General features: G+C 40.5%; 2 protein-coding genes across 3 annotated transcripts; one reads left to right on the plus strand and one right to left on the minus strand.

The window, feature by feature from the left end:
• The first annotated feature begins 19,567 nt into the window (after positions 1-19,567).
• Positions 19,568-34,252, plus strand: LOC137262100 (gustatory receptor 5a for trehalose-like). The gene is made up of 4 exons (XM_067799876.1): positions 19,568-20,683; positions 26,964-27,029; positions 27,686-27,775; positions 34,127-34,252. Exons 1-4 carry the CDS (start codon positions 19,568-19,570, stop codon positions 34,250-34,252), a joined length of 1,398 nt encoding a protein of 465 aa, XP_067655977.1.
• Positions 34,253-44,982: 10,730 nt separating this feature from the next.
• On the minus strand, positions 44,983-68,083 carry LOC137262054 (PDZ and LIM domain protein 4-like). Of its 2 annotated transcripts, none has more exons than XM_067799843.1 (3): positions 67,864-68,083; positions 47,632-47,780; positions 44,983-46,717 (listed from the first exon to the last, which is right to left on the minus strand). In XM_067799843.1, exons 1-3 carry the CDS (start codon positions 67,966-67,968, stop codon positions 46,639-46,641), a joined length of 333 nt encoding a protein of 110 aa, XP_067655944.1. In that variant the 5' UTR covers positions 67,969-68,083; the 3' UTR covers positions 44,983-46,638. The 2 variants fall into 2 exon arrangements, with proteins under 2 accessions (XP_067655944.1, XP_067655945.1); XM_067799844.1 differs by lacking the exon at positions 67,864-68,083 and adding an exon at positions 51,674-51,873.
• Between the last annotated feature and the right edge of the window lie 4,006 nt (positions 68,084-72,089).

Here is a 72,089-nt window from a genome sequence, read left to right on the forward strand (position 1 = left end):
CACTCTTATTTTTTCGAGGGTAAGTCGTGTCTAACCAATTCATTAATATTATATTTGTCATATCAACGCTGTGTCAACAGAGATCGGGAAATCGATCATTGATTATCGTGGAAGATCCGTCATACATATTCTCGTCAAACATTCTGTCGAGATGCTTGAAAAATAATGACGATGCAGTTTTCTTATGACATTGCACCAATGTTTACAATCATCTTTGGTAGATTTATACTTAATTGGAAAGGTGGAACGTATGTTTCATGTCTGTTGTTTGTTCTGTCAGGAAAAAGTTAAGTTAGCTGCATCAAAATAATTCATCGTCAAACATCAATTAAGGAAGGATTCGCTGTGTGGCGGATCGGTGATGCTTGTTCAGAAGAACGGGTTACCTTGTCACCATGACAACACGACATGGTACTGTAACCATGGTGACGACTGTTGTCAATAGAACAATTCACAAAAAATGCAGCATTAAGAGTAAACCAACGCAATCATTAAAACACAGTTTACGGTAAAGATTTGTAACTATTAGCTACACGTTGTTTTCGCGGTGTGAGTGAGTTGGTGTGCGAAGTGAGTGAGTGAGTTAAGGTTTATCGTCACATCGGCAATATTCCAGCTATATCTTGACGAGTGCGATTAGTTACAAATCTACATATACTCATAGAAACAAATAAGGGAACACACGAAAGTACATGTGTTCCTTTATTCGTTTCCAGGTTTCTCTACCAGGTATGTATTGCAGTGTCAGTGAAATTCTGGAAATATATAAAGGAACACTTGTACTTTCATATGTTCCCTTATTCGTTTCCATCAGTATATTATTAATCAATGGCACGTTATAAAAATCTGTCAACGAAGGACAGTAAAACCAACTACAGTATCACAGAGAATGTAAAACTGGTAATTAGAAGTAAACCAGTAAACTATAGAGGACAATACAATATACAAATGGGCTATAGATTGCCACAAACTGAAGGTAGATCACCACACTAGTGCGAAGCGAGAGTGAATAAGTGAGTGAATGATGGATGATGGATTTTGTGTAAATATGGCACCAAAGTGTATTGGCGGTATTCACAGACAACAGTTAAATTCGGTGACCGTGAGATAATGTGCTAGGTTACAACGAAAATTAGAGGGTTTTTGCCAATATGAAGAGGATATTCTTACCTGAATGACGCAAAATGTTATTCGTCCTGAAATACCATAGATATAAACTCTCCACCAGTCCTCTGTATCATGTTTCTCTCTCTCAGATGTCTGTTTGAGAATACATCTAGTGGACCTGATGGCATTAACATAAGAATGTTGAAACGAGAGTGTACATCTATAGCTGAACATCTTTGTTTGTTGTATAATATATCACTGAGTGACTAATTCCTGCAATGTGTTAACCAGGTAATGTTACTCACACACTAAAAGGAGATGCATCAGTCTCAACTAATGACCTAATAGTTTATTATCTATCCTGGGGAAAACTCTTGAAAGAATACTCGGGTAGCATGTACACAACCAGTTCAATGAACATAACATTTAAAATAAATTCAGTCAGGTTTTGCTGCTAGTCATTCTACTACATCTCAACTCATAGACATTTATCGTAACATATATTCAGTCCTAGATAATCGCCGCCTTTACTGTGTGTTCTTTTGGTCTATGTGGTAGACGACAGTGTGTCACTGGTAATGGAACATTAACAAAAGAACTAGGGGTTCCTCGAAGATCTTCCCATGGCCAATATGTGTGCAGTGTATTTTATCAATGATTTACCTGGACATGTACAAAATATCACTATATTCTTTTTCCAATGACACATTAATCGGCGTTGAGGGAAAAGATGCAAACTTCATAGAAGCCACGGTCAGCTATGATATAGGCCAATGGATACATAGGCAGAAACGTGGCTAGTTAAGTTAATCCTAGTAAGACTACATTTATGATTTTCAACCATGGGAACAAGTTCCAGACTTCAGTAATGAACATTTGGGGTGTGTACATTAACAGAAACATCCTTGTGCTATCGTATCGGACAATACAAAATGGCCTCATCATGTAACTACATGCTGTACTAGAAAATACTTTTGAAACAGTTTCCTCCTTATCGGCGTTGAAGTACGTCCTACCTATAAACATTCAAGCATGTCTAAAATGTACGCTAGATCTATCTTAGAATAATAATTAAAATTATTATTCCTCAGATATTTGTGATAAAATTTAAATGGTTCAGTTTGAAGCAGTAAGATTTGCAACCAGTCAAAGGCTACTTTGTACAATAAAACTCTCTGCTGAATCTATTTCTCAACACAATTTGCGCAACAAGTCTAATTTGGCTATCATCCAAAAGTTTCGAACCACACTTCTTCTATATATCACTGCACTTTATTTTTGAATAGTTTTGCCCCCACAGTCAAATGTAATAATTCACAAAATTCATAAAGATTTCCTATTTGGTGAAAGGAAGGTGAATATTTTACACACTAAGTTAAGTTTCTTAAATGTTTTCGTGTCAGTTCATGTGAAAGTAAAGCTTGCCATTGTGGTGCTCTTGTGGAAGATACAAGTAAACATTTGTTTCTAAAATGTCCAAAGTATGTCAGCTGCCAGTTTGGTCTGATACAGGTCTTTGAAATCCTTAAAGTTGGTTTAGATATAAACACTATTCTGCACAGCAGCCTCAGTCTGCCACAAACTATAAATGAACATAGTTTAGTCGTGTCCATAAATTCATTGTAAGCGCTTCAATTAATGTGTAATTTACATTGCCCTTGTTCATTGTCCATCACATTGGATATTGTCCAACTTGAGTCCAATCCCTTTCAATACTGAATAAAATACATGTGTGTTCAAATAAACAATACAACATAAATACAGGTAGAGAGGAGGTGTGTTGTTATGGCCATTGGGGTGTTGTGCTCTAACGGTTGTATCTATCATACTTATATAGAGAGAGAGGGGGTGGGGTGAGGGTGTTGTGTTCTAACGGTACGGAGGTCAGGCACGGCAGCCATCTTGTTTTGACAATGGAACTAATCAGAATTCATCACATTTCAGCTTCATACACAGAAATAAAGATAATTTATATGCTTGTGAAGAATGTCGTAATAAAACATTTTGTCTATTGTTGTTTTGTTTTCCTTGTCGTTACATTATGAATTGAATGCTTCCTCACACATGCAACTTCTTAAGTTTACACGGGCATGCTCCCATTTGCCAAAATGGCACCGTCAAATATACATACCCTCGGGGTTTACGGTAAAAATAGGTGTGCCTGGATTCACATGACTACAATATGTACATCACATGACAGATAGAAGACTCTGTTTCAGAATTCTGACATTGTTCTGAAGCTGGAGGCCGGAATTTTGAAGTACAAAATTATTCAAAGGTACGTTTACCAAAATGTTCTGTGAAAATTTTCAAATGGCGGGGAAAAGAATCGCCAACATATATTTCCAGCCTATGTAGTTTTTAAAATCCATGATGAAGAAATGAAAAATGCTAGGTACACAAACTAATTTGCAAACAAAGTTTCATCCCAGACATGAGAGCCGACTCGCAAACAGGCGAGTTCATTATGGAAGGGGTGAGCGCCAAAGATGAAAGTGTCCCCCGAACAGTGTGACTGGTAAACATCCACATAACTACAGAAGACTTACATCACTATAATGTACGTTATTTCTTTGATGTGAAATTAAATGTTGAAGTGTAGAATTATTTTTTAGAAGAAAGGTAAATCACGTGAGAAAAATGCATATTTTATAATTACAACCTCTCCCCTTGTATACATACAAGTGTACTCTTCCATTTATTACCGCTGTCACTGACAATGAAATCTATCAAACATCAAAACATTCAAGACTTCGTATGTTCAGTCTTAATCCTGAAAATTCTCTAAATACTTAATTAACCCCAGTTTCCAACACAGCAGTGCAGACATGTAAGTCGCTCAACGAAAGGGCTTGGTCCGTTGTGGGGGGTGACTGAGGAGAGAGTGGAGCACTTGCTGACGCGCCCTGACTGGACAGGTAAGGGCTCATGTACATACATATGGAACAAGGGAGCATTTTATCTGTGTCAAAACACAATTTAAAACTATTTTATGCGTTCTGATGTTTTCATGACGGTAAATGTCCTCATATCACTATGGACGAATCCATGATTTTATTCGCTACTCGGTACACCTCGTCACAACTTATTCGTAACATTTTGAGGTCGGCAATTTGTGTGCTTTAATTGTATGCTCGCATTTAACACATCCACCATGAAATGAGATCATGTAAACAAGATACAGGTAACTTCTATGAAATTGCCGGATGAAATTCTATCATACACACATGAAAACTACCGAAAAAGTATTCTCAGTTTCACTTCCGGTTCGTTTCGTTAACCATGGTACAGCGGTGTGCCATATATTTAGGAACAAACATGGCTGACGTCACTGGCGAAACACACAGTAGCGTCAAATTTAAACTCGCATAAAAAATAAATTACTGAAGTACTGACCTCAATATTTAGTGATGTATCCCATCGCAGCAATTATTTTCCTAAGACGCCGTGGAATAGACCAATATAGGTTTCTGATATAGTTCACAGATATATTTTCCCCGCACATGTCGGTTTTCTTGCTCCAAGTCCTCATGGATAATTGATGTAAACAATATGTTGTCGCAATCGATTTTTCAGTAGTAGCCAAAACGTTTCTATGATATTGGCATCTGGAGATTGTGCTGGCCACAACATGCCATTGATGTCATGTCTTTGTTTATATTTTGCAACGATACGGGCTCTGTGCACAAACAGCATTGTCATCTTGAAATATGTAATTTTCATTGTGGAAATGGCGGATAATAACTTGCCATATCTGTGAGTCAAACATATCAATGTATTTCTGAGCATTTATGTCACCTTCCACAGCAGTCAGTGTCCCAAGTAACACAGGCCCAGACCATCAAAGATAGATGTGCACGACGCCCATGGCTCAAACACTGAGGGGTGTACTCGTCTCCTGGTCTTCTCCAAACATACACACGGTTATTTTCTCCAATAACTAGTTTACATTCATCACTGAACATGACACGACTCCACTCTTCATTAACTCGCCTTCTGGTCCAAGCGAGACGTTTTTTTCACATTCACTTCTCTAATCCGGATGTTCTTTCAACGACACGTCTGTGGTAATTATTTTCGAATAATTTCCTTGGAATCTCAATTCCTTTGAGACAGTTCTGGTCCTATTCTGGTTAAATGCTGAAGTAACTTCTGATAATGGAGAAATCTGCCTGCTTTTCACTAAAAGTTGGCAAGTATCTCGTTCAGTCAGCCATGTCCATTTCTAGGCCGATTTTCTGTGCTTCCACGTTCCCGAGATCGTTTTATAACACTGTATTCCTGTTTTTTTGTGCTGTTGGAACTTCGCTACGATTAAATCTTTGACGAACTGTGACAATTCACTGTTCCTCCCAATGCTACCGGAAATCGTCAGTGTAAACGAGCAGACGACAGAATACGTCACCTGACTGTCACGTGCTGAAAGAGAAGATTTTTAGTTTAGCGTCAGGTTAAATTTCACGACTGTACGTTACCTTTGACTTACAGAATCTGGATTTCAAATGAATACTAAATTTTTCAGATTGTCACTATTGGGGATTTGTTCCTAAATGCATGGCACACCGCTGTATACTGTCACAATAATACAATTATTGGTGAAATGTGTTAGCTTTGACTTGACATGAGCATAATAATATGGTGATATATTTCACTGTACATATTAAGTAACAGTAACGAAATTTTATGAACAACAGACTGGAACCTTCCTACATTTTATATTCCTAGACCAATGAAAAAAATGAGTGTCTTCGCATGCATTTATTTATCTATTTTTAAAAACAAAAAGTTACATGGATTGGTGTACTGTGACAACCTTAAACCTTGAGCAGTCCTTAGAACTACCCAACCAGCTGTAACCACGGATAAATTGACATAAACGAGCTGTCCCCTTACAATACAAAACAAAAATATTTACCAAATATTGTTCAGCTCTTAGGGGAGTTTATAGCCATGTATTTTCTACCAAGTTATCATATATGTGTAGATTATGAACATTGCACGTTTAAACTATGGATTCAAAGTTGAATGGTCCACTCAAGATAATGTGAAGATTCTAAAAAACATGTTTAGGTCAAGCCAAGATACTTTCCCAGAATATAAATCTTTGTCTCTATAAATGTTTGAATATATTCTTTTATTCAACTTGAAGATTAAATATATGAAGATAAAATGATTCCAAGTATATGTTTCAGATGACTGGTCACAAGATGACATCAGGCAATCAGTCTTTCACTCTATATGATTCTGGATGCTGGCGCTACGTGAATGAAGGCAGCGAGCACTTCAGTTTTAGTATAAATTTGAAATGTGCATTTGGACATCTCTTGCAGCAAAGCAAGTGTGTTAGGAGTTTCCTCAGGAATGTTGTTATTTCTCTTAACATGAATGGAACATAGATTCTTGGATTTTTCCAATTATTTATGTACCTGTTGATGAATTTCATCAAATTTTGAGAGAATTTGGTATATCTGAACAATAGCTTGAAAACCTTATGCCATCAGAGGTTGTTAAAACCTCCATCAGCAAAGCTGTTGTTTGTGCTCTTTGCACGTACAAAATTTGCAAAAATACTTGTTACCATAAGTGTTCATTGTGGATTGACAATATAATCTACAGACTAGACAGAAAAGCTAATCCTCACACACTAAGATCTCAGTGGGATTCTATTCACAGAAAGAAACAAAAATGAAGTTGTCAGAGAGAGCATCTTGAAACGTTTCTGAAGTCTGAATATATTCTGGATGCAACTCTTTGTCATCTGTCTACATCCACGATTTGTTGTAAAACAAATTCTAATGCACAGAAGTCGGAGTCGGCGAGAGTTACAAATGAGAAGCTTTTAGCTGAAAATGAAAATGTAGAGCATCTCTCACCTACAGTAAGAAGAGTACGTTTATAAGTCTATGAGTGTAGAAAGAACATAAAATCTCTTGAATTCACAAAACGATTGAGAAAAACAAATCATTTTCAGTGACAATTTGTGAATAAAAGCATAAAGAGGAAACGAGAGAAATGAATGAGACTATTAACTGTAAAAACAAATCAAAAGCTGAAGGTAGCAGCTATGATGGGCAAATGATAAAAAACAACCCAGAAACGTTATGAAAGACTTTGTACACCAAAGAATCACTACCAAAACAAATATACAGCTCAGAAGTCTCAGCCTGACAATTGACACCATAAAAGAAAGTGAGGTAGAGGAATTACAGTTACAAAATGCTGAATTAAAATTGATTGTTGATCTACAGTCAGAAAATAGAACAGAAAAACAAGGAACTGATTCAAATTAATGATTTTTGTGGTGGATTTCATTTCATATTGGGTCTACAGGACAACTTTGAGACAAACGTGGAAAAATGGGAACAGGCAGAATGCAATGGAAATAAAATTGGGAGAGGAAAATCATGAAACTGGCATAGAAAAGGTATTGCTACTCTTGAATTTATAAGATCTTGATGTTCAGCAATTGGCAAAGATGCATGTGAAAAAAGTGGGAAACTGAAAGAATTCTCTGAATTTATTGAAAAGTCAGTTTTATTAGACTCAATCAGACACAAATAGATTTAATGTACTATTTTCTAATGCTTCATATCCATAGTACCACTTACAAGATATGCTTAATTTCATTCGCTCCTTAGGTCCTGACAAAAGCAAACTAATGAAAGCAACTGAAGTAGATGGTGAAGATAAATTAATCAGTGCAGCTGTCCATGCTATGGGAATTCTAGAAAGACACATAAGTGAACTACTACTTCTAACTTTTGTTAGACGGAAGTGCAGACCTATCATCATGCGAAAATACAAATGTATTCAAGTTAGTGCAATCATTCAATAGTGAGACAAAGCGGTTTGTATAGCATTTCTGTGTTATTCTGTATAGCTCTATCTCTTTTTCACTTCCACTACCTACTTGCCCACATCTGTCATCTCTAGTTGCAGGAATCTATACTATCTATGTACATACCAAGGAGAGGGTATTCTAAGTTGGAGAACTTGTTCCTAATCCTTTTCTCTGTGAATAAAATATGTTTAAACCAAACCAACTACATGCTAAAGTTGAAGCACTTGTACATTTTCCAGTGCAAAGACAAATTTTGTGCTGATGGACTTTCCAGGCTTTAAATGTATTATAACTTCATGATGCTGCATTGCAATTCTCTTAGCTATTTCTCATGTTATTCATATCATTACGTCATGTTCTTATGTTTAGGTCACAAAGTTTAAAGTTTTGAGTGATAATTAGTATGGGTCACATTTCGTATCACAAATGTTCAGTGCTTTTGGTACTTTGGCAGCAGGCTTTAAGGTAGCGCTTTTAGAGTTACCTCCCTTTGAATATGTGTTTTGATTTGTTGTGTGTACTTCCGGGAGACGAGAAAAGTCTATGTAACTGGCGATGGTGGCACATGTGCTCGAATATTCAAGAATCGGGGACTGTGTATATAAAGGCTGGTTATTGTGTTGACGACACCGAACATACGCGGATTAACTGGAGTACATCACTCGTCTAACATCAACCTGCCTGCCTCTCCGTCAACACTTGACCTACATAACCGCTGCGTGACAGCTGGACGTGTTGCATTCAGTATTACTGTTTCTCACTCTCAAACCAAGACTTTGGTGAGTAACAGTCAGGGTTAGAACTAAACATAAATTGGCCACTAGCCCTCCGGGCTAGTAACCTTCAACTATCACTGACCCAGACACAAAACAAGTAGTCCAAATTTAGTAGAATGAAATTTAATCACTGAACCCCATAGAGTACATGTTATCTTTGATATTGTGGCACTGTCTACAATTCATCTGACACAGAAGACTGTTTCACAAGTGAAAGGTCTGCTGAAAGAAGGCCATGGGCTCTTGCTTCAATCATTCTGATTTCATCAACATCAGGAGCGCCTGAACGTGAAGCTGTGCTTGTGATGTTTTCCATGGTGTTTGGTCGTCTCTGTCTGCCAGATCCTGAGAGCCAGAAACTTACAGCTGGGACAGGGTCATAATCGTCAGTATCAGCTGATTCAAGCTGAACTGTAGTCAGATCTGATAGGTGTCGATCCCCAAGCCTGCTCCTCCAATCACTCTTTACTTGCTTCGGTATGCTGAATCCCCGTTCTGCATCAACAGAAGAAGCAGGAATTGATAGGACGAGGTCTATAAGTGCTAGGACATTCTTGCATGAACCACTGAAAGCTTAGCTGACCTGGCACCAGGAGGCCTCTTGCACCTTGTCACCAAACCTGAAAATACATTTAAAGATAAAAACCATTTGTCAAATTAACATTAGTAGTACTTAATGACTTGGAAAAAACACAAAACTGTAAACAAGTATGAATTACCTGATATAAACGGCTTCTCTGAGTTTGACCTACTCATTTCCAATCACCCATGTGTCCACTCCACTTGACGATAAGATGACCTTGAACAGCTGCACAAGGTTTCCAATTTCCCTCTGAAGGTCTGTGAACAGATCATTAAAATGAAATGTCAAATTTTACTTCATGAAATGTTTTCTTTGTAGCAGTGTACTGTTGCGACTCTTTGAAGCCTACCATTTCACATTACAGTCAAACTTGAAAGGTATATACATTTGATAACAGTACAGTGAATTATGAATTGTATCTGTGAAAGTTTGTGCAAATCTAAAACCTTCAGAAAGCGCTGCAGGCCACATGGATAGGTTGGTTATGCAGGAGGAGGAGGTCAGAGCACAGTCTATTTCAAATCAATCTTGGAGACTTTGTGTGAGACTCTCAAGCAATTTCTTCCTGGCAGAGTTGAAGACAACAAGATCCCCCTTCAACTGGTGTCCTTCATAGACATCTTTGCCCATTTTCTGCAGTTTGAGACCATCACTGTGGAAATTTATTAGTACATGCAGTTAAGGAAGAAAACCACCACCAAAGCAAGAAAGCAACAGAAAAGTTGGTTAATTTGAGGGAAAACTGGGAGTTACTAGAGTATAAAATCGAGACTATTTGCGTAAGTGATATTACAATATAATTTACCTGCGTTGATACCGGGCAAGGGTCCTCCTTGTAACTGCTACTTCTGTAAAGACATCCGCCATGGTAGCCTCCTGACGCTGAAAGGAAGCAGAAACTTCAGCAAGACAGGTTGTGACATCCCAAAGTAGGAAAAGAAACGTCAACACAGACTTGTCCAGCAGACTGCTTAAGGAGTTCTTTGCTGTAATTGCTGAATCTTTGCTTGAGGCAGCATCATCAGGATTCTGCATCTGGAAATCATGTGCAAGTTATAAATATTAGTGTGAGTAAATAATGAGCTAAATTCATGAAATATGATTCAATCCCAAAATTAAATATGTTGATTCTTAATTGCAAACAGTACCTGCTTCGTGTGCTCAACAGTTGATGCAAAGCTCTGCAGAAGGTTCCTGAGTGCCCTGGCGGTGTGACCAACAAAATTTGACATGTGGTTGCTATGAGCACAGCTGTGTCAAAAAACAAATGTAGGAACAATAAACATTGGATCTACATGCCATCTAGATTTCTTAAGTAAGTTTCATGTATTAAACTTTGATAAGGACCTCAACAATATGACCCTATCATTCATTCATTGTTAACAAATTACAAATGTCAGAAATCTGCTACAATTGCAAATCATCAATATTCATTAAATTTAGGATGAAACTTATTTTTTACTGTGAAACATACAAAGAGCCTTTCAAGCAGCTCCTATTGAGGGGGCCGTTCCTGAAGAACAGGTAAACCTTCACATTTCCTTAAAACGGAAACAGTTTTCAGTGCATCTCTATAAGCCAGTTCCAACCTATGGGCCGAACAGTGGACACTTTGAATGCAATCACGAGATGGCATCCCCTTAATCTTCTAACAACTCCCCCCTTTCTTCCTAGCGTCATAGAAGCACCATCAGTTGCCATTCCTGTAAAATAGTTTGAATACAGTAAAATGGAAATTGTTACTGAATTCCACTTAAATAAAGTGATATGTTTGTAAGCCAATATCATTTTGTTCATAAACATTACATGATTTATCATTTTCTGTGACAATAAAATAGAAAATTCTATGAGAAATGTTTTGACAGGCAAAATCCGGAACACCCATGGGTATTTCTCTATGTGGAAATTAGGATTATCCATGAATATTTACAAAACAAATACCATTCTTACCTACTATCTTGTTTTTCCAACTGTCACCAAAGTTGTCAGTGAGACGCGCAGCGGCATTGACCTTCCCAACATTCCATAAGCCTGCAAAATATGTGTTCAACATCCCTTTGTGACATGTGCGAACAAAAACAATCTCTGCTTCCATGTGTGCTGAATCAATCAAAGCACCATTTCTGATTTGTTGTTTCGTATCATGAGAGATAAAGCCTTAATACCAACAGTAAATATTAAGTTGCAATAACTCCAAATGTAACTTGTGGAAAGATCTGCTTGCCCTTCAAATTTCATCAGGATATCTTTATTATTAGACATTTATGTTATTTTTTTTGTGCGTGTCATTGGAGGAAATCCGATAATGACATGACATTGTTATGAGATGAAACATAATCAAATAGCAATCTTTTGATGATCATTTCAGGTAGATAATGAAGGATATAACTGCTTTTAATTTGATTTATTGGGATAAAATAGTTGTTTTGAATCACGTCAGCAATCTTGAACTGCTTGTCAGTTGCACTTGTATAGGACAATTCAAAGTGGGGCAATTTTGTCTATTCTTGGCCATACAAATTGTTGTTTTTCCATGTTCAGACAGTGTAAAATTATGAGTTTTAATACAAACTGGGAGTTGATAATGAATGGTTTGTTTGAAAACATTTTTGTTTCAGGTGAACAATACGGTTAAATAGAAAAACACGCATTCACTTTTGATGCATTTGTCGCTGTTGGCTATTGAGTATACTTGATGTAATGCATAGGTGTCTCAATACCCGCCTTGTCCAAAAGTGACTTTGTAAACACTATCTAATATGGCGGAAAGCGCACTTTGGCGTTTGTGTAAGTGTATTTTCGAAAATATCCCAACCAATTCTGGGTTCATCGGCGACGTTTCAGAATTATCATGACTGGTTACAACTTCATATCAGTGATAATTGATATGCTATTTTTGAAATTAAATACCCATTTATCCATTTTTCACGTTTCAAAACATACAGCAAATAACGCTTTGAATCGCGATTTTGTATATTGTGGGGGCATGGTGGGCGAGCTGGCTAAGGCGCCAGGCTAGTGATCCAGCGAGGTTGAGGTTTCGGGATCGAGCCCACCTGTGACCGGGTGTAAAAACCTTGGAGTCAACTTTGTGTGCAGACTCTTTCAGTGTTGTCACAACCCCTAGTGTACAGTACACAACCCTGTGCACTTAAAAGAACCTACGAATCCGTTGGTATATGACCAGATGGTGGCCACATGAACACGTGCATACACCTAGTTGCAGGTACAGCAACGTGCAGTAAACTTGGACAAAGTGCTGTGACTATGTGTCCCAGTCCACCCAGCTGTCAATTGGGTACCTCGTTAGGATGAGAGAGCCACAATAAACTCGGTGCGCCTAGTGGCAGCAAGAGTTGTATACTCCCCAGGGAGTTGAGATTGAAATATGATTTACTGTTGAGATTGACATCCGGTGATCGAGGGAAAAATACCAGCGCCTTGAGCATTCACTAGTGCGAGGATATGTGCGTTATACATTTCCAATCTATCTATATTGTGAAAAATGGCGACATGTACGATGAAGCCTATTTTCAAAGGTAGTTTTAAGCACTTTTGCTTTGTCTGGGTAAGAACGGATGGTATCAAGAAACAGAAAATCTTCCACAGAATTCAAAGTGAATTCATATGTGAAATATACGAGGGTTGGCTGAAAAGTTCTAAGCCTCACTGTAAAAAAAAAAGTTACAAAGTCCACGTTTGTAATTTATTTTTCTACATAGTCCCCTTCCAAGTTCACACACTTTTGCCAGCGATGCTGCAAGACCCGAATCCCGGTTAGGAAGAAATCTTCTTCAGCTACCCTAAAAAAATCAATCACAGCGGAAATGACGTCATCATTACTTGCAAAATGGCGACCGGCGAGTTCCTTTTTCATTTTGGGGAACAGGTGGAAGTCAGAAGGAGCCAAATCAGGTGAATAAGGAGGATGGTCAATGAGTTCAAAGCCACAATCGCGGATTGTTGACATGGCCACCACCGATTTGTGAACAGGCGCATTGTCTTGGTGGAAGAAGACACCTTTAGCGATCATCCCTCGTCGTTTGGCTTTGATTGCTTCTTGCAACTGGTTCAGTAGATCAGCATAGTATCTGGAATCCCAAAAGACTGATGCCATCACCTTTCCAGCTGAAGGAACAGACTTGGCTTTCTTCGGAGCTTGTGAATCAGGATGCTTCCACTGTTTTGACTGTAGTTTTGTTTCTGGTTGAAAGTGATGTATCCAGATCTCATCCATGGTTACAAATAGTGCCACAAAATCATCGGGATCTGCTTCAAAACGACGCAAGTTGTCAAGGGACGTCTGGAACCTGACACGTTTCTGTTCTGCTGTCAAGAGCTTTGCCACCCATCTTGCAGAAACTTTAGTCATTCCTAATTCGTTGGTGATAATATGCTCAACCCTCTCATGAGAGATGCCCACTACACTAGCAATATGTCGAGTAGTCAATCGTCGATCATCCATCAACATATCGAGCACTCGCGTGATGTTTTCTGGAGTGGTTGCTGTTGATGGCCTTCCTGAGCGTGGGTCATCATCAAGGCTTTGTCTGCCACGCTTAAATTCTGCAGCCCACTTCTTTACTGTGGAAAATGAAGGAGCATCATCCCCTAGAGTGGAGACCATGTCAGCATGTATCTGTGTTGGGGACATCCCTTTCTTTTGCAAGTACTTGATGACTGCCCTGTATTCAGTTTTGTCCATTTCTGATGATTTCAGAGGGTAGGTTTACCAAAAGAGCTGTAGTTGAGATAAAACTATTAGTACGTTTGTAGTTCTTGTGTCTATGATTCACTAAATGATTGTCCTCATTGGTGGCAAACACCTGTCTCTACCTGGTGGGGAAAAACCACTCAGACTGAGAACTTTTCAGCCAACCCTCGTATATATGTGCGTGGTATATTTCGAATTTTATTGGACTTCAAAGTGAGGGGTGGCGAGAAAGGACATATATGTCACTGTGGAATCCAGGGGTTTATACTCAGTGTGCGCGTCTACCGGTTGCTGAACCATAATGTCCTCTGGCGAGCTTTGTGTGCCGATCCCGCTGCTGTCCCGTGCTGTTCTTGGTCTCTTTCCAGCTGCAAGTTGAGGGACTAACCTGTGCTGCAATGCCTCTCTTCCCATTTCGGTTTGGTGGTGGTGACGGTGTTCAGCAATGACGTTAAAAGCTGTGCGCGACAGGCGAGGTCGGTGGTGACGAGGGAAGTGAAGTTACTCGCCCTTATTTGTCGCGTAGTGTGATGACGTAATAATTGATGACGTCATTTGTTGACGTAATGTTTGCAGCTGCGCGTGCCAGGGTCATGTTTATAAACAAAGGCACGTGGTATTGCGACGTCAAGAATAACACGATTTAGCGGTTAATGCTAAATGCGATTATCTTGTCTACAGGTTTGTCTAAACGTGCAATCGTGACAATCGTTTTGAAAAATGAAAGCTCTGTGTTTTCACAATCTACTGCCATTTAATCTTGTCACCTGATCAGCTTATTTTCTGAGATACAACGTATTTTTATGCTCGAATCTGTCAAAATCGCAAAATGGTTATAAATCGTTCTTGTAGTTCTGTTACAAATGGTGTTATGCTATATCTTTTTGGTCGTGATTATAAAACATATCTAACTACGATTAGAAGTTTTGATCTTTGAACTTGACGAAAACAAACCATAATCTAATTGATTCTCAAACTGACTATAGACAGTGACGCCTCGATTTAAAAAAAATCATCGATGCACATCCGCCTGTCTGAGACCAAATGCTATTAGGATTGTCTTCACCGAGTTACAAAACCTAAACTAGTTGCGAATTTCTACTGGTAGTAAAATATGTATTTGATTGACGAACAACAGGATTTTGAATGACAACAACCTCGGTTCCGATGTTATAAGGGTGTCATAGAAAAAAAACCCAATACTTTTGGTCAGCAATAATTTAATACATAATAATAAGTAGGTTTGATTTTATTTTTTAACTCGATGAAAACAAATCTAAGTAGCAGCTTCAGTCTTGGAAGCGAGGTAGGTGTAGAAACCCTCGATTTTATAATACACAAAGGCTGGAACAACGCTCGCTTCGCACTAACAAGCAACATATTTAGCACGAACTGAGGGGTCCGGTGGAAATCTGGTCATGGTGACACCATCACCCGCCTTTGGTATAAATTCATTCAGGGTAATATCGATGGGAAATATTTCTGTATCATAAAGAATATGAATGAACGTATAAAATGTAGAGATACCCTCCAGAGTGTCGTTAGACCATACCAATCTCACTTTAATAGTTTACGGCAAAGGGCTTTGTCTGTGTACTGTTGTAGTCAGCATCAGGCTACTTCATGATGTAAACACATTTACACAACAAAACCCCAGTATACGAAAATACCTCGGATTAATTACTCCAAATATTACAAAAACATATCAATACAGCACCCATCCCCTCTCTCAGTCATCCAGTATTTGCCATAAATGATAAACTTGCAGTTCCTTGATGATATTGAAAGAGTATCGAAGTGTATTGATGTTCAACGGCTATCACGGTGTTTAGAAAGGAGAATGAATCAACACGGGAGTGATCAATAACAACTGTGAAAATCACATCGCGCCCCCTACGATCTGTGAAGCGGAGACAGCCATCTGTGTCTGAACATAACGCCGGGAGAAGAGAGTGGAGACGTTATGGCGGAAAATATTGTTTTAACTATATCAAGGTAAGCCATTTAGAACGGTGGAAAAACAAACCTATCAGTTATATATGTACTGGTAAAATGTTTGATAAATTAATTATAATGGTTTAGCTTTTCGCTTAAAGAGTTTGAGGGTTTCAAGGCACACATTTGCTTGTTTAATTGTTGTTGCCAGAGGCAATACTCCAGGTATACATGACGACTGCTAGTAAATAACCATGCCTTGGCCATAGAGTGACCAATCCGGTGATTTATAGCGCGAGCAACGATGAAGGAGTTAAGAGTAAGGAAAAATGTTACACCTTGAATCTTGAATCCTTTATCCACCCTTCACTCACTAGGTGAAAACGCAGAGAAGGGCAATATGACAACGTCAAATGCGATGAGTGACGCTGAAATTAGACGAGACTGTTTCGATAGGGATATTTTTAACTATAAATTTAAATTTCCAATTATCACTGACTGACTCATTTACATACTTTCATACTTGCCGTTTGTGCTTTAATTCTTTGTATTAGTTATAAATATGGTTCTGTTATAGATTACTAAAAGACAAATAGTATGGATGACAACTTCTTGTTTATTGTTTGTCACAACGTTTCTGGGCTATTCCTTGCTTCCTTCGTCAGGTGAACTGATACAGACAAGATACATCAATGAGTGTATATACTAAACTGTACACGACGCCATGTATGTACAATGAATTGAATAAGAAACGTGATGAAAGGGCGAGATGTACAGACAGTTGTTTACGCATGGGAAGAGTTTACATAAAGGAAGACTTTGTACTAGTGATTAGCAGACGTGGGTAGACCAGTGATACCAACTTGTGAGTGTCTCTCAAGGATCTCGGTTATATAATAATTGCCCTGTGATGTGTGATGTCATTTTCCTCCAGCTTTTAAATCTAAACTGAGTGAGGTGACCTTCAGCGACACGACAATGACATTTAGATTTTAGGGTACATTTTTATTACATTAATATAGGCTAGAGTGCAGTTTACCGGGCGCGCTACCTGGGGACCTGTTCATTTCAGAGACTAGTTGGTCTTAGAATGAGTCAGTGGGTGAAAGAAATGATGAAAGAAATGTTTCAGGTATCCTAGTAAGTGAAGGTGAACCGAATATTTAAGGAAAGCGGCTATTCGTATTTTTTGTTTTGTTCTAGCTGAAAGTCTCACTCAACAATATTGCACCTTTGAGACGGCGCTTCGTAATTAATGCATTTGTACCACACAAACAGGTGGTTGATACCGTGTACAACGATCCCCGTCCCTTAGGACATGATAAAACCCCGGCACCGAAGCACGATCCCCGTCTGGTAGGGTACGATAAAACCAAAGCACCGAACAACGATCACCGTCTGTTAGGGTACGATAAAACCCCAGCACCGAACTTGACAATACGATAACTAGCATTTTGTTTTTTTTCCCTTTTTATCCGAACTGGGATATCTTTGTCCGAAGTTGACGCCCAATACAGACGCAGGAACTAAAGTAGCATAACGCTATAAACTCCAAAGAAAAGCTCTTGAAATGAATCTGATGTAACATATTCACATATTAATTCCGCTTTGTATGCTAGTGATACACTTATATAAGTCAAGCGTTTTCTGAAAAGTTAAATGCACTAGAATGCGACGCGAAGTTAACGAAAGTAAGCATGCTGGTAAGTTTTGAACCCCTCCCTCCATCCATTGTGCCCCCTGTTAACTGGTTCCCGGACAACTCCCTCTGGCTATCTGACCCCCCCCCCCCCCCCCCCCCCCCCGTCCACTGTGCCCTATGTTAGTTGGACCCTGAACAACTGCCCCATCAATACCTCTAAAGCTAACTTTTCCTTACCTCTATGACTTGGAATCTACTAAATGACCGTGAAATGACTTACCGGACAGAAATGAATGTAATAACACTGGAACCCTTTTAACAGAAAGATTTTTTTGTACATAGAAAGCTTTCTTACAGAGTGAATGTATTCGCATTGGAACAATTTTTACGGAATGATTTTATCGGAATATAAACGCATTTGTTACAGAATGATTGTAGTGGCGTTTGGAACGCTATCACATAGTGATTTTATCGGAATACTGAAAGCTTTGTCACAGAATGATTGTATTGGCATTTGAACCTTTACACAGACTATTTTTATCGCATTATGGAAAGTTTTGTTACAGCATGATTGTTTTGGCGTTGGAACCTTGCACGAACATAAGGGTAATCATCAACACCCCATTCAATATAATGCTTGGATTAACATTAAAGCCAATCAGTGGAATGAGTGTGCTGGTATTAAAGCAGTCAGTAAACGCAACACCAGTGCAGGAAAGCAACACAAAGTGAGGGACTGAAACAAACTAGCAGAATACCTGTAGTGTGTATGGTGCGTGCGTGTATTTTTTTGTTTTTTTCCTTGTTTTTTTGTGTGTGTGCGTGCGTGCGCGTGTGTGTCCCCACTCATGTGTATGCGTGTGTGAGTGAATGTGTGAGCATTGAGGTCTGGGACCTAGCATTTCTTTAGCATTCAAAATGTGTCTGGGGACATGATGAAGCTTGTGGCCACCAGCAGAAGCAACTCATGCAGCTTTTTCCTTCTCCCTTTCTAGAAGTATGTGCAGCAGCAAATCGTATTCACCAAAGCGTTACCTATATGTTCCCAGGTACGAGTCCATGATTCCAGTCATAGTATCGGGATTGGTCGTTGAAGGACATCAGAGATGACTGCAAACACGCACGGATATCAGAGCTTTAACTGGACCTGTACCGGGAATGAACTGGCCCATGTTATTGGTGGTTTAATAACCATATTGATCTCCATCAGCGAGGTACAGAAGCTGAAGACTTGTTGAAGTCCCATATGTAGACAGTGTGTTGTAGGGGTGGCTGGATTATTATCGACGGGACGTTGGAAAATCATTTGCGTGATTATCATCCTGGGAACGCTAGAAAACCATATGTGTGATTACCATACCGAGGTTAAATTATTAGAAAATCATATGTGTGATTACCATCCCGAGGACATTGGAAAGTCATATGTGTGATTACCATCCCGAAGACGTTGGAAAGTCATATGTGTGATTGTCATCTCGTGGATGTTGGAAAGTCATATGTGTGATTACCATCCCGAAGACGTTGGAAAGTCATATGTGTGATTACCATCCCGTGGATGTTGGAAAGTCATCCGTGTGATTACCATCCCGTGGACGTTTGAAAGTCATATGTGTGATTACCATCCCGAAGACGTTGGAGAAGCATTTGCGATCCTCTACTGCATGGTAACAGTGGTTATGAAAACCAAACTCCAAAAATCTGACGCAGTTGTCTGAAGTTTCTAAAGAATGGCAACGATGGGCGACGTATTGCTATAATGAATGACAAAACCGAAATGGACGTGCATATGTAATTCAAAGAACGAGATAGAAAACATTCGCCTTGATACTGTAACACTGTGGACGCTCCTCCAGCCTGAAAACCAAAACAGCAATCTTTTCATTTCCACGAGGCTCAGTTACAATAACAGGCTTTTAGCTTTTAGTTTAAATGATTGTTAATAGAAACAAACGAAAACGGAATTCGCTTCATGGCTAGAGTCACGCCTAAAAAACGCGAGAGGATCGTGATAGTACGAGAGAGAGAGGTGGTCGGTATAGAGAGGGATAGAACACTGCAAGCATGGACTACAGGTAGTGATGTTAACAGCACCGTGCAACAAGAGGGGTTTCATTCCTTACCTAATAAACCCACTAACGACGACAAAACGTTCATTGACTGCTATGATGGTTGCTCTTTCTTCGAAGACCTTCGACCTCTATTCTGGAGTCTTAAACTAACAGGCCTGTTCTTCCACAGACGTGAGACCAGTGCAGGGAAGTTCATTGTGAGCAAATGGGTTGTTCTGTGTGCAGCTGTGTGCGCAGTCACGCTAGGAAACAGCCTTAGATCACTGTTCGTGTTCAAGAGAGGAGAACCTTTCGATGAAGTCTTGTTCTTTAAGGTGCAGCTGTGCATTTGGTCCGTGGAAGGGTTCGCCAAAACGACGGTCATGTTTGTAGCATCTTATAAGAAGGAGTTACTTCCCTTGTTCTTTAAGCTGTGGCGGGAAATTTGTAAAGATAAAAAACCTGATAAATTTCTCAAATTTGTCATGAGGAATGCAATAATGATAAGTTGGAACTTTTCCATTGTAAACACCATCGGTGTGGCGGTGACATTTTTCTTTGTACCGGATCTTGAGGATCTTTTTCTCAATGCTACTCTTCCGGGAGCAGCACATGCAGACGTGAAATTGCCTTACAAAATTATGATGATTGTTTTGGTGTATTTCGCCTCCTCTGTGGCAGTGTCGTCAGTCACTCTGCTAGTTGTTCTGTCCGTGGCTGTTACACGGGAGTTCTTTGTTGTAAACAAGGACCTCTCGTCTCAGATCTCGTCTGACGGGAAGTTCACAGCAGGCCTGGAGGATTATCGTCTGCGCCATCAAGGTTTGTGTCGTGTGGTGGATGTCCTGGACGACATTTTCATGATCATGATCGCCTTCATCCTCATCTCCAACATTCCGTTGTGTTGCGTCATCCTCTACAACCTCATTTACACCAGCAGACACTTTTCCATCCTTCTGCTCAACTTATTTTGGCTTTTCTTCCTCACATTCCACATGACTGTAGTTGCCGTCATCTGCGCCTATATCAACATGGGGGTGAGTATGATATAGCTCTAGCCCTCCTCCCCACACCCCTTCCCCACTGCCATCAGTTGGGTGAGAGCGGATTTAATGTAACGCCACATTGCAATAACCCATTTGTACAATGTCGACCTGTAAACCAGATTAACTAATGGCTTAAATCATGTGGTTTTTATCATTAAGTAATATACCAGCAGGATATAGTCGAAGTCGAGAACAAACATGCCGAGGGCTCTATCGCTGATTATTCTTAGTGAACGGTTGAAAAACAGGTTTGATCATATTTGATTTCGATTATTGTGAGGACAAATACTATACCTCGCGGGTTAGGTGGTAAAAAATGACCGATCTTGCGAGATAACACTCTTTTGGACAGGTATCTGGTTAGGGCCTGTCATATTTTTCATATACTATTAACCCAAAGAAAAGAAACGCATAGACCATTTGTATTTCATAAATCTGTTAATTACCTATTGTGTTCAAACAATTGTCAAAATATAACAGAAGTGTTGAAAACATGATTTTACTCAGTTCCACAAGTAAAACATAGATTTTACCTGAAAATGTTGATTTTGGTGAGATTTTTACAAGGGTTAAAAAGGCATCACAACAAATCAACAGAAATCATTTTCCAGTTGAAATTGTGCAACAAAGAGCGTTCACAGTCTGGCAATTAATTTCCAGATTACTTTCAGAAACTGGCTTCCGTTTTGAAAGAGTTTCAAGGTCAAATCACTACGTCACGTCTTGACATTGTGACTTGTAACATAGTCATTGAAAGAATGCATGCTGGAGACTACCAATCTTCTGTTGCCAGGTGTCTGAATGTTAATTTGAGCAAGATATCATGACTTCCAGCTCGTTGCAACCAAACAGATGTAACAAATGACCGTCCCCGTACAGACAGACCTCGAGTTGCCATCTTGGCGCACAAGATCAGTACCCCCGGGCACTACAGTTGCACTACAGTACTGCCACGGATGAGAGAACAACAGCCAGTGTGCCTTTACTTCATAGGATATCCTTTCAAACTGTGCGAAACTGGTTGAAACAATATGGTCTCAAAGCCAGGAAACCCGACGTAGGGGTCGTGCTACGTCGTCACCATCACGCTCAGCGTCTCCGTTATCTTAAAGTATCAACTTGGTTGTACAGACATTACTTTCTTCTAACCTGGAGTAAAATGTGTGGACGAGTGGACTAAAGTCTATTTGTGGACGAGTTATACATGATTAAAAGTACAACATTTTCGCAACAGATATCTCGGCTATGCATTTCGTTTTTGGATAGTAGATATTTAACAAAGGTATCATAACTAGAATTGTCGAATACATATGCGGAAAACGTGGTCTTGTTCATGAATATGACAGATCATGTTGCTTAACTGCCTGGTGGGAAGTTTGATTGGGGCTGTGTATCTTTAAGGCAACAGTTGTATTTTCAGTCGCGCTTAGTCTGAGAATCGACCCGCTTCGCCAGGATACGATGGCGTGCAATCAACAGTCACTTAGTCTTACCGTCAGATCCATTAGGTGCCTCGTACCACAAGCGCCTCTTTGGTAAGGTCGACACAAAGAGTCACTTTTTGATTCTGTGTTATCTTACCGATGACGTGTATTGCTGCATATACAACCAGCCAAAGGCTTGTTTTGGGTGTGTCACGATCATTAAAACCCCACCGACTGGGACATTAAACAACGTTCTATCCTTCATTAGACATCAACATCAGCATGCTTCTTAAAGGATTTTTACAGTTATTCATTCCACTTTTTTTCAAAGGTTTTCCATGATGTATCTCACGATTCAAAGAGAAAGAAATATATCAATAACTGCTATTTCTGTTACATATTTTACTTCACGTATTGGTTCAGTTGCATCTCGGGGCTGTGGGTAGCCTAATGGTTAATCGTTCGCTCGTAACACTGAAGACCTGGGTTCGATTCGCTCCGATGTCGGAAGCCATTTCAGCCATTTCGCCCGCCGTGATATGGTTGAAACATAAGAAAAAGCGGCGGAAAACTCTCACTGACCCACTCAAAGGAAGTCTCTGATCTCTGCCTATAACAGAGTCGTTTGTACAAGATGATACAAGTGAAAATAAGGACTTGTATTGACCGTCTGTTTATCACTAAATGAAATATAAAACGTTTTGAAAGCTTTACTGAGACCTTGCATTATTAAACACTGATCAGACAACTTCTAAGTAAGGATCTTGTGATGTTCTTTGAACTCACGGTACAAGGAACCTGCACGATTGAACCTCAGAGGTATGCGGACACCGAAGGCTGGAGCTTGCAAGCGTTTGCTCGACATAAACGAAAAGATCCCTGTTGGAAAGTCACGAAGAGTGTTTTGTCACTTTGATTTGTTTTGAATACTCATGTTCAGATGACGCCAGGTTTTCAGGGACAAGGAATCGGTATGCTCTGAAAAATACAAGCTTACCAGATATTATCGCGTGTGGACAATAATGATTTTCTACCAAGAGCGAATCTAATCAATGTCGCCCACTTCATCGATCCAGCCTTTAATTTGTGTCTTTTTATGTATTAATTGGATAATGATTATCTTTACTGCAATTAAATTATGGATGGCTGCTCCAAAAAGATCCATGTAATTGTCAAAGAACTGGTCCCTAGTAACCTTTACTGATCGTTAGAGTGGTGCGTGTTGTCAGGATCAGTGACTTGATCGATTGCCAATCATGGTTCCCAACGCCCAGGATCCTTGCTCCATAATATCAATCACCGGTTTGTGTTCAAACTCGAGTATTTACTGTCTCCCTGTCGTAAAACAAGTGTGTTATTGAGCCTTACCCACTTACCGCTGTCCTCACAGCCCAGCAGCTAGGTTTCTAACTGACTGTTTAAATGAATATTTTAGTCAGACGCTGTTTTGAAATGTTATGTATTTACAAGGTTAACCTGGTGTCTTTCCACGCAGTAGCGGGATTGTCTGGAACGATGAAGACATTTCTCATCGATATATGTCATTCCCCCTCTTCTCCTGTCGAACAACACATATCCGGTTGTAAATGTTTATTTTAAACTGTGGGTAGCTTATGTTCTGTTCTTTAATTTGACATCATCTCATCTACTATATATTGGTTCAATACGTAGTTTCACATTCGTGTTCTTATTTCAGCGCAAACAAGGTACTAGAGGTATTCCCTGAGCGTTTAGTTGGGTCCTGTTAGCTAGTGCAGGTTGCTTTCTCTGAAGTCCGTTCGAGAGTACAAGAACACTAACGCTAGGTATAGTTAGACGTTATTAGCCATACTGTTAATGGGCGATCAGGTCAAAACTTAGTATTTAAGGGGTGATTTTGATCGTGTGTTGACTTACGTCTAGTATAGCTGTGTTAAACGTATTGCCTAACCTGTTATATTATGTTTTAATTGCCCCATTTCTAGTTATCCTTGGTAACCAATTGTATCTCGATTTTACCATCGCGGGTTAGTATTCGTTGTATGGTCCATATATTTAGGATATCTTGCTCAGTCAAAGGGACTTCTTTCCGTCAGACAAAAGTTTCAGTTAGTGCACGCCTTGCCATAATGGTCCAAGAGGCCATAGGGATAGGCCCTTAGCCCAGGTTATTCGCACTATAGAGTATAGTGTTAATCAATCTGAATATTTATTGTTAATCAACGACTCTGTGCCGCAGTATTTGGAGTCTTATTCCCTTCGAACCGTGAAGATCTGGGTCAGAATTGTTCTTCAGTAACCAATTCTTGTTATAACAGGTAACCGACGGGATCGAGTGATCAGGCTCGCTGACTTGGTTGTCACATGTCATCGCAAACCAATTGCATAGGCGGATGGGCATGTTGTTGATCACTGGCTTGTCTGGTAAAGACTCGATTATTTACAGGCCACCGCCATATAATGCCTGAGTGCTGCGTAAAACTAAACTAATTCGCTTTTTCCCTTCGGACGCCTGTCTGGTTAAGCTAAGTTTTAACAACAAAAATGTTTCCTAGCATTACTTTGTTGTCATGATGCGAGCACAGCTCCGTGGCAACAACAGTCAGACACCATGAGCGAAACCGTTGCTGAGGCGTTAAACAATATCAACAGGAAACTGCACCTTACAGAGTATATCTTACCCTGGAGAATTCCACGCAGCTGATATACCAAATGAAATATTGATACACGTGTGACTGGGTTATACTCTGCGACCTGACTCATTATCTGTCAGTTAGTTAGCAAGAGGAAATACCGAAATGGCCCACGTCTTGTGCAGTATTCACATGTGTCATGCATATCCGGGTATGGTGCTGACGTACCAACAAACAGAATCACGGCTGGAGTCGAACCCGTGATCGTCTGTTTGAGGCATATCAGTATGTGATGACTGGACACCGCCCCCCACCCGACATCTGAATAAGTTACCCTGCTCAGGCGGCCTATCAACCAATGATCGGCTATCGCTAGGAAAACAAAACGAAACCGGAAGAATGGCATCAACCCTATATGATACCATACATGTCCCTATATGATACCATACATGTCCCTATATGATATCATACATGTCCCTATATGATACCATACATGTCCCTATATGATATCATACATGTCCCTATATGATATCATACATATAAACGTTATGGGCATAATTACCCCTTACATGAAGCTCCATCACGGTAAACACAAATGTTCATGACCGCAGTCCATTACTCCTTGAGGAGTTATTTACAGACAAATATAGAAACACATTTCCTGTACGCTTCTGTAATGGGACTTGCAAGTTTTCATTTTGTTTTACAACTTCCTTATTAACTGTTTCAAGATTGTTACTATAAACCCACGTAAAGGTGAACTCGTATACCTGAGGTTCTGGGTTGCTAGGAAGCTCTCTTCTGTTTAATGCTTGGATGCTGACTGTATTTCTGGCGACATTTGGGTCGGTCTTGACTTCCGGTTGTTCATGAGTATGTTGGAGATCGCCAGTGATGCAGCATTTGGTTCGTTCTGGTAGCTATACTTCAGTTGTAAGTCTTTGTCAAGGTATGGGATTTACGATGACCTTAGTGCTAAGATCGCCTTGCATAACTAAGGCCACGTAAAAAACTATTCTTGTTTCTTATCAGCTTTAGAAACATGAGTCGGGACGGAAGATTTTATTTTGAAGTTTTATATTATTAAAAAAATTCTTGATTTCTGTTGAAATTTACTTCATGCGCATTTTTAGAGACAAAGTTGCATTTTTCTATTGTATAAAATGTAAAAAGAAAATCTTTGGATTGGATCGAATTTTGTGGTCAGTTTTGAGAAACAAAAGTATTTTATGTATGCAGAACTATGGGTGTATTGCGGGGGCCGATACCACATCTCGTTGCTGTACATACCAGAAACTACGATAATGAGTTCGAATCCCGGTTTCGTTTTGGTTATCTGACAAGATTTCACAGTACCATATCTATGATCTTAGGCTTCACGAAAGTGTTAAACGTCTTAGACGTCCAACCGTCCAAAATCATTAAACAGACGCGAGGATAAAACTGGAATACTGTTTTCAGGCGGCGCCTCACTCACTCTCGAATGGATGAGTGTTGTATTCCTATTTTACGCCACATCAGTTAGTATCTCTGATCTCACTGTAAAATGCCAAAATTCTGGTGAGTTGATATTTTATATTTGTGGCCCATTTCTTTAGACTTCTGACTCGACTGCATTGTACTAGAAACCTGTGTTGTGATTCATTGTAACTTGCTCATTGTTTGCTCAATATATTATTGAATAAAATCTGCAGTGAATTGTGTGTAATGACACTTATACAGTATTTGAGTTATACTACAACGCCGAAGAAGCGGTTCGATTCCTCACATGGGTACAATGTGTGAAGCCCATTTCTGGTGTCCCCCGCCGTGCATATTGCTGGAATGTTGCTAAAAGCGGCGCAAAACTAAACATAGACAGACAGACAGACACACACACACACACACACACACACACACACACACACACACACATACACACACTACAACGTTTCACAGAATCAAACACCCCGATTGCTGCAGGCTTTAGATGCTGACGCTTGGCGCTGAAACAAACGGCCCAGTCTTATCCTTTGATCAGCCGTTCTTTACCTCCTACAAGGGTCGTAACTCCCCAGAACGGTACTTTAGACTACTGTACACGTGCAGCTCCTGAAGTCCGTTTCAGAGGGACATTGGCTGTCAATGGTATTTTATACAAACTGATTACACCTTCCTCAACCACTAAGTAATAAAAATGCTCTTTTGAAATTTTATTATAATATAATATATTCAAGCAATATAATTGTTTTACAGGCTCATGCTCCCCTTTCAATAATTTACAACATCAAGGCGGAATTTCTCAAAGAACGACCTTTGGAGGTAAACACAAAATCTTTGTCTTGCTTTCAAACAGAGTGACTTTAAGTGAAGTTATTTAAAGTTGTTCTTACTGAAAGCGATATTGTTTACATCATGTTGAATGAATAGTTAACGCCAACTGCTCAGTTGTTTTAAAAAAAACATAACGTAACCCAACTCATTGGTAAATATATTAACATGACGTCATCCATTGTTCATGTTTGAGGTTGAATACGTCGTTCTAAGTAGTTCCTGACGTAGTGTCTCTGACATAGAAATCATTTTTTTCTGTTCAATAAAAACAGTCCCCTTCGCACTTACGAAATATTTGCGATATATTAAAAGTTGTTTTCCATGAAATATGTCATTATCTAGCAATATATCGTATTTTGAAAACATATGCGTTTCTTACCAAAAGAACATGATGACAACGTTTTGTGTATACGTGTGCTTTCACTTATGTTCAAATAAAAGATGTTATTCCCTCTGAGCCGTGTGACGAAATTTGTTCAAGACCACAGCTTTTAGTTATTCTTTCACGAAAAACTTCTGTCATCACAAATTTCACTGATCCATTTCTGATCATCGCGGTTAGTTTGCCTTTAACGACCACTGAAATCTGGTCAGCGGATCATCGAGGCTAGTTTTTCTCTGATGTTGAGCCTTTATTCTTCCAGCTGACGATGTTTCTGAACCGGTTGACTGGCAACGATATCGGACTCTCAGCTCTGAAGATGTTTGTCATTAACAGACCTGCTATCCTTACTGTAAGTATATGGTATATGTTAATATATGCATGCCTAACTTACTACAAGTATAAGGTATCCATGTTGATATATGTAGGTCATCCTTACTGTAAGTATATGTTATCCATGTTGATATATGTAGGTCATCCTTACTGTAAGTGGCATCCATGATGACATATGTAGGTCACCCTTACTGTAGGTATATGTTATCCATGTTGATATATGTAGGCCACCCTTACTGTAAGTGGCATCCATGATGACATATGCATGTCATCCTTACTGAACTATAAGGTATCCATGTTGATATGTGTAGGGCATCCTTATTGTAAGTTTAAAGCATCCATGTGGATATATGTAATTTATCCTTACTGTAAGTATATGGTGTTCAGGTTGATATATGTATCATGTCATACGTCGGGCATCCTTGCTTTAACTGTAAGGTATCCCTGTTGATATATGTAGGTCATCTTTAGGTCATCCTTACTGTGAGTTTTAGGTATCCCTGTTGATATATGTAGGTCATCCTTAGGTCATCCTTACTGTGAGTGTAAGGTATCCCTGTTGATATATGTAGGTCATCCTTACTGTAAGCGTAAGGCATCGATGTTGATTCAGAAAATCGTTTTAGAAATATAAACGTTTGCCATTACCCCACGGATGTATGGGCGAGCGAGTGGGAGAGTTAAGATTGGAAGTATTTCCGCCTTATTTATGATATTTTGGAAATACCATTGGTGGTTCTAGTCTGAATATAATAAAGTATCCTCGCAGTGCAAGCGCTGAGATTGATTCAGATTCGATTTGTGTGTGTCATACCTTCAAGGTAACTATAATTATTATACTTACATAAACGACAGGTGGGTGGGATAATGTTTTTTTAAGTGGATATTGATATATACGTTTCACGAACAAGGCAATTATTGGCTGTTATTGAACGTATGTCGCTTGTAATTTATGATATTTGCATTTCGTTTTCTTTCATTTGTTGAAGCACTGGAAAGATTCATTCCATTTCATTCGTGCTATCGTTGTGAATTTCTCGGAGAAACCTACGTCGTTGTTTCCACAGAGCCTTTCGTTGTAGGCGTGTTTGTTTTAAGACGATTCATACAGGCAATATATAAAAGTCCTACACTTCACAGCAATGTCACAAGTTCACTGAAAGAACCCAGACTGACTAACATTTACAAAGAAGTTTTAAACACATAAAACCGCGATAATAGATTAACTATGCTAGGATTACAAGCCAAATACATAAAGACGTACGCCTACTTTCGAATTTTCACCCTCCCTCAATTCAACATACGACAAAATGAGACTCGAAATGTTTCGCCACGAGAGTTCCTGAAGGGCCATGAAGGGAGATAACTCGAGATGGATTACTTAATGATAACAAACAATCAAATTTAAGGTTTTGCTAAACCACAAGTTCAATACAGAAACATTTTATATGTTTGATACAATATTGACACAAACAAATAAGAAGTTATTTTGTTACTCTGTTTATACTCATATTCATATACGTCAACACCAAAAGTTTCGAAGCCATCAGTCGTTTGGCAGCCACATTCCATTTAAGGTCAAGGTCATTCGTGCAACCCATTTAGTGTGTTTGAGGGGGTTTGCGGTTCGTACACCCTGGCAAATCTGCATACCTACTACGTGGTGCTTTGGCAATTAACCAATCAGAAAAAAAATTCAATATACCCGTGAAGATCCGAATTAGAATTGTTCTATAGTAACCCATGCTTGTCGTAAGAGGTGACAAACGGGATCGGGTGGTCAGACTCGCTGACTTGGTTGACACATGTCATCGTATCCCAGTTGTGTAGATCAATGCTCATGCTGATTATCACTGGATTGTCTGCTCGAGACTCAGTTATTTACAGACCGCTGCCACGTGGCTGCAGTACTGCTGAGTGCGGCGTTAATCAACAACCAACCATTCAACCAACATATCTCAATAATTATGTCTAATGATTCTGTGTTACAACCAGAAGCCAATTACGGCTTGCGCTAACACAGTTTGTCTGCAGTCTGTCTTAATCTAATATTATTGAAACCAGTTATTGCCATGACGGCTGAAAGTCAATTCTGAAGAGACACTGGCCATGGTCTTGATTTAATCGCGATATGTGTTACTCCAGGGTCGCTCAGTTGTTATTTGTGCAAATATCAAAACCGGACCAGATAAGAAACAGTCAATACATACATTGACTGTTACGTCTGTTTGTTTGCTCCACTTCAAGGTTACGTTTAAAAATATGGACCGTGATAGCGTGTTGAATAAGACATTATTCATTGAAGATCAGGGTGGGTCTTCAAAAGCGTGTTGGATGCAGATGTGCGAGACAGACCTGCATCTGTCGAACCGCGGCATAACAACAGCACACAACCATCAGAGAGCTATTCTGGTTCAGGTCACCACAACCTGTGTGCTGAAGTCATGTATAGTCGACTCTAGACTTAGTGAAGGAACACGGGAAACTCAATCGTCATTAAAACTGCGATACAGAGTCATGTTCCTTGTAGATATCAGAATCATATGATCGTTGGCTCGATCACATATTCACACTACTTATGATTCTAGCTCGTTGATATATATGCTTAATGATTAAGAATGACAACATAACATATAAGCAAAAACAATACGATGGGAGTTGTCAATTCACCTGTCAACTTGTAAACTTCCTTTCATATGGGGGTAAAGTTTCTATATTTTCCACAACTTCATGCTGTTTTTCTTTCTACGAAGAGATCCAAGAATATAAAACCACCCATGCTAAGTTTCTCAGTGTCGGTTCCCGTAAAGTTTCCTATAACGTTTGTGGAAGACCTGTTCGGGAAATAGTCCAGATTTGCATGATCGGTGACAGAAAGGATACTCCTATACATTCTCCTATATTGTCTTGAAGCGAATGTGCCTAGTGTTTTTAGGTGAATACTTAACGTGCCTTTGCAGTCGTTTGTGATTTATGTCACAGGTAGGGCAATTGTCATTCCATTGTCATAATTCCTAAGCACATGCTTACTGCAGTGGGCATACTTTTCGTTATGATATTGAAATACAGCGGAAGCCTGATAAGTTGTTTACCTATCCCAGTTAGTTAACCGGATTCTAAAAGTAATAATTAATGAAGAAATTTTCAGGGACCGATGAATAGTGTTTACTTATCCCGTCTGTTTATTTTAGCAATCTTTGCTTAGGCGGTTTCCACCTTTGTCGCGCTTAGCTTCACAAAAGAGATCAAATTCTCGAGAACTTGTTGGGATATTGTTTGATAATCTAGTGGTTTTACTGTCTTTCATTGATAGGTATTTATTGTATCTAAATCGGCCTTTATTAATAGATAACGTTTGTTGTTCCAGTATAAATAAATTGTTGCCGACATGATTTATAACGTTAATTCACACACTCACTCTTCGTTTAGAAACACAAATCACTCACTCACTCCTCGTTTCCAAACACAAACCCTCCAGCTTACCCGAACCTCTCACTGCAACAGACACTACATCTGTTGTTACTGTGACCCAGCGCTCGCTCTACACCTGCAGTTGTGTTATGGCATTTTGAACTTGTTTTCACCAACTTGGCACCAACCCAGATCTAATACCTCCGCCAACAAAATATAACAAATAAGCCGATTCTGTCAGTTATGGTAATGTGAGAGACCCTGGCTGCCAGAAATTCTAATTTCTTACCCAAGTACTTTTGTTGTGGGCTGGTATATCAGATACCGTTATCACAATCTTGAACGTGTATAACAAAACATAACATCGTTTTGGCGATTGCAACATCGTCTACACTGACGGGGCACTTCGAGAATGTTGTTCTTAAGTGATTTTCGCAGAGGAACATGCCTCACATAAACGCTTGATGACAGGAAAGGAGATTTTGATCGAAGCGATTGGGTATAGTGATCGCATAACAGAGGATTACAAAAGAAATATATCCCTGATGCGGAGTGGTACTTAAAAATGCATTTATCATTCAAAACTGTGCTCAGGAGAAAATAGCTTGCGTGAGATCGAACGATATCTCCTGGGAGATATCGCTATGACAGAAGATTTTATATTATTCGCCCGTTGAAGACACTGCAGTGTATTATAGCTAAAATACATGGAATTATCATGATACGGACCTCCAATTATCAGAAATTTGCGGGCCGCTGCAAATGATATTGGACCGCTCAACCTTAACGACGGGCCATTATCAAGCCCGTTGTTAGGTGACGTCATAAGTAGCTCAGGTGTTGAAGTTCAATAACCTACGGCTCGATTGAACTTGGGTTCATTATTGACCATATGTCTGTCTCACATTCGTCACATGTGCCTGTGCCATTATGCACTTTCCTGCCTGTGTCAACCATACCGATTGTACCATAAATGACAACATACAGCAATGAAAATATCGACTTCAAGTCTAACGTTGTTGATCACTGAAAACAATGGCGGCTGGTAGTATGAGCAAAGGTCAAGGTCGAATGTCGTCACTCACAATAGTGACGTCATCTGTGTTGTTCTATGACGTGTCTATATTTGTAAAATGTGTGGCAGTGACCTCCGTCGTTTTGTTGTTGGCAATAAATGCTTCTAAACCGATGCCGCTGTTTTTATTCTTATTTTATTAAAAATTGCATGTGTGTAATACCGCTTGACGTATGACGTCAAAATGGTTCAAAGTTGTGACGTCACAATGCTAATGTTGATGTCGCGATTTTACTAGACCTTGCTTGCCTTGAAAGCTGAGTGTCCTCACACTGTAGGCAATTTCGCCGCAGTTTCTGTCAATTTATGTTGGTGAGTAATAAACAGAATACTAAACTCGATTCCGTGAAATACCATTTTCATTAAACTCGTTAAAGATTTGGTATTAAACTCGCTTTCGCTCGTTTGATACCAAAACATTAACTCGTTTAATAAAAATGGCATTACACGGAAGGTCGTTTAGTATCCTCTATGTACAAAACCCTGACGTCATCAATTACATGAGTCGCAATGCTATCACATCGCTGCACTGCAAGTCAAATATACCGTGTTCAGAGATGTACATTTTTCTCTGAACACACCTGAAAACTATTGAACACTCGCTGATAAGACTAAAAATATCTCCGCCAAGCCTCGGATATCTGTACACGTGTCGACTTGTCGTGATATATTTCCTATCTAAACACACTAAGGTTGGATTCTCTATGCATGCCTTTCATGGCATCACTAAGTCTTGATATAAGGCAGGATCAAAATAAAATTTAAAAAATATCGGTTATTCGTATTTGTGTGCGCAAACAGAAATTAAGCTCCAATGTAAAAAGATTTGCGATGTCCGCGGACGTGATTTTGCAGGAATATTGGGCCTAACAGCGTAAAGCCATACTCACAACGTTGTGGTACTTAGAAAGGACATTGCATCTGCAAGTGCATCTGACTCATCACCATCTTCTTATCAACATTCACGGCATTAATCCGTCATCAGAATCCTCACGCCGAAGGAGGAGGACGTCTGTGTCAACGTCTTGTTGACACAGATGGCGTCTCTCACTCACGCCATTACAGATTTCCTCATACGCCAACTCAAACAGTGGGTGCCTGGGTATCGTGTGATCCCTATCTGTTTAAGAATCAATGCTCAAGGGTTTTGTATGGACTGGCACATCGGCCAGCGAGCGAGTGAGTATGATTTTAAACTATTAGAAATTTTTAAGCGATATCAATCACGCTCAGTTGTCCAGAAGGCCGGGCCAACCCGACAGGCAATCCCATTGTCCCTTACATGGACCAGTATTAGCACTGGTCTGCGAATCAGTTGCAGCTACATGTCTCCCATTCATACCATAAATTTTGAAGTTACTGCCATCTTGGAACCAACCCTTACTGTCCATATTTTTAAATGACTCCCTGCAAACCACATATCCCATACATTTGCCATACATGCATTTCCCATATACCATCGCTGAAAGATCGGTCGCGGAGATGTAGCCTCGTGGTTAAATTTTTCGCTCGCCACGCCGAAGGTCCGGGTTCGAATGCCAACATGGTTCAACCGTTTGAAAGTCATCTGTGGCATTCCCTGCTGGAATATTGCTAAATGCGATGGAAAACAATACTCACTCACTCAGAAAAATACTGTGTCATCATTTGCTGGTAGCGCTATTTAAGTGTGATGGAGATTCGCCAAAAACATTTTTCACCTGGAATTCCATGAGACATTAAGTTATTCCAGAAATACTCACAATACTCCAATAGCAAATTTATATTTATAATAATTTCACCAGGATGGAAGTTACATCGCATTGACGACGTCGTTCCATTGGGAAAAACATGGGCATGTCTTTTGAACACCTATCTGATTCTCAGTCATTGTTTTTATTTCAGATGATTGGCATGCTCATCACTTACTTCGTGCTCCTGGTCCAGTTCAAATCTCCTTTCTCTTCGAACTGCACGTGCTCCCTCAATTCAACCGGTGCAACCTGGAACGGAACTCTCACACCCACATGATCGTCATGCGCAACATCGCTCTCAAGTTCCAACATATTGTGGACTGATTGAGTTCAACAGATACATACATATTTAAGTTTTGTTTGTTGTTTTGGAACAGCAGAGTGTTGCGTTAAAGATGCCGTTTACGCTGAATGAAACTCCAGTGAATTTGGCGCCAATAGAATCAACAAATCAGGCGCGTAGCAAGCCAATTTATTTCAGGTAAGCACAACAGGCAGCAAAGCTATGTATTTATATAGTATTGAGCGCAGGTTCAACCTTTTACCAATAATGTTGGGTAACCCCGTTTATTTTCTATAGCGATAGCTACGCCCCTGCAAATGGGCCAACGTATAATAGACGCGAAAGAAGTGAGCGCTATAGCCTAAAGCTTCGTCTCTGAATATGTATAATATTTCGACAGAAACAAAAAGTCCCATATAGACGGGACCTCAAGCTGAGGAAATGAGAACTTGCTTCATTCAGGTTTTATGACTGCAGTAAGAGAAGGAATGGGCGGAAGGTGAAATTATGCGGTTCGAGGACTTTGAGACTAAGTGGCACGGCCGGCGATAACTTCAGGAGCGTAAATAGTTTCGAGAAGATTGTTTTGTTTGTCAGTTGTGTAGGTTTCTTTCTCTACATTATTTCAGCTATAAGGTTTGCAAATAATCGAGTTGCAACATATTCATAGCTACCTTAGTTCAACAGTTTCGCAAACATACCTGTTTTGTGCGCCGTTTTGCTGCTTCAACACTCCGCACCAAATGCACGTGTAAAGGTGAGCTAATATGTATCCACAAAATAAAGTACATTATCAGTTGCCTGTGTTCACATCAGCTGGATGAGTCAGTTGGGTTTTATGTCGGTAATAACACATCATGAGAGTTTCTTCGGGATATCCGATGAAGACATATCACCAATGTGCATGACAGTATAAATACCATCTTACCCAGAAGGCGGAGGTGGATTAGCCATATTCTCAGGAAGAAGCCCAACATTATGACACGCAGAGCAAGGCACTAGATCCAGAAGGAAGACGGAAGCACGAAAGCCAAAGAGCACCTGACAACGCACATTGGAGAGAGAACTGAAGACCCTATAATCAACACCTGCTGCACAATACAACACATAGCCCAAAACAGACAAGGGTGGCGATCCTTTGCTCGCTGCTCTGCAAACAAGCAAGCGAGCAGTGCGTAAGGATGTCAAAGACCCATTTTCGGACGAAACCCGATGCCGTAATCAGATTATTCTGGAACTAGTAAGGGACGCAACTCTACATGACGACCTACCAATACCAAAACAACAAAGATCCGCCTTCAAGTACAAGATCAGTCGTCAACGTATTAATGAGTAAGCACATTGTTTGCTTCTTTCAACTTTGGTATTATTTATTTACACTTGAATGTCAGTTTATACAATGCTAAACAAACATTAGTTTTGTACATAAAACCAAACCTCAACTCGTTCACATGGTTAAACCGTTGAAACGTTAAATGTAAAAAAAACCCATTCAAACCATAGAGACCTTTATTAATACCTTCCGCTTTTGAAGACGATAATGACTAACCTCTTGTGTTACCGACACGGTTCCTATTTTTTCAGCTTTTGACCAGTAACTGTTCTCAATAGCTTGGCTCAATGAAGCCTAGTGATTAGTAAATATACCTGATTGGTGAATATTGCAATTATTCTTATAGTGTTATATGCCTAAACTTCAAAGAGAGGTTTTGTGCAAACAAATATGTTGAAACATTCAACACTTCACACAGTGTTACATGGATCTCTACTCAGTCCCCTGGGGTGCAGTAATGCGTTTCACTGAAACACTGATACAGCCCATCATTGTCTTCACCTGGGTCCACAACCTGTACTATTCCCTCTCGGCGGGCACCTGCTGACATTATGTAGGGGACAGATGGTACTGACTATTTTCATACTGACACATGATATGTAGCGTTGGGAATTGGTTGAAATTTCACAACTGATGATTGTTTCTATAGCAACTAACTATCATCGAAAAACATTGGTTAACGACTTTGTTCAAATTTTCCCATCCAGGTCGTTATTTCAGATATATTTAACATGATGCAACTTGATGCTTTAAGTGATGACTGATATATCATGAACATACACTTCCTGGAATCTTCAACAAATGTTCAGTCATGACTTTTCGGAAAGTGAAGAGAGTTTTCTAAAAGTAAAACGTGCTTCCAGGCCCTGACAGCATCAAAGATATAATCCACAGTCAAGTGTTCCATAGACTAAACCAGTAGTTCCAAAAGCTTTTGTGTTCGATTATGACAAAATGTGATTGCTTGCTTGCTTGGTCGTTTGGTCACTGCGACCAGTCTTCGTTTATTTCAGTCAGACGACCACTAATGATAAGTTTAGTTCTCAAGAAGTAATCGATTTATTGATTGTAGTTATAACGCGTTGCTTAGAGAATGACTGAAGTCATGTTAACAGAGGGATGAAAAAGTACTTTTGTGGATATCAGCTCGAGTCAATCCCCATTCGTTAGCATATATTCGGAGGTTGACTGATTGGCTGGTTGGTTGGTATGTTGTTCAGCGCAATACTCAGCAATATACAAGCTATATGGCGACTGTCTGTAAGTAATCGAGTCTAACAGGCAAATCCACTGATCAACATCACGAGCATCGATCTACATTTGGGATACCATGGCATGTGTCAACCGAGTCAACGAGCGTGACCACTCGATCTTGTTAGTTACCTCGTCCGACGAGCATGACATTATTGTAGACAATTGTTTTGATAATGATAAAATCATAACAGCGATTCCTCTCGATCCACTGTTTAAATAAAGGGAGAATGGGGTGTTTGGACTGACAAGAGAGACACCACGTTCGAGATTCCGTCATGTTTGTATATTCATCCATATGTGTCAGCAGCGGACAGGACTACCGTTTGTATCGTGTCCAGAACCCTCCCCAACTAATGACGAAACTATTTATCAACCAAAATTGTGTTTTAGGAGATACCATTTTTAGAGCAGAGTTTGTACAATTAGGAGATTCCAAATGCATTCCCGTGCTTCAAATACTCAATAACACCCGGAAATTGGCCAACACATGGTGTTTATCGACATTGTAAACAAAAAAGTAAACAAAGGGGGTTTTACTGTCTGCACTCGTTTACATCGAGTATGAGTACAGCAGTGAAGTGTCATCAGCTGGCCGTTTCGTGGTAGCATCTGGAGTTGCTCATTTGTGACGTCATTCTAACTTTACGTCACAATATGATTTGAATGACGTCACCACTGTTGATGACACAACAAAACAATTGTTTGCGTGTCAATACGCAGTGAATAGTCTTGCAGTTTCCAGGAATCTAATACCATTAGATCATGTTTTTCATCCAATCAGATTACAGAACACAGTGACTTTTGGTTTACAATACCGTTTGATCACGTTTTTCAAACAATCTGATTACAGAACACAGTGACGTTTGGTTTACAAAGTCCCGATGATACTATGACGTCATGAACTTGATGACATCACAATGATAGGACATTGCTGCACTAAGTCTGCTGGCAGTACTGTGTTCAGAGATGTACACTTTTATTTTTATTCGCTACCAAGGTGAAAATATCTGGGTTCATATTTTTCATGGGATGCCCCAGGGTAAAATATCACTTTGTCATGGCGACGTCATGAACAGTGGGATCTACTGTCTTGTGTGACGTTGCGTTCTACGTGCGACGGTGGGTAGTCAGCCAATGTTTAAAGTATATTTGGGTTTATTTTCCTCAATTTTACGACTTTGGTAATAAACAGAATATTATAACCGTGTCCATAACATACTTTGTTTACGACACAAGTGCCTAAATGTTGGTATTTCCTGAGCGAGATTAAGGTATATACCGATATTTAGGCATGAGTGTCGTAAACAAAGTATGATATCGGGCACACATATAAAATTCCTCATTATCTTATCTCACACATAAATGTTGTTTTCTGACTGGCTAAGCGCTCATTATTTTCAATGTACACGAACAAGCGAGGTATACTTCGGGCACACGACCATGGGAACATAAACAAACATCGAGGGTACATCAACCCATGCCTCTCTAGTGACCAGTGAACAACTCAAATCGAAAACTAATGAGGAGTGTTAAAAGAATTAAAGAAGTTGTCATCCATAATAGTGTCTTGTATTACCTCACCAACTTCTAAATGCCTTTGAAGAATTTTAATGAGGAGGGATCATTTATGATAATTAGAATCTCACCCTCGTGCCTTGTGTTACCACATTTCTCAACACTTGTTGATAAAAGTTTGAATATCCTCGGCAACCTTCGGATATTTGCAGCTTTATCAATTCGTGTTGCTATAATTGATATCAGAAGACACTTTGGCGAGATTCTCTATATACCCCCAGAGATTGCAGATCTCGATACACAGAAAACCACCACGCAGTCCAATGACGTTTGCATGCAATAGTTCCCTGCTTTTATATGCTCATAACCAAATGTCAGAAGGTGCATGAACTACACGTGCAACGCAGGTTGCAATGAAATACACTGCTGGTTATAAACGTCAATCAACGTGTGCTGCTCGTAGTTCAATGAAAGGCATTATGGCCATTTCCATATATATACTGAAGGAAAAAATAAGCACTTCATGACATCGTGCCTTCATTTATTCTCAGATTTCTTCCCAAGGCGCTATTCAAAGCTGGTGATGAAAGTTGGAAATGTTTATGGGTTCCTGTTTGCTGATTTTGTATATTTGAACAAGCACAAAGACCACAGTCTGCATTAAATGCACGGAGCTCACGTCAGTTTTTGTTGTCAAATAGTGTATAATATCCTGTTCAGAGATACTGGCTCCGAGAAGACCAGGTCTTGTTTTATCCATGGAATTCTCGAATCGGGGTGGTAGGGATGTTATTTAAAACCGCACTCAACAATAATTGAGCCAGCTACATGGCGGTGGTCTGTAAATAATCGAGTCCAGACTGGACAATCCAGTGATCGGTTGTATGAGCATCGACCTACGGAAATGGGATACAGTGACACGTCTCAATCAAGTCAGGGAGTCTACCCAACCGATCCCGTTAGTATAATTCATGACGCTCGGCAAGGACACAAGTACTTCGTAACGTCTCTTGGAATGTGGCGGCCAGCGACAGATCCACTGACCTTTTGCTCTCCGGACAGACGCCCTGTCCACTAGATCATGGAGGTTGCCGACTATATCAGGGAATCATGGGAAGATACATAAATGAATAGGTAAATGACAACCTCAGACAAATCCCGGGAGCCGTTGTTGGAGCATGTAACAAGTGGTCGTGAAATAGGCCCAACAACACTGCACTCAGGACGGGAATTGATGTTCTTGTATTAGGCGTGACGTGCGAACACTTTAACCACAGGACCAAAGCCAGACCAGTGAGTGTGTATCACGTCGAGAGGCATTAAAGATGGACTTCACATATTATTAGACCACGTGAGCAATCGACCCAGACTTTTCGACTTGACAAGCGAAGTCTTTTACCAATCGGTCAAATACTGCAACATTTGTGTAAACCTAGAAAGAATTGAGTCATGTTGACGGAGGAGTATTGTCTATCTAACCTGGACTCTCGTCCGAGTACTCGCTGGTTGGACTGTGCTTAAAGCGTTCGCTCGTTACGCCGAAGACAAGGTTCGATTGCCGTCATGGGTGGATTGTGTGAACTCCATTTCTGTTCTTTTTTTTCCTGCCGTGATATTGCTTTAATATTGCTAAAATGTGGCGTAAAACCGCACCCACTCAGTCACTGGGTTGGGCTTCGGCCCGATTCCTTCGTTACAAATACCGAGTACGTCGAACGGTCGTGTGTACTGACGGGTGATCGAGGACGTATTGTTTGCGAGCCAAAGGGTTATTGACAGTATCTGTCCAAGTTACCGTATTGCTCCTCATAAAACCCGATAAACGAAACAAGGAAGCACTTCCCAGTAAGGTATCACCCTATGGGCCATTTCAAACTGAAAAGCATTTTTAACGATTTTGGTGTAACCATGGTTTCTTTACACTTTAGCTTCCATCTTCTGGGTTATGGTGATCAGCTGAGTTGACAATGACATTCTAATGAGAAATCTATTGATCATGATCTTGTAGGAAAGGTAATGAATCTTTTGAAGAATTAACAATATTATCAAACTTGAAAACAACCAATAAAGGTTTAACACGTCACAGAGTAGGCTTGTGTCATTTGAAGAGGAGTAATGCAGATTCAACAATATCTTGATGACATCCTCAATCAGCTTCATTCTCCTAATAAATAAATCACAAATTATGTAGAAATCCCAGAGTGCAATATACATCCTTGCATCTCACGTCAAACAAACACTGTACTCGGACACTCGAGGTAAGTGGTGGTTTCAGCGTTACTGAACAACCATGACACTGACCTACTTTTGACTGACCCTCTTTATTTATCTATTTTTGATTGACCCATGCTCTTGAGTGTCGTATTATGTTGGTTCTGAATGACTCGCATGCCAATATACTAATTGTTACTTTAGAAGAATACAGGTGGTGCCTTTATCTCTCTTCTTTGATTCTCCTACATTGACACTTATCGAGTCATACTGGCGCATTGGAAAAGTGTCAGTATCCTGTCACGGTGTACATAGCAATCAATCATCGAGCTACCAACAACACTTAAAAAAAGTACATTGCAATCGAATGAACAGACAAGACAAGTTGTTGTTGATATATCCACGGCTTGAACCCTAAACGGTTAGATGATCCGGTTAGAACTGGTCCTCAGAAACCCATGTTTCTCGCAATAGCCGAGTAATGGGGCGGAGTGACTAGATTCGCTGAACTGTTTGATTCATGTCATATCCCAGTTACGTACCTAATGCCGACTTCAAGCAGCGACAAACATAAATCATGTTCACTGGTCACGTGGGGGCCATCGGTTGATGTGCCTGCGATGTTTCTTATTGCTCCCAGCACAACTGTAGCGCAAATGGGGTTGCGCAGTACAGAGTGAGCGAGTGAGTTTGGCTTTACGCCACACTGAGCAATACTCCAGCTATATGGCGGCAGTCTGTAAATGGGAACCGATGACACGTGTCAACCAAGTCAGCGAGCCTGACCACCCGATCCCGTTAGTCGCCTCTTGCGACAAGCAGTCGACTTTTATGGCAAGCATGGGTTGCTGAAGGCCTACCCCGGGACCTTCACGGGTCCGCAGCATAGAGAATGTGACAAGTCTTCTTATATACAAGCGAAGCGAGCAAGGTTGGCAGCAAATTTTGAACTTGATAAAAATGGAAATATTAAGAATTTAATATCATTTCCTTTGGCACAGACATCCTGATGCTCTCTCGGTGGAATACATCGGGTTTCAGGTCACTTTACTGGTTGTCTATGGACACGAACCCGGGCTCTCAAATTTTCTGACTGAGCAATATACTGTTCATTAGAGCCTCTTCATGTTATGACATTTATACTCTCCCCAAAAGAAACGCACAGTGAAAATTGCAACGTCATGTAGGAGTGAATAAAACGTGATTCATTTTACAAAAGGGTTTGCTCTGTTTGTCATATGGTGTTTATGTCTTGAAACAACAAAACGCACTATCCGTAAAATACCCGGGGGTGAAAATCACCTTCCGTTGGAGAAGTGATTCGGTGACGATCCAGGGGAACCCGACTGCTAGGTGGTACTGTGGCGAAATCCTTCGCCAACACCTCCTTCCAATCATTGATCGCCAGAGGGAGTTGTTTCAACAACTGGGCCTGGCCCTTCACAGCACGTCACACTAGAGACTTCCTCCAAAACCACAAAATCAGTGTGCCCCCCTGGCCCTCCAGATCACCGGACTTAAACCCGATCGAACATCTGAGGGATGCCCCGGACAGACGGGTGCGACACCGTACCCCTCAACCCCAAACACTTCAGCAACTCGTACAGACACTACAGGCAGAGTGGGCCCCGATTGAGCAACACGAGATTCTGAGAGATTTCCTCGAGTTGACTTCCTATGTTGATAGTGACAGGAAGTCTCTATCACTGACAAAACCCAATGTCTGTTTTACTGACGCCTGTGCGTTTGCCTGTCTGTCAGACAATGACAACATGCAGTGCAGAACTTCACTCACTGACCCCATGCAATTTGAACTTAACACCTATCAGGCTATACACCATAAACAAAATACACTGCTTTCCGTCTCTGTCACATCATGCAATTACACAGACAGGCAGGTGTGATACTTGTACACATGACATGTTATGATGTTTGTTGTTTACAAACAAACTGCATCCATTTTTCTCGGATGACTGGATCAAGTGGAAAACGGTGCAAACTCAGATTGTCCGTTTCAAGTCCTGCAATTTACCTGTACAAACGACAGTTTCCAGCCACGCAGTAATTCACCATCTCAGTATTTGGTAACTGGTTTGAACGCAAGTGAGGAGAGCATGAATTTACAAACCCTAACCTTTGCTTGACAACAGTATAAGAATCCACATCGAAACGTCGCACCGTATACAATAGAAGAATTTGTCACCCATAAAGAATCATACTATCTTATAACTCACCATACTTCTAAAATACCAATCAAACAGATCGTCTCTATATACACAGACAATGAACCACCAGTGTAGCGGCAGATAAACCAGGCAATGAAAAGTCTTTGATACACCAGAGTACACACCCACCGAGTTCCGTCTCACAGATATTTCGTTTCGAGGGAAGTAAACCCTGTTACAAAATAATGCACATTTGATTCGCGATTGTTCGCTTATAATTTGTTATTTGTTGTTGTTTTTTTATTTTGTTAACAATCAGTTTTTGTCATGAACAAGTTTAAATTATGTTTTAGTTTTTGGTTGCACGTGACCTTTAAAAGACATAGAAGTACTAGATAATTTTGATAAATGGTTTGTAAAAAGATAAATATTTTATCATTGTTAGTTTAGATGGATAACTGAAATGGTTAGTGGCTGTACCATCAAAAGGGGTTGAAGTATTGTAAAATTATTGTCCTCCTGTGAGGGTACGTAAGTCCAAAAGCAATCAAGGCAAATTTAAACCTGCTACTAATATATGTCCTTTAAATTTGTGACTAGATTATGTAAATTGCTAATAGCTGAAGGGACGGTTTAAATCCAGCTAGGGTCAATGCAGGAAGCAAAAGTACTCTAAGCCCCCATGGTCCCAAGCATGGTGATCTACTTTCAGCCGCTGGCAATATATATAGCCTTCCTTGATATTCCATTGGTGTACATAGTAAAAATATTTTACAGTTCATTACTAGTTTTAAATGAAACTAGTTATTTTACTGTCCTTTGTTCAGGGAGTTTCAAAATTTACCTTAATCTATGATAAACACATAACCTGTCATCAGTCACCATAACACTGAAATATTGCAGGAGTGACTTAACATCGTAACTCACACTCACTCACATCGGTGACAATCTTGAAAAAGATCCCGGATTCGAATGAGGTTCAAATATGGAAAAACTGTACATTAGTTGTTTATGTTTTCAAGATACCAAGGCTCAAAGGAGCACCTACTACATTTGAAGGAGTGAGATAACGTATATTGACACTGTTCATCATAATTACGAATGTGAATTTGAATCCCGAATTTGAAAAAATATATTCAGATTCGGGATTCCAATGCCGAGACCCGAATATGACGAAAAGTCAAATTTGAGGTTGAAATATGGGAAAATGTAGGTTTGGGTGTTCATGTTTTTAAGATAGCCAGGCTTACTAGGGGCCCCTAGTACATTATGTGAAATAATGTATGTTGACATTGTGGGTAATAATTCCGAATGTGAAAAAAAATATTCAGATTCGGAATTTGAATCCCGAATTTGAAGAAAAACCCCATTCAGATTCGGGATTCAAATGCAAAACCCGAATGTGAACAAAACTCAAACTTGATGTTCAAACAATTGAAAAACTGAAGTTTAATTGTTTATGATTTTAAGATACCCAGGCTCACAAGGAGCACCTAGTACATTACATGGGGTGAGATAATGCAGATTGACACTGTTCTTCCTTTTTCGAATGTCATGGAGGGTTGACGCTTGCAAGCAGGGAAGGTTGTACAGCATCGTGGGGATAGAAACGTTTGACAGATGAAGGTGCAAAGAGCATAGTTACAAAGGCGCTGAAGTTCCAAATTCCAGTTTTGTAAAAGAAATACATACGTAAACACATACGCACGCACCCATGCGCACACACATACGTATATGTGTACCTACGTACGTACCTACCTACCTACCTACCTACCTTCCTGCCTGCATGCACGCACGCACAATCCAATTCCAATCTCTTTCGAATATATAGTCTTTACATGTCATTTAGAAGTGATACTTTAAAAGGCAAGAATTTTATGGATGACAACTTCTCAATCGTGTTCGACACGAACTGTCGAAGTATATCTTACCCCTTCTTACGTCGAATATACTTCGGAACGTTGTGTCCGTCTCAATAAAGAAGTTCACATCCACAAAATTCTTGCCTTTACATCAATATATGATGGCTAACCCTACTTTGTCTAAAGGTCTGAGGACATATTCATTTGGGCTTACAACAATTACTCTGCACAGCTAATGGCGGAACCAAACATGATGGGAAGTAAACAATGTTATATATGGTCCATGCTCGGGTATTTGAAACATAGCTCAAACTTTGCTGACTAGCAATCAAAGAGAAATTAAAACCAAAACATCAATCCAAACATGTCATAACAAACAACATATTAAAATGAAAAAAATAATTTTATTACATGGAGGACAATGGACGGAGGCTGAAGGGCGACGTGGGGGGTCCTGAAACTATCCTCTGGTCGACTGGGGACCGTCTCGCCACTATTAACACACTCGAAATGTACACACCTTGCTGACGATATATACACCTATTATACATTGCACACATGGCCTATGTACTCTACCACCGCCATGACAAGGCTGTCAACACGGAAATAAACACTCTCTGATATGAAATTTACACTATTGCCATTCAGTACAAACAATAAGCATCGTTAAATAAATTATCAATTGAAAACGATCATTACAATTTTTCCAGCTTACAGACGAAAGTGTTATTTACATTTTTTTTATTTAAGGTTTTCTATCGGCTGTGGTAAGGTAGGGCAAACAAACATAAATCGTTTAGAATAAAAACAAAATGAAAAAGACCGAATTCACTGTCTGAGATAGATAATCACCAATTAGCATGACTTAGTGAAAAGTATAAACATGAATGAAACGGGCAAAGAATTGCCACGCAGTACAAAACATATTTTCAGCAAAACCTCATGTAGTATATGAGATTAGCAATAAAAAACACAATACAATAAGGGAAATGTCAATTGCAGTTAGACACATAAATAACAAGTTTAAGAGAGAACAAAACCCCAAGAAAATAGGAACGGAATAAGGAATAGAAAACAACCAAACTACAATTGTAGAAACTACAAAAATAATAGGAAACGTCAACTTTCATGGCCTTGAAGTGTAAGATAAATACACATGTATTTGAATTAATATCTCAATTACGACAGTAAAATATAATATACTCATGATGTTAATAAACAGAACACTGTGAGCAATAAACACTCCTTGAGATGCAGTATCATACAAATATGTGTTACGTGTGATACCCAGCGATGTTAGAAATAATAAGTACAATAACCCAAGGCAGAAACATTTCTTGTAGAATGTCTGTTAGCTAATATGGCGCACATCTTTTCACGTTCGAGAATTAAAGTTCCACATCACTATTAGATCATAATCATCAGACAGCTTGTGTATTTTCACTAGTATTTCGATAGATAACAATAAGGTTATGTTTTTAGACAATATCAGGACTTGCAGGAATTTCAAATACCACAAAAATAACTCTTGCAAAGACGAAGATGGCGTTAGCCTCAGTCCTGTTCGACTGAAATCGGGTAGATCACGCGATAATAAAATATCCTTCGAAGGAAATTCGACATTCGATTTCCAGGATGATGTAAATTCAAACCTGCATCATTCCACGGTAAATAAGGATATGTTTTCATCGCAGACCTGTAGGGTTCGTTTTAAGGAAACTAGTCTACCGTACACACCAAAGGTACATAACACTTAATCACGTGATCACTACTGTCCAATCAACACTGACTCTCCCAGCCTTGAAACTTTCGTCGCCATTACGGAGCAGTCTGCCTATGGAAGTGGTGAAAATGCATGAGTATATCCGCTTCTGATCCAATGTGAAAACTCCTCGTACCGAAAGCAGAACTGCATGGATAGTTTCATGCCGTGAACGGTTAAACTGCGCGTGACCTTGCCATTTCACCTTCACTGTCACGTGACACACACTGACTTCCTTATTGGAAGTCGTCGTTCTAAATGTCTTGGCTGTGCGAATGTTAGTGCTGTTGCTGATGTTTCCATGGTGCGAACTTGATGGGGCCTTTCGGCTTGATGTGGTCGAAATTCTCACCACCCCTGAAAAGATATAATGGTGGTTAACACCCGAAATCGGCATATATACTGAAGAGCAAAAGAAACGCAAGTTTCGAAAAAGAACTCAGAAAAGTATGCGTTCATGTTTTGACGAAAAAAACCAAAATCCACAAATAAAATAAAAAACAAATAGGAAAAAAGAGGAGAAACCAACAACAGCCCTCCCCGCAATCCACCCCAAACAACCAACCAACCAAAAATAAAAAAGGGTACCGTGTGATGGGTGCTTTAATGGGCATGGCTTTCCTACGAACACTTGAGCAACTGGGATACGATGGCCTACCTTACCACGTCAGAGTGAGTGAGTGAGTGAGTTTAGTTTTACGCCGCACTCAGCAATATTACAGCTATATGGCGGCGGTCTGTAAATAATCGAGTCTGGACCAGACAATCCAGTGATCAACAACATGAGCATCGATCTGCGCAATTGGGAACCGATGACATGTGTCAACCAAGTCAGCGAGCCTGACCACCCGATCCCGTTAGTCGCCTCTTACGACAAGCTGAGTCGCCTTTTATGGCAAGCATGGGTTGCTGAAGGCCTATTCTACCCCGGGACCTTCACGGGTCACCACGTCAGAGATCCTGACCAACAAGCACAAGTTCCTTATAGAACAAGCACAAGTTCCTTATAGACAAGGAGCAGCGCACATGGGGTAGTCTAGTGGTAAATGCCTTCACTCGTCAAGCCAAAGGCCTGGGTTCGATTTCCCATATGGGTACAGTGTGTGAAGTCCATTTCTGGTGTGCTCGCCGTAATATTGCTGGACTATTGCTAAAGTGGTGCAAAACCAAACTCATTCACTCATATCTCAATTGTAAAAGATCGATGTTCATCCTTTTCATCACTGGATTGTCTTGTCCAGACTCGATTATTTAGGAAGCGGGTGACGTACCTTTGTAAACTGAGTAGGAGCGCGTTCCCTGACCCCCTGATCATATTCTGAGCCTGCGCGTGCGTGAGCCCCTGGGAGGTCCTTCCTCCAATAGCCAAGATGATGTCCCCGGGAGTGAGATGACCTTGACTCGGTGACCCTGGTTCGACCTGCAATTTTAATGAAACCCTGTGATACCTGCTAACCATAAAAGTCTCTATCGTTAATTTATTATAATAGATGAGAAAAACAAAAAGATTTGCAGTTAAGATCAATGTAACACGGTAAATACTGGCGTCAGGGCACCTGTCCCTTGAAATATCTGCCCTCTATGGCTAAATATTCTGTCTGAAACCAAACATTATGACCATAAGAACTTTGGTTCTGTTAAAATGATCAACCTTTCACCATATGAAATAAAAAATTAGAAAGGTATTATGCTTCACTGTTAACAATTTTTTATTATATATTATATTTTGATATATTTATTTCCGGAAAGCTTATTTACCTCAAGCAAGACAGATGGACAAACAGATAGGCAGACAGACATTTTTGCACCATTAAAGAGTCTTTCGGCCCACAATACAATCAGATAACAGTTATATTTAGTAAGATTCTCATACCGTTATCAAGCTAGGCCAGTGGTGAGAAGCGTAAAACACGTTCCAAGTAATTTGGTGTACGCAATGAGACGAACCCGGAAGAACCTTTGATCTGTAGTGTCAGTTTTGTGTGCAGATATTTTTTTAGGCTGAGAGTCTCTCAGCCGCATTCTTCTACGCGTCTGTCATGTCTTTTCTGCAACGCTCAGGCCTATAAGAGGCAAGTCTAAATTTCCCTAGGCTGCTAATCCCCCTTCTCATTAGGGCTCCTTATCAATTTATTAGGAATTGTTTGTTTCCATCAAAGTGTATACAGTATGTTCAGATACTAAACGTAAGTCTATTTTTTCAGTATGCAACTAAATGCACGATGACAAAGACACACCGATATAGATATGTGTTTATATTTAATGTTGGAGCTTCTGGCCTTCTCTTAATATGCACATGTAGATATACATACACGTACACATCTATGGGGTGATATCTATACCTCCCACATATGCCCCTACATAACGTGAACTCATTGTTTTCCGCTGACTCAGCATATTATGTACTCCCGCCCGCACAGTCTATATATAAATCACCTTTGGAATCAACGCAACCCATTATATCATTCGAACCTCATTATAAAACGGCATTGTGTCCTTCCATAGGAAACCATTGCATACCACACCGCCGTCTCGTTATAAGGCGGTTCTCGTATGAAAACTAACATTTTGATGTTGGCTCGCCCTGTGTTATAACAACACATATCTCCCAGTGCAGTGAACAAGAGGGGGGCCGGGCGTTATTACGTAACATATTGCACAAACATGTCAATTTCAGAACATAATGTCGTACATTTTTCAGAGGTCCGGATCAGTATCGTCTCTAAGGAGCTAGAACGAACACCACGTGTGTAGGTATCTAAGGAAAACATTCTACATGGAGGAAGGAAGCTCAGGACATATTTCACACATACTGACAAATGTTATGTTGAACTAACCAGAGCACCTGTGGAGACCCCGGATTAGAACTGTTCGTCATAAGAGGCGATTCAGTATTCCGGGTTAGTCTCACAGTCCATGAACTACATTATTTACCCAACAGTCAAGTCCTCCCTGTAGTCTGTCTCCAAGTCTGCGAACCACATTATTTTCTCTACCGCCCAACCCTCTACCTAGTCTGTCCCACAGTCCCCGAACCATATGATTTAACCTTGCCTATCCCTCCCCGCAATGCTAAAACGTAAAATGAAGTAAGTCTAGATTTTCTCTGAATTTCTCGTCTCTCTCGGGCTCTTTTCAGTTTACATGGGTTTGTTTGTTACTATCAAAATTATTTAAAATATTTATATTCAAAGACTAAGCGTTAGTCTAGGATTGGGTAAAACATACCGATCACTGGATTGTCTGGTTGATGTTCGACTATTTACAACCCGGCACCATATAATTACAGCTGAAAGCTTGAAGGGTGTGACAGCAGCACATAGTTTTAATGCATGCACGAAGAGTAGTTTGTTTACGTACACACCCCAAACCCGCCATCTGGTCTTGAGGAAATCCATTATGTGACTTCTCTAACGAATAACAAAGATCTTTTACATCAGGCATGTGCGTGTTTTGAGATTAAGAAGTGAAAAAGACGTCATCAAACGTCTTTATACGTGGCTATATGTTGCAACATGGTGTCTAGCGCGGCAGTCTATCGCTTAGTCTCCGAATATTTACATCTGGAAAAAAAGTATTGCAACACCCATATATGCAAATTGGGGTCATTTGTCAGGTCGTGGTGAAAATGAAGTGTGCACCCCACTTTTCTCAATAGTGTGCACCCCCATTTATCAAAAGCTGTATCCGCCCGTGCGACTACAGGAAATCGCCTGCCAGCACACAGAAGCGGATGATACCTAGTGCAGTGACAGCAAGAGACCTTGGCATAATTCCTACAATATTCTCGTCCCCTCCAAACTAGCTAATTGCTAGATATGCTCAGCCACGCTTAAATGGAGAGTTTGGTTAATGACCGCAGTACAGTTGTACAGGGCGGTCAGTTTGATGTGAAAAAGACACAGGTAGTGAGGCAGTTCCCAGAGATATTTGGCGGTGGGGTAGCCTAGTGGTTAAGACGTTCACTCGCCATGCCGAAGACCCGGGTTCGATTCCTCACGTGGGAACTATGTATGAAGCCCATTTCTGGTGTCCTCCGCCTTGACATTGCTGGAATATTGCTAAACATACCTAACTCAGTCCCCCAACAATGGTTAAACCTATAAACAAGAAGTTATATACATAAAAAGAAAAATCAACATATGGTCAGGATGAATCTGGGATTTTTTAGTATGATTGTTTTCTGTAAAATATACTGAGCAGCAAAAGAAAGAATTTTCGAAAAAATGAAATCTCCTAAAATAAGGGTTCATGTTTATGTCGTGTATTAAAATAATTTGAGAAAAAGCCAGAGCTGCGTTTCTTTTGCTGTTCTGTATATGCTCAAATCTGTGATTCAAGTTGTTAGTACAGGAATACTCTGATTCGCAGGAATTGTCGTGTGAAAAGTAGGAAGGGGTTTGTACAACAGAACCATGAAGCCTTTTCATTTCAATCCTCAACCTAAGACCGAGTAAAAATGAAATAAAAATACAATAAGGCATGTGTAATATGTACAAAGTTGGTGGTCACTAGAATCATTTAATTTAGCTTTGGTTTGTAAGTGGAGGCTGACTTAAGATCACCGGGAGCTGAGAGTGAGTGAGAATGGTTTTAGGCTGCTTAAATATTCCAGCAATATCATGGGCTGGGACACCAAAAATGGGCTTCACACATAGTACCCATGTTGGTAATCGAACCCGGATCTTCGGCGTGAAAAGCGAACGCTTTAGCCACTTGGCTGCCCTATCGCCCCGTAGTATGAAGGGAGGGTACAGGTATTCGATGATACAAACAAACCACGAGAAACAACCAGCGGGGTTACAGGGGTTTGAACCAGTGGTCATAAGTCAGATGGAACGACCATGGATAAATATTATGTATATTGTCCATCCTGGGGTCCTAGGAAAGAGAAATCACGACAACGACAGTTAATGCAAATACAGTCATTAATCTATTGTTACCAAATTAGTCTGTCTCACAGTCCGTGTACCTCATTAGCTAGCTTTCCCGCAAAGCTAAAGAACTAAACGAAGCAATTTCATCCATCTCCTAACTCAGTAGATCTTCTTTTCTATTGAAATGGGTTTACCTGTTACTGTCAGAATCATATATATTCAGAGTCTCTTATTCTATAACCAAGTGTACGCGTAAAGGATTTTACGATTGTGTAATGTACAGCTGTGAGTGTGCAATCGAGCTATCCACAACCCAGTTAGCAAAACTCCTACGGTAACTTTCCAAGACAAACTGATTTCGTGTACAAAACAAGGTGACCTTTCGTACATGTAGGATATATGCCCAAACTCTATCTAACGTAATTATCGGACTTACCGATATCCAAAAATTCCCCTTCTCACGACCTGTATAACAAACGTCAACTTTGACCTCACGTGTAGTGTAAACAAGATCGGCTTTCTCCAGGTAAGGCAACACCATGAGAGACGTTAGTGGCACCGTTATACCAAACCAGGACGGCCCACGCTAACTGCACCTGGCTGTACTTCCCGCGGCTGGGCAACTGTTGCACGTGAAACGCCACTGACATGCCCGCGAGCGATGTTCGTTGCTGATGAGTGAAATAGACATCTTTTCCCGATACGCGAGTGTTTACACAAGATAAGAAATTCATCTCCGGTCAAGCTTTGCAATTGATGGCTACACCAAGCCATACATATGCCCCAATATAAAACAGGCCAAAATAATGTTGAAAAGGGGTGTAATTCTGTCATTACATAACACGGTAATTGGGCGCTTGTAAATATAAACACACGAAATACTGATGTCTGAATAACTACAGCTGTCAATTAAATTTTGTCTATACACATACTCATCACGCCGAAGACCCGGGTTCGATTCCCCACATGAATACAATGTGTGAAGCCCATTTCTGGTGTAACCCTGTCGTGACATTGCTGGAATGTTGCTAAAAGCGGCTTAAATCCCAACTCAGTCAGTCACTCACTCACTGTGCCTTTAGAACACATAGAGTGATTTAACGCCGCCATGTTTGTTGAATCGCTGTACATCCTTACAACGAGGCGGAATTGGTTTCAATAACGAAAAAAGAATAAATTATTTCGATTGCAAGAAAGCCAGTGAACTAGGATTTCACTAATACCATGACTTAAAAGCTCATTCAAGGGTTAGAACACCCCGTCTTTAAATACTCATCACCTCGGATGAGTTGAAACTGTGAATTGAAGTGATATACTATAAAGATTGCTTTATCGATGCAGTAACTGTCCTATTCGCGTGTTCTCGCTTACTCCAGCGGACACTTTGTAATGACCTTCCATCTGCACAACTGTTGTAAATCAGAGGTCAAGTTGATGATGACGTCCTATGTGGACTTATCACTGGCAGGTACAATCCATCTGAGCCAAAATCTCCTCAATGATTTGCACTCTAACTCAAAAACAAATACTTGTAAATGACTCAAGCCAAAGTAAACAGGAAAAAAACACACTAACTCTGTAGAATATTTTTATCCACTTTGTCAAGAAAATATAAAAGTTGTTCAACAAAACATCATTGTTTTCATTCGATACTGCAAGATACTTGTGACATGGGTGTAGCAACAACGGTAACAGCCAGGTATGCGAGAGGCACGGGCAAATATGTCACGTGACGGTTTATCCTACTGACTGAGCGATTGATTCATATCACACAATGAAGTTTACTGCTGATGTGAAAGCTTTAATTCACAAGGTCTACGACTTCAAGTCTGAAACTCAACGGGGCAGACCATTTCATGCACTTGATAAATTTCTTAAACGTACATCTTGTGCTGTTGGGGTTCCAGAGCAGTAATTCAAAACATTATTAATACAATGATAAACTCCATCTTCAAACATGAGTGCCCAGGAGGGGTGGGTATCAAATCCACAAACATTCAAAGCTTGGCTCGTTTCAAAAACAACTTGTCCAGAACAGAATCCGAAGTATATATGGCAAGAACAGACAAATATCATTACGCATATTGCAAAAAGAAATGGAAACTCAACATTCCCTCTCGTTATCTAAGTACCAACTTTGGAAACTGCTTCAAAAGTTCGGAGTTAGGTACACCAAAATTAACTGGAAAATGAGACGTGTTCTTTGTGAAAGATCAGATATTGTGCGAATTAGAAATAATTATTTACGCACCATAAGTCAAAAGAGGGAAGAGGAGTTTGACCCTCTTTATCTTGATGAGACTTGGATGAATGCAAGTCACACTGCAGAAACGCAAAGGGTCACAAGCACTGAAGAGGCATGTTTCAGAAGACTGCCAATAAGAAAAGGGGAGCGACTCATAGTGCTTCATGCAGGTTGTAAGTCTGTGGGATTCTTGCCTGGGTGTTCTCTTGTGTTTAGGGCTAAAGCCAAAGACAACCAAGATTACCACACGAAAATGAAGGGACAGGTTTTTATCGAATGGGTCCAAAAACAACTGGTACCGGCGTTGCCATCAAAGAGCTCAATTATCATTGAGGAGATTTTGGCTCAGATGGATTGTACCTGCCAGTGATACGTCCACATAAGACGTCATCATCAACTTGACCTCTGATTTACAACAGTTGTGCAGATGGAAGGTCATTACAAAGTGTCCGCTGGAGTAAGCGAGAACACGCGAGCCCCAACAAGAACAAGTGCTAACGTATGAAAGGGGGATGAGTTTTGTGAGCAACACACACCAGCTTTGATGGAAGCAGTCGTATATATTGTTGTAACATTAGTGAATAACGACCACCTCTAAACAGTAACGTCTTCCACACTGGCAACATGGTCGCTATCAGCGACGTCGGTATTGATATTCATCTGATATTTTTATAGGTCCTGATAAAAGTATGTCCGTCTGTATCAAGGAGTGCTGTGTTGAAAGTGTCGATAGGGGAACAAATATATGTCTGCATATACTAAATTTTGATAAAACGAGCGATCGTGTTTAGATTAAAAAAGAGGCTCTTTGTGGTGTCGAGTGCATTATTGAGAGGTATTTCCGTCAAATTTACATTTTCACCAAGTATATCTCGATTTATTTCTCCTAAATGTGATTGAATAAAATACACCTCATATCTCGAACATTCTTTGGCAGCATAACTGAAACAAACACGATATTACAGGACAACAATAAAAATTATCAGTCACTTGGTTGTTTACAGGCCGCGTCCTATGCTGTTATATGACAAACAAACAGCCAGCCAGTCGGTCACACAGACCATGAAGCAAATATATACAAGCCCACGCAAGTAGCAAGTATAGATTCCAACAGCTTCTGAAGAAAATCTCCGGGCTCCTTTTCATTATATTATATTTTCTTACTATTTTCTGTAAGATATGATCATCTCACATACTAGTTGTTAGTCTAGACAAACGCACACTGATAATATAGTCACAAAATGGACTCCTTGGATCCCATAAGGAAGTGGATAAAGGTTTTGTCGTATCTAATTACAGACCTAAAGGTGACCCATTCTCATCCTTGAGACATCAGTCCGATTACTGGCTTGTTCCTCTCTATGCATCCAGACTAAATGCTGTGGATACATGTGGCGGAGTTGCGTCCCCTGGGAAAGGATCCGCTGTTTCGAGTTTCAGTCTTGAGACTTTAACAAATACGGGTACTTTACCCGCGCGAGTTCCTATTTGACTTGGCGATGGTCCATACCTTACCTCATAGTTAAATACTTGATGAATAATTATGAACAAATAACTTTACCAGACAAACACGTGTTCATTCTAAAAGGAGAGAATGTTTAACACAAATAGATCTACTAAAATGTAACAACAAAGAAATACGATTTTGAAAAACCTCAAGAATTCAGAATGTATCTAAACCAACACCTTTTCCAAAATGCTGTGATGTTTTATATTTATATTTCTTGTTTAGTACTTTAATTTGGTATGTATTATCTTTTATTTTCCCATGTACCCTCCGATTATATCAACAACAATATGTGCTAATAGGTGTAGAGCTCCGCATTCCGGTGTTAGTAGGTTGTGATTGCTAGCACCATTTTGGGGCTGTGTTACAGCGAGTGCTGTGTGTTGGCAAACTGATTGCTGGCTGCTTGTCAGCTTGCAGAATCTATAGACGCATGCTTGCATGGAGCACGAGGACGCCCTAGTGGTTCCAAAATATCGGTAATATTGTCTGCAGTTTTTCACGGGCCAATTAGTATTTCTCGCTCGGTACAATGAAATGAAGCGATGAAGCAACACACGGAGGGTGAGTGAGTGAGTGAGGCTTCAAGCCCCTGTTTACAAACTTCCATCAGTATCACGGCGGGGGACACCGGAAATTCTCTGCACACATTGTACCCATGTGGGGAATCGAACCCTGGTCTTTGGTGTGACAAGCAAACGGTGTAACCAGTAGGCTTCCCCGTCGCCCCGTAGACCCTAAACAAGGAGAATGTTCAAGAGCGTATATAGTGAAGATTTCTGAACTAAGGTTCTGTACTTTTATAGTGAGTGAGTTAAAATTTAACGTCACTGTATTTTTATAACAACTTGAAGGTATACATAACGGAACTCCGAGACTGAGGCGCCCCGGTTCTGTGTAGAGTTATGTCCCTTATCTGTTCCTGCCATGCTCTGGGAATAGATAGTAATCTTGTTTGCTATATTTACGTCTCCTTTGGAAGTTGTGGTAGTGGTTTCGAAATTGAACTCGAGCAAGAATTTCTGTCCCTCATGAGTTCGAGATCAACTGTCAGTCAAAACGGAATCTATCAGAACCGGGTTTTCTATACCTTCGCAAAGTCTATACTTGCTTCAATCAGGCCATCACCCGTTTCCTTTGATTATCACTCGTTGTAATTTTAAAGAGAGATGTTTATTTCTATAAATGGGCCACTGGCCCGTTATACACGTACATACAAACTTATTATACTGACAAGGAGGGTCAAGGTTGTTACATATCAAGTGTTAAAAGAAAAAAGCTGAACAAACGCTTTTTCATGCCAAGAAATACAAAACGTGCAAGACTGTTCATGGCATCGATGTTCGTAGTAGATAATATATGAATAAACGTATCAAATGATGGATAGGTAGTGTAATATGCTGGTAAAATGGAGTTTCTCAGTGTATCATAGAATGGACAAACCATACAAAAGTGATATTCGGATTCAACATGAGGAATGATACATAATGGACATAATCTTTCGTGGCGGGGAATATTAAATTTTCGTCCTTCTTCACGTAGTAAACTGTGATTAGAACAGCGATATTTACACAGTGCGATACGCTATGTTATTTAAAACGTAATTTAATATTGGAGTATAATTCAAGTTTAGGATAAATTCCAACCTGCTCCACCTATGTATGCCGATCAATGGCTATGCACCTTTCTCTGAAAAGTGATATAAATTCTTGACTCTATGTAACGTCCCCATTAATCCACACCTAGCCAAAGCCGTAGCTAAATAAAAGTCTTGGGGCGCCCAACAGTTACGTCCCTATCGGACGAACCCAAAACTTGATAATCTTAACAAACTGATTAACTTTTAATGAATACTCGGTGTAATTCAGCGAGGGGCTTTTAGGCTTGTTGAGTGTACATCATACTGTTTACACCGTACATCACACTGTTTACACTGTACAACATAGTTTACACTTATCGTTCACGTAAACACTTGGTTCTTAACAGCGAATGCTCTTAACAACAGTTTTATCGCTGTAAACAATTTAATACATTGGCAGTTATGAAACATTTGTGATGGTTGAACTGAAACAAAACAAGAATAGTATCAATATCACGAAACAATAATAAATGTGAGTATAACCGAGAACCAGTTCGTCTCACATTAAAGCAGTTTGTATCACGAAACAATAATAAATGTGAGTATAACCGAGAACCAGTTCGTCTCACATTAAAGCAGTTTGTATCACGAAACAATAATAAATGTGAGTATAACCGAGAACCAGTTCGTCTCACATTAAAGCAGTTTGTATCACGAAACAATAATAAATGTGAGTATAACCGAGAACCAGTTCGTCTCACATTAAAGCAGTTTGTATCACGAAACAATAATAAATGTGAGTATAATCGAGAACCAGTTCCTCTCACATTAAATCAGTTTCTCTTTTACATGTTTCTATGGAATAAACAAGTTACCATAATTTATACTGTCCTTTCACACGCAGATGCACATGCATGTATGCTTTCATAATGCATTACTTAGTTGACAGTTAAGAAGAATAAGATTTGCAGAATTTTTCACGTTAGTTTAGCCTGTTTCTGAGACAAGCATGTAGGATATCGGTTCTTTATTTTCCCCGACCACCGCGGCGTATATTAACTTCCTGTATTGAGCCCTTGAACCACTTCAGAGTTTACTGCCTACTCTGCAACGACGCGTGTCATTAGGGAGAGCTGGTCAGGAGGTGAACCATGGCCAATTGAAATAACGTCCGTGTGCGGAGCCGTTCAGCCAATTACGATCTTATGTGTAAGGGATGCAGCATGTTTCTGTGGGATCAACGAGTTTATGACGGTCAGGTGTTTTGTTGCGAATGACTTCAATACTTCGGTCGTTTCTTTCAGAGCAAACACACTTTACACTGGTCACAAAGATTGGTGTTAAAAACGGAATGTATAAACAATCTTTTGACCAAAAATCATGCTGGGGATATTTCCGTATATGGCGTATGATACATATACTCGTGAGTGTATCAGGGTGTAAATATGCGTCATTTGTATTTTTTCACCTATCGAATTAATTTGCTTCTAATATATGTTTCCTTCTTCCACCCATCAACAAAAGCCCAGTTTATCAAAAACTCAAAGGCAACCTTGTGGTCAGAATGCACACACCCTTCCTACGGTCTGACTTACTTTCACAAAGTATTTGAATTTGTTATTTGCCCATCAAATCTGTATTTTACATAATCGTGATAATTATGATAATTACACGAATAGTAATTGTAACTAGTTATCATGAATGTGATAAATTAATGACAAGAGCTGGGGCATATGAATAATTCTCCATGTGTACCAAAACAGACAACATCGAGTGGTCAGACTCGCTGACCAGACTGACACGTCATCGCATCCCAGTTGTATGGGTGGATGCTCATGATAAGTAATCATGCTTTGGCTGGTCTAGACTGAATACTGACCGACATCACTGAGTGCAGCGTTAAACAACAAAATTAAAAAAACAAAACAACAAACAAACAAACAAGCAAACAAACAAACTATCATATGTCAGAGACATATTTAGTCATTCCAGATCAGATGTTTAATATGTTCTTATCAGCAAACTTTTGTTACACCGTATGTAGTGACGAATTGTTAACCAGCAGCCACAAACAGCTGAGTTGTGAGTTTCTGTCCGTTTCTACTCCAAATGATGACTCGACATGAAAGCTTCCCTGGAGCTAATGTTGTTATGTACAAGGTTGCAGCTTCCTCGTGTTCCATCGCTTTAGCAGCTTTATACCCTCGCTAGTCCCCACTGAATAAAGACTCCACTGACTCCAAGTAATTCTAGACTTGTAGCAAACAAGCCCATGTGTGGTAAGTCTAGACAGTAAGGGCGTTAGAGGGACAACATCTTCTTATCAATTATTTCATGTCCGAATTATGATTTTGACTTAAAAGTACTGCCTTAGAGACTCATGCACTCTACAGAATTCTCAGAAACCGTTTCCACAATACTAGTAATGGAAACCACCGAGCTCTAGAATTAACGCTGTTATACCACAGGAATGTCGATGACGTCATTGGCAGATGGGTCTTAAGGAACGGTAGAAGATCTGTGGCACGTGTTGGATGAATGGTATATACACTTGTATCAACAACGGCTGGGAAGACGGTATTGTCTGGCGTTTCCACCGAATAAACACTTGTGTGAGGATCAGGGAGGGGTGTTTGTACAACACGCAGAATTCTTCATATTATGAAACTCTAAACTGAAATATGCCATGCATTTACATGTATAACCTGTTCTGCCAATAGTGAAACCATATATAACAGGCAAACACTTGTCTTAGTGAGTGAGTTTAGTTTTAGGTCGCATTCAGCAATGATCCAGCTATGTGGCGGCGTTCTGTAAATAATCGAGTCTGGACCAGGCGATCCAGTGATCAACAGCATGAGCATCGATCTCCACAACTGGGAACCGATGGGAGTCAACCAAGTCAGCAAGCCTGACAACCCGATCCCTTAATGTCGCCTTTCGTGGAAAGCATGGGTTGTTGATAGTTCACAGACCGCCGTCATATAGCTAGAATATTGCTCAGTGTGGCGTAGAACTAAACTCACTCACTCATGCACTGATGAGTGAGTATTGTTTTACGCCGCGTTCAGCAATATTGAGCAACAGAATCAGGGGAACACCAGAAATTGGCATTACACATTGTACCCATGAGGGAAACAGAACCCGGATCTTCGGCGTGATGAGCGAACGCTTTAACCACTAGGCTACCCAGTTCACACGTATGTCATTGCAGTGCGTAAGTCCGTTTGGATTTACCTTGTCAGTTAGCAATACTATTCCTCGTGGGGAAGCGAACACGGACACTCTAACCACTATGAAGTATTGTACTAGATAAATCAACAACCTTGAATGGTAAAAACAAAAGGGAAAGAATGTACAGCCAAATGTCATCTCAAAACGCATTCTTCATAAATGAATAAATCTGTCAGTCCTCCATGTATTCTGCGTACACATTCGTCATAGTCTGTTGGCTTGGCTTGACATTTCCCCACACACTTGTTCATCCTCTCGAGAATCTTCACCACAGACTCCTGGCCTGAATGTCAGATACTGCAAGAGGCCATTACACTCCACCGCTTCTAAATACCAGACTACAGATTACCCAATCCGGCCAGGTGGTGCATGGCTGGAGCTGTCGGGTGATCATTCGTGCAATAGGTCTATGTTTCGTAATCCTTTGCGCTTTTTCGTCATGTAAGCTCGTTACATATAATAAGCCCCGTAACGGCCTTGCGTCACCCCATGATGCCATGTCGTTGTGTAATACACAGTTGAGAATGGACAACACGCCGATTTGTGCAGTAATCCAGCAACATCAAGTCGGGGAAAGACCAGATGATGGTTAAACACATTTCACCCATGTGGAAAATCGGAACCCGTGTCTTTGGCATGAACGCATTAACTAAGGCATCCCCTGGAGTGAGTGAGTGAGTGTAGAGATAATGCTCAGCAAAGCAAGCCAGGGCAAGTAAACAATTCGACTCAGGACCATCAACTACCCATGTACAAGGTACAATGCCAAGCAAAGAGCCAAGTAACTGAATTTGACCACACGATACAATTTCGTCAACATCTATAGCAGTAGGGGTGAATGAATGAATGAGTGAGTGAGTGAGTGGGTGTAGTTTTATGCCGAGTTAGCAATATTCCAGCCATACCAGGGTACAGGACATCAGAAATGGACTTGACATTGGGGAATCGACAGTCTGCAGTTGGACGAGCGAACGCTTTTACCGCTAGACTACCCCACTGCTCACATAGCGATAGGAGAGTGAGAGTGTGAGTGAGTATAGTTTTACGCCGCTTACTCAATATTCCAGCAGTTTCGTAGGCTTCACGCATTGCACCCATGTGGGGAATCGAAACAGAGTATTTGGCGTGACGAGCGAACATTTTAATCACTGGGCTACCCCACCACCCGCATATTAATTGGTTGCAAAAGGACATACATGGGATAACCACGGGTTTGAGTTAGAAATGAGATCTAGTTCTTTACTGACAAGACCCGTGAAGGTCCCGGGGTAGAATAGGCCTTCAGCAACCCATGCTTGCCATAAAAGGCGACCCAGCTTGTCGTAAGAGGCGACTAACGGGATCGGGTGGTCAGGCTCGCTGACTTGGCTGACACATGTCATCGGTTCCCAATTGCGCAGATCGATGCTCATGTTGTTGATCACTGGATTGTCTGGTCCAGACTCGATTATTTACAGACCGCCGCCATATAGCTGTAATATTGCTGAGTGCGGCGTAAAACTAAACTCACTCACTCACTCACTCACTTTACTGACAAGAAGTCGGATCTTTACTAATAAACAAAAAGTCTGATCTCCACTGATAAGAAGCCGCGATGTTTATTAACAATTTAGGTGTCGTGTCTTTACCAACAAAGTTTCGGATCTCTACTTACAAAGCATGGGTCTTTACTAACAAGGTGTCAGATCTTTAGTGTCGAAGGTGTGTGGGTCCTGTCGGTCTGCAGTAAATTTACAGACTGATCTATTTTCTACACCCCCACCCCAACCCAACTCTCACCACCCACCACCAAAACATCAGAACCTGTTGGGGTTTACAGCTTTCAAAGTTCACAGGTCCTAAAGGTGGTCAGGCATTTCTTCTCATGCACTGTCAGAGGAACCTTTTACTCTTTACTGGATTAAGTGGCACTAAAGCAATGCTCTAATTTCATTTAATAAAAGCCTGACGCAACTGCTTCGAGTGTGATTAAAACAGTCTTAAGCGAACGTATTTGAAGAAAGGAACTGGTACCTTTACTAACAAGAGAAGCCATGAGCGAATTTAGACATCGCTCAGAGAAGGCACAGCTCGTCTCCAGAAATAAGTCATGTATAATAGCGATGGCACGCTGAATGGTAAGTGGAACAGTTCCAACATTGCAACAATACGTCGTACTCTGCACGGGGATTCCGTGCTCCAGTCATTGGGTGCGCATGCGCAGTGGAAGCACTTATCTGACCTGTGGAGATGACACGCATGAGAAACATGGACACGTGAGAAGACTAACAGGTGATCTCTGTAAGGATGGGTTCTGCGTTAGATGTTTGTTGCCTTTGTTAGGGTTTGGCCAGTCAGTTTAAGGTGTTCTATGATTCATTTTGTATTTTCACCTGTAGGAGTGGTCTGATGACTGAAGCTTAGTTTTTGTACTCCTTCGCAAGCAACATTTCCATAAACCAGAAAAAACACACAAAAATCACGAAAAACCAAAAACGTAAAAAACAAAACAAACAAAAATGTAAACACCCCCACACACTGACCAGTCCCGATATAAAGTATGGGTAATTGTTATCCTGAAAATTGCCACTCATTTTCAAACAGTACCCGTACGGCAAGTCTTTCGCTGTCATTCTTACTGTCCCCAATCCGTTAATCTGTGACATCAAATAATCTCATGAATATGAATAAATAAAGGAAAAATGAAATATTGACAGAAAATAAATGAGAAAATGAATATCATACAACGCTGACGAAACCAGCATATCGGAAAATAGAATCCAAAGTTAGGATAACCTGTGTTGCATGTTTGAGCAGCAATTCTCATCAGAGTACCACAACCAATGAACCATTTCATAAGCCTAGGGTAAACAATCTTTATCAAAATCAGTTTAACGAAGAGGCCTCGAGAAAATCTCATCGTGTTGTTTCGTCAACAACACTCCATAAATGATTCATTACGGAATGATAAGACTGTTGTCGCGTTAGCGTATATTACACGTTTACGTCAGGGGTCGGCAAAGATGCCATCCCTGTAAACAGGACTGGGCCAGACAAACCAGTGATAGTAGCGTCACCAACGACACAAACGGAACCTGGTACTGCTCTACTGCCTACAGGCACCGGAATCCTTGGACAGAGTCTTTGAAGGATACTGATCGACATTTCAGACGTTGAATTTGGTAAGTGATATCATCGCGTGAACGTGCACTTCAAAATATCCATGAAACCTAAATCGTAATTGCACATGAATCGATATTGGGGTGGTGAGGCAGTTTTGTAGCTTGTCATGGGCACAATATGTGAAGCCAATTTCTGCTCTATCTCGTCGTGATATTGCCGGGATAATACTGAAAGGATAGGTAAAACCAAACTGACGTACTCACAACACTCATATTCGTGTGAATTAGCAATTGACATAATATAACACGGGGTAGTGGGGTAGCCAGAAGGTTAAAGCGTTCTCCCGTAATGCTAAAGATCCGGGTTCGATCCCGAAATGATACAATGTTTTGAAGCCCATTTCTGGTGTCCACCTCCGGAATTCTGTTGGCACATTGTAAAAGCAGCGAAAAACCACAATCACTCAATAATTTATTACAAGATCACATTAGACTGACTTTCTTGCAATAATTCAGGAGTCGTGCAGGTTTAAACCTTCGCTCTTCACTTCAAACATCCGGGTTCGAGTCCAAACAGAGGAGAAATGTCTACAGCCCTCAATACATGGTCAGCGTCGGGATATTTTCTGGAAGATTGCTATATGCTGCGTAAAGCAATACTCATTCACTTTAATAACCGAGTAAAGGTCAAATTAAGGTCCACACTGCATGTGGGACACTCTCTAGGTGTGTAGTAAACATTGCATGTGGGACACTCTCTAGGTGTGTAGTAAACATTGCATGTGGGACGCTCTCTAGGTGTGTAGTAAACATTGCATGTGGGACACTCTCTATGTGTGTAGTAAACATTGTATGTGGGACGCTCTCTAGGTGTGTAGTAAACATTGCATGTGGGACACTCTAGGTTTGCAGTAAACATTGTATGTGGGACACTCTCTAGGTGTGCAGTAAACATTGTATGTGGGACACTCTCTAGGTGTGCAGTAAACATTGCATACGTGTTGCACCAGTCCTTTGATTCGCAGCATATCATCCGAGCAATTTCACATCACCGTACACACTGCGTGTGGTCTGCCCGTGATCAAAACCTCTGCATACATCTGCGTTATGGTCTGATATCTAGTCATTATCTATCTACTGATTTTCACCCCCGTCAACGTATCAAAGGAGCCGACGTTCTCTGTAAAACATGATACATGCGATAGTTATCCAACCTCATGCCCCCACCCACACCGGCTTCAAAACACCGAGATATGACATGCGGACGGTATGTAAGGGAGGTAACTATTATTCCACACCACAATAAACTTATTACAGTTCTGTATCATATTTCATAAGCGGGTCATAATTACTCATAATTACCGCTGTGATATCTTAGAACCTTTGATGTTCGGATGAAAACTTGTCAGTTTGACAGTAGGACATGTATCACTTAAATAGGATTTTATTTTATGCATCCATACATAATATACCATTCAGTCTGGTTCTTTCAAACTGCTTTAGTTAGAAATTCCTTGCAGGATTAACATAAAAGAAATCTACCGTTTTTAAAACTTCTTTAGACACAGAAAAGTCCACTGAATACAGAAATAGTCACGCTTATAAATTTCTATTCTGGAAGAATATTATCAGTTTTGACTAAATTTCTCATGTATACACTATTGCCATGGAACTGATGTTTCCTAAAATGACAAAATAGAAATATAAGACCCTAGTATGTTTATTAGCAATTGATCTTATTCTTTGCTCGTGTTTTGAAATGTTTTACAAAACATGATGTGTTGTTTATGTTAGCAAGTCAGCAATGCGCCGAGCGTATCACTCACCAAACAATATCGGCTTTGTTTTCCTTTGAAATCTTGGCTCAGTCAAGTATGTGTGGATAAGATTGAACTTCTTGTCGGTGCTTACACTCCCAACATATTGCGTGGGTGGTCGTTATGACTGTAATTTGAAGAAGTACGGGATGTCTGGAATAAATGTGTCTTTCGTGGAAGCGTTATTCTGGCATTGCAGTGAGGGATTGAGTGCGGTTTTACGCCGCTTTTAGCTATATTCCCGCAATAACATGGCGAGGGACATCGGAAATGGGATTCTCACATTAATTGTACCCGTGTGATGAAATAAACCCGCTTTACACCATTAGGCCACCCCGTTGCCTCTCTAGACAGAACTGGAGTAAGGTTTGTTAAACCCTGCTTTTAACACGTTACCAGGTGACGGTAATGATGTGAGAAGTCTACCACTGCGGTGAAACTGTCAGTGTTGTCCTGACAACCCCAAAACAAGTTATCATCTTCAAGCCATTGTTCAAAGGCACCTGGTACGCCTAAGGCATACAGCTATGTACACCAGATTTCAGTGCTTCAGGCGACAAGGCTTATACATTTATATCACACGCACGCTCGCACGCTCGCACGCTCGCACGCACGCACGCTCGCACGCACGCACACATACACATATGTAATCGGAACAATATGCACTTTGAAACCATGACACAATTATCCATTATGAATGACAAAAGTGCTAGCTATCCTGATCTTATTTCTTTTTCTTTTCAACAAAGGCCCATTTAAATAATCTCCACACAAGATCCACCTGTTTCCTCTTTACGGTATTGACATAAAACAAGTCCTGATTCAGGACAAGAAATCACAAGAAATCACGATGAGAACACTAGCGTGTGTACAGATTGAACAACATAAACCAAGGGGAAATCTCTGAAAAAGCTTCATGCGGTCAACTCTCGCGGCATTTTAAGTGCCATTTCCACAAACGTGGCCGCCATATGCACCCAAAGGCCCGACCCGCCCTATCGGAACACCGTTTGATAACATCGCAAGATATGTTGTGACACCTCCATTCGACTGGTTCCACCACAGCGGGCGCAATGAGGTTACGAAGAGTTAAGGCATTGAAACGGCAGTCGGGAGCCCAGCCTAGATCTCGCTGCTTTGTCGGTCGCTACTCTCGGTGAGTGGTTATTTTCACGGCGTACTGGTGGGAAATGAAGATATAGCACACGCCCATATACAGACGGGAAAGAGTGTTGGGTTACGGGGGGACTAATTTGGATCGCCTCTCGCATGTTCAAGGTACGCTGCCGCAGCAACATCGCGTATACTGCGGTACATTCCCGTGCTGCACGGGCTAAACGTGTGTAATGTATAACAATAGAATTGTGTTGAATAACGACGGGCAACGCTGTGGTTTCTCGTTGAGACATCGCGCTGATGTGCTGGTATTTGGGAAAGTTTGGGGTGGTTTCCATGGCAACTTATGGTGGCTCAGTACTGCTGGAATTCCATGCGCAGTTACGATGACGCGCTGGGGATTGTTTGATAATGAAATGCAAATAGTGGCTGACATAAACTGAAATTGGATATGACATCAACAACCTGTGATGAATTGAAAATGACATACTCCATGAATATTGCTAGTGTTGACTTTATCAATTTGAAGCCGAGTTTTGTAAATTCATCCTCATAACAACTGCACTCTTTCCCTACCGCCCCCATTCTAAGATCGCTATAAAGTAAATTGCATGTGACGTGCCTCCTCACTAATTATAAATCATAACAACTGTTTGATGATATCATCAGGGATCCAACTCCACATATCCAGTGATTGACATCATAAGCATTGATCTGCTCCGGGATCTTATGACTGATGTCTGTTCCAAAATGTTGAGCAATATGACTTGTCACTCGGTAAGCCGACGGTTTCACACGACCGTGAGTGAGTTTAGTTTTACGCCGCTTTTAGCAATGTTCCAGCAATATCACGGTGGGGGACACCTGAAATGGGCTCCCGATTATACCGATTGAGAAAACCGACTCTCAGAAACAAACTAGGGTTTAAATCCCTCCAACTTTCACTAAGAAGATATTGGAGAGATTTTGAGCCCAAGTTTCCGTTGTATTTGTCTGTTTTTTCTTTAACACCCCATTCAACAGTTTTCCAGCTATATGACGGTGGTCTGTTAATAATCGCGCCTGGACCACATAATCCAGTGACTGACATCATGAACAACGCTCTACGAAGATTTCGCTCGACAGCTGTGGGGCAGTGTGTGTTTCTCAAACTCATCACAAACGCTAGGAATGTTATTGTACATAGCAGGTGTAGATTTCACCGCTTGAAATACACATCGGTGAAATGTAACTGTCAACACTGATATCAGATTCGGGATAAAATACCGACACTTGTGGTTCCTTCGAATTTGTATATTTACACAGGATAGTGCGTGTTTATATAAGAAATTTTACTCCACAGAGCAATTAATACTTATGATGGATTCAATCAGCGTCATTAAATATCGCAGTTTTAGAAACACAAAACATTCTGCTATTATTGTTATTAGAGGAATATTTATATCCACGAGACTAATACGTGTTCGGGGCGCTGAATATTTAAACTTTGGGAATGTGGACAATAGCCAATAAGAGATCATATTCCAAAACCTCTCCTTACTCCCCGCCATTCTCAAAATCCCTTTTACCCTACACTGTTCAATGTGTACTGTACTAAACACACCAAAAAAGATCTCCTTGACAAAATCAACTTATCATATTAATAATAATTCAACAATATATATATATATATTGTGTGTGTGTGTGTGTGTGTGTGTGTGTGTGTGTGTGTGTGTGTGTGTTTGTGTGTGTGTAGAACAAACTCCCTCAATATGAGTTGGATCTGTTGTTGTAGAACTCACCTTTTCCTTAAATTTTCACCTAAGTTCTATATTGAATATTTTCCTCATAAACTTTGACAATGGCGTTTTTCCTCATTCTCACGCGTATTAGGGACTATTGTCCAAATAACGTGACATACAATTGAAACACGGACACCTGCCATAGCAACAACCTGCTTGTAGCAGGCCATGCCCATAGCGGGACAACGGATGGGGAGAAAAGTCGAGAATCCTTCCTCAAATAACTATACCTTACGCTTTACCTACCTTCTTTATACACAGTGCCATTCTGTAGTCGCTTCCCCCTTGAAGCCGAAACCCCCAAGGTTCCTGAACCGATCGGCGTTGTATCTGTACCGTTGTTGTCGCCATTATGTCCAAGGGTGTAAAGGACACTACCAGTGATAACTAAGTGACTTCGCTAGTCCCGACACGCTCTTCCAACCAGTCACTGGATGCTGGGCTCCTCACAGCGCATGCCCGAAAGAACGGGATTCCTCAAGAACCGTGTCTATTTTAAGATTCTGTGAGGTCCCTTTGCAATACTTAACACGTGGTATTATCCGCTATTGCAGATGTACTGAAATATGCTGCAGTTTCGTAATTCCCATACCTTTACCTAAACAGCTGGGATGTACATTTTAAAGTGTTCATTTCGATAATTACGCATCTTTTGATCGCTTTTGACACCTGTTTTAGGAAGCGGTAGGTTTCGTGTTTATTTCACAAATGGGTGTATCTACCGGTAGCTATTTCGGTCTACACCATCATTCTTCCCATCTGTTTATGTCGCGTTGGAATGCTTCATGCAGTTCTAACTGCATACTGTCTATTTGTTTACCGCCACCCACTTAAGACATGGGCAGATCCAGGAATTTTGAAGATGGGGGAGAGGGTAAGGGGTTCAGGGGGTTCGAACCCACTGACACCCCAATCCTCAATGGCTCCGCCAACGCCAACAGAAGTTACATTTAATATTGAATGTGGTCTTAAGTCATTTTCACTCTCCACCCAACCCCCCCCCCCCCCCCCCCCCACACACACACACACACACACACACCCACCCCACCCCACCCATCCACCCACCCCCACCCACCCCCACCCCTGGTTCCGCCGATGTAAGATTATCTGTAATTTGTAGGGGGGTTTGCTCACCCCAGTTGAAGGATTCAGACAAGTGATATTACAGATATGAACATGGATGTTGTGACCGGTGTGTAGTCGGGGTAACCTTTTACTACTAAATAACAATCTAACCGGTATGATAAACAGAAAAAAAATATCATTACAGCATCATTCTCAGACACCCCTTTCCTCCAAAATAACAGAAAATTCACGAGTTCCGTAAAATCCGGTGTCACATTAACGGTAGTTGAGTGACGATGGTTTGTAAATGAATGTAATCGAGTCTGGACAAGACAGTCCAGTGACTGACATGAGAAAACTATGCACAACGAAGTGTAGCCTGTATGATTCACGAACGACGAGCGGATTCAGTATCTTGTCATAATGTATCAGCATTCTTCACTACGCGCATATCCGAGGTGGACCCAGTATTGTTTTTGCTAGGATAGCTCTGTGATTCCCCACATCGGTACAAGGTGTGAAGGTCATTTCTGGTGTTCCCCGCCGTAATGTTGCTGGAATATTGCTAAAAGCGGCGTAAAACCACACTTACTACCTCACTATTTTTGCGTGGGTGTTGTTTACGTCGCGCTCAACAATATCCAAGCTATATAGCGGCGGTCTGTAAATAATCGAGTCTGGACCAGACAATCCAGTGATCAGCAGCATGAACATACACCTACGAAATTGGGATACGATTACAGGTGTCCACCACAACAGCGAGCCTGACCACCCGATACCGTTAGTCGCCTCTCATGACAAGCATGGGTTACTGATCTTCGAGGGTCCTGGTCTCTCGTTGACCATATCAGACGATATGTACTACAGATCACACCCTTTCACGAGATATTTTCACAACATTACTCATGAAGTTGGCTCAAAATTGATTGCACAAGGTTACCTTGTTCTCTTTAACATTGGGATACTCGGTTAATTTCTAACGCACATGTTTGTTTATAAGTGCTGAAAGGTGAAGTTGTGTGAGAACTGCGGTCGCGGTATCCTGAATGTAGAAAATTACGCACAGATGGAGAATACGTTTTTCATCTGTGGGTGTTAAATGTATAGAAAATTTAACATTGGTGGAACCGTGATCAGAATATTAGGCATTGTGTTTTCTGGCCCAGACTCAATATTTACAGCTTACAAATATCTCAACATCACGTCTTGAGCAACTGAGCCGGATATTGACGCTACCGCAGTCACGTGATGTGAAATTATATAACTGTGACGTAAAAAGGGATGATTAAAAAAACGGACACTGACCATGGATATTAATCCTTGTTTAACTGCAGTCAAATATTCACACACACACACACACACACACACACACACACACACACACACACACACACACACACACACACACACACACACACACACACACACACACACACACACACACACACACACACACACACACACACACACACACACACACACATTCAGTACGACACGGGGAGGCTTTATTTTATGATATTTATATTTCAAAAACATTCCTTTCAATATAACAAGATACTAGAATGAATGGTACATCTTTCTCCATAACGTGGCCAGGAATTCATGGACTGCCTGCAGAGGCAATTGCAATGCCTTTCTAATTTCATAGACGACATGTGCGCTAAGTAGTCACGTGTCTTATCTAATTAGTGGAAGGATTGGGTTTGCTTATATGATAAACAGAAAATGGGTAACCCGATATGCTCGACTACAAAGGCATATGGTTGCTTGATTGGAATATTGACATTGGCCGTTTTCTTGTAAATAATTGCATGCCTCATGAATGATAATATGAACTATCGCTAGACTGTTTTCCTCTGCTGTAGATAAACCAACTGTCAATTCAATTCTATTTTGTTTACATTAGGATAAAGAACATACAGTCAAATCTCGTTAATCCGACATCGTCAGTTGCACAGCAAACTGTCGGATTAAGAAGGGTGTCGGACTAAATGAATGATACTAAGTTACGTTTAATCAATTTGTTACCAACAAAAGCGTCGGGTAAAGCTGATTAACGAGACTTGACTGTATTTTCCGAATTTCCGTTATCCGACTCTGTGGACTCTTTACATATCCTCCCCAAGAATATCTGCATGTATAAAGATATTGGCTGACCAACTTGCTGCGTAGTTACAAATAACAAGTACCAAGTTAGCATAAACGCCAACTGTAAATTCGATTTCGTTCAGTGCCAAAATTAAAGTAGAATGAGAGACCCAAAACATCATACATTATTACACATTATGTGTGAAAGGGCAAACTCAGCAATACTCCAGCTTTTTGTAGCAGTGTCTAAATAATCGAGTCTACATGATATAATCCTGTGATTGATATCATGAGCAAGATCTTCGCCGTCGGATTACGGTCCTTCAAAACTGCGTCTCGTGACGATCAGGTTAGAATTGGTATTCACCAGTCCATGCTTGTCGTAAGAGGTAACAAAGGGGATTGAGTGGTCAGGACAATGGATTGGTCGATGCCATCGTATTCCAAGTGCGCAGATCGATTGTCATGACGTCACTCATTGGGTTGTCTGGTCCATTTTTGATATGATTTACAAACCGACGTCATGCAGTTGGAGCACTGTCGAGTGTGGCGTTAAACAACAAACAAGACCAGCAGGTTGTTAGATGACGTTGACCCCAACGAGGAGTGAGTGAGTGAGTTCAGTTTTACGCCACACTCCCGCAACAGTCTAGACATATGGCGGCCGTCTGTAAATAATCGGATCTGGACCAGACAATCCAGACATCGATTTACGTAATTGTGGAACGATGCCACGTGTCAACCAAGTCAGCAAGCCTAACCACCCGATCTCGTTAGTCACCTCTTACGACAAACACAATCACCTACTGTGGTAAGCATGCATGGATTACTGGAATAGTTTGAAAATTGCGGAATGCGGCGTAAAACTAAACAATCTCACTGTAAAATTATCGTCACCGGATGCCGCCATTTTGTTTGTGACAAATGTGAAGAAATATAATAAGTCGAATCTGATTGGCGGTCAGCAAGGACAAAGAATAGACATGACTCGTTATAACCACTCGTGGCTCTACGATCGAACCCGTTCATTCAAATTTGGCGAGGGTGGAAGAAGGACGTTTGTCCTTCATCGAGAATAATGGTCAGTTTCAATATTTTTTCTGAGTGAAAGATAAAGTCATTGGAAACATGTTCCCAATTTTTTAATTAAAATATATGGTTATTTATGATAATCGTGAAAAGAGTTTCTGTTATCTTAGCTTGAACTCACGTGACCTTCCCGAAGGAGAACATTCACACATACCTTTTGAAGTGTTCCCCCGAAAACGTTTGTACTCGAACGATTCCGAATGCTATCCCAATGCCCCAGGGTGATGCGC

The sequence above is a fragment of the Haliotis asinina genome, chromosome 14 (genome assembly GCF_037392515.1).
Source record: "Haliotis asinina isolate JCU_RB_2024 chromosome 14, JCU_Hal_asi_v2, whole genome shotgun sequence".
NCBI lineage: Eukaryota > Metazoa > Mollusca > Gastropoda > Lepetellida > Haliotidae > Haliotis > Haliotis asinina.

What these genes read in the sequence shown, in the direction of transcription:
- LOC137262100 (XM_067799876.1), top strand. Translation starts at nt 19,568, where the DNA reads ATGGCTAGAGTCACGCCTAAAAAACGCGAGAGGATCGTGATAGTACGA. An exon ending in GCGCCTATATCAACATGGGG is followed by an intron (nt 20,684 to 26,963) that starts GTGAGTATGATA and finishes ATTGTTTTACAG; the next exon opens with GCTCATGCTCCCCTTTCAAT. An exon ending in TCAAAGAACGACCTTTGGAG is followed by an intron (nt 27,030 to 27,685) that starts GTAAACACAAAA and finishes TTATTCTTCCAG; the next exon opens with CTGACGATGTTTCTGAACCG.
- LOC137262054 (XM_067799843.1), bottom strand. Translation starts at nt 67,968, where the DNA reads ATGGCGACAACAACGGTACAGATACAACGCCGATCGGTTCAGGAACCT. An exon ending in TGGCACTGTGTATAAAGAAG is followed by an intron (nt 47,781 to 67,863) that starts GTAGGTAAAGCG and finishes TTAAAATTGCAG; the next exon opens with GTCGAACCAGGGTCACCGAG. An exon ending in CTCCTACTCAGTTTACAAAG is followed by an intron (nt 46,718 to 47,631) that starts GTACGTCACCCG and finishes ATATCTTTTCAG; the next exon opens with GGGTGGTGAGAATTTCGACC.